At 36.1% G+C, this 72,089-nt stretch overlaps 1 protein-coding gene across 1 annotated transcript; it reads right to left on the bottom strand.

Moving 5' to 3' along the window:
• Nucleotides 1-27,622: 27,622 nt before the first annotated feature.
• On the bottom strand, nucleotides 27,623-59,048 carry PI15 (peptidase inhibitor 15). Its single transcript, XM_059042841.2, has 6 exons — nucleotides 58,869-59,048; nucleotides 58,009-58,317; nucleotides 38,065-38,183; nucleotides 36,923-37,055; nucleotides 36,686-36,801; nucleotides 27,623-33,493 (listed from the first exon to the last, which is right to left on the bottom strand). The coding sequence occupies exons 2-6, from the start codon at nucleotides 58,279-58,281 to the stop codon at nucleotides 33,358-33,360; spliced, it is 777 nt and encodes a 258-aa protein (XP_058898824.1). The 5' UTR covers nucleotides 58,282-58,317; nucleotides 58,869-59,048; the 3' UTR covers nucleotides 27,623-33,357.
• Between the last annotated feature and the right edge of the window lie 13,041 nt (nucleotides 59,049-72,089).

Raw genomic sequence — 72,089 nt, 5'->3', positions numbered from 1 at the left:
TCTATTATAGAAGCCACATTTTATGAAAGACAGGTAAGTTAATTTATCATTGCCATTCAGAAATGTGCAATCTAGCTGAGGAGATGATGGATCCATAAATCATGGTGTTATAATGCAATCTACCTTTAAAGGATGAACTGAGGGGAACAGACTGTGGTGCTGGGGAAGAGGATAGTGAAGGCTGAGAGCTCTCTGCAAGCTGCAGGGGTCCAGAAAGGCCCTGGAAGACGTGGGACTTGAAAACTAGATCTCGTGAAGTCAGACAGTTATTAAATAGATTAAGGAAGGAGGTAAGGACATTCTGAAAGTCAGAAGATGCACGCTGAGAATAAAGTCAGGGAATTTGCATGGGACAGTAATAACACATAGCTGGAAAGAGCACAGTAAGAAAATGTACCCTAATGTTTTTTAGGATGGTCTGCGTATGGGGAATACACACACACACACACACACACACACACACACACACACACACACACACACATATATATATATAAATCAAGCCTTGGTAAATTTAAGAAAATTGAAAGCATATCAAGTATCTTGTCTGAACACAACATTAAAAGACTAGATATCAATTACAGGCAAAAATCTGTAAAGAATACAAACACATGGAGGCTAAACAATACACTACTTAATAACCAAGAGTTCACTGAAGAAATCAAAGACAAAATAAAAAAAAAAATACCTACAAACAAATGACAATGAAAACACGATGACCCAAAACCTATGGGATGCAGCAAAAGCAGTTCTGACAGGGAAGTTTACACCAATACAATCCTACATTAAGGAACAAGAAACATCTCAAATAAACAACCTAACCTTACACCTAAAGCAATTAGAGAAAGAAGAACAAAACAAACAAACAAAAAACCCCTGCAAAGTTAGCAGAAGGAAAGAAATCATAAAGATCAGATCAGAAATAAATGAAAAAGAAATGAAGGAAATAATAGCAAAGATCAATAAAATGAAAAGCTGGTTCTTTGATAAACAAAGATCAACAAAATTGATAAACCATTAGCCAGACTCATCAAGAAAAAAAGAGAGAAGACTCAAATCTATAGAACTAGAAATGAAAAAGGAGAAGTAACAACTGACACTGCAGAAATGCAAAGGATATGAGAGAGTACTACAAGCAAATATACTCCAGTAAAATAGACAGCCTGGAAGAAATGGACACATTCTCAGAAAATCACAACCTTCTGTGACTGAACCAGGAAGAAATAGAAAATATAAACAGACCACTCACAAGCACTGAAATTGAGACTGTGATTTAAAATCTTCCAACAAACAAGCCCAGGATCAGATGGCTCCACAGGCGAATTCTAGCAAACATTTACAGAAGAGCTAACACCTACCCTTCTCAAACTCTTCCAAAATATAGCAGAGGGAGGAAGACTCCTCAACTCATTCTCTGAGGCCACCATCACCCTAATACCAAAACCAGACAAAGATGTCACAAAAAAGAAACCTATAGGCCAATATGACTGATGAACATAGATGCAAAACTCCTCAACAAAATAGTAGCAAACAGAATCCAGAAGCACATTAAAAGGATCATACACCATGATCAAGTGGGGTTTATCCCAGGAATGCAAGGATTCTTCAATATAAGTAAATCAATCAATGTGATACACCAGATTAACAAACTGAAGGATAAAAACCATATGATCATCTCAATAGATGCGGAGAAAGCTTTTGACAAAATTCAACACCGATTTATGTTAAAAAAAAAAAACCCTTCAGAAAATAGGCATAGAGGGAACTTACCTCCACATAATAAAGGCCATATATGACAAACCCACAGACAACATCATTCTCAGTGGTGAAAAACTGAAACCATTTCCACTAAGACCAGGAACAAGACAAGGTTGCCCACACTCACCACTATTATTTAGCATAGTTTTGAAATTTTTAGCCACAGCAATCAGAGAAGAAAAAGGAATCCAAATTGGAAAAGAAGTAAAACTGTCACTGTTTGCAGATGACATGATACTATACACAGAGAATCCTAAAGATGCTACCAGAAAACTACTAGAGCTAATCAATGAATTTGGTAAAGTAGCAGGATACAAAATTAATGCACAGAAATCACTTGCATTCCTATACACTAATGATGAAAAATCTGAAAGAGAATTTAAGGAAACACTCCCATTCACCATTGCAACAACAAAAAAAATAAAATACCTAAGAACAAACCTTCCTAAGGAGACAAAAGACCTGTATGCAGAAAACTATAAGACACTAACGAAAGAAATTAAACACGATACTAACTGATGGAGAGATATACCATGTTCTTGGATTGGAAGAATCAACATTGTGAAAATGACTATACTACCCAAAGCAATCTACAGATTCAATGCAATCCCTATCAAACTACCCATGGCATTTTTCACAGAACTAGAAGAAAAAATTTCACAATTTGTATGGAAACACAAAAGATCCCGAAGAGTCAAAGCAATCTTGAGAAAGAAAAATGGAGCTGGAGGAATCAGGCTCCCTGACTTCAGACTATACTACAAAGCTATAGTTATCAAGGCAGTATGGTACTGGCACAAAAACAGAAATATAGATCAATGGAACAGGATACAAAGCTCAGAGATAAACCCATGGACATATGGTCACCTTATCTTTGATAAAGGAGACAAGAATATACAATGGAGAAAAGACAACCTCTTCAATAAGTGGTGCTGGGAAAACTGGATAGCTACACATAAAAGAATGAAATTAGAACACTCCTTAACACCATACACAAAAATAAGCTCAATATGGATTAAAGACCTAAATGTAAGGCCAGGTACTATAAATCTCTTAGAGGAAAATACAGGCAGAACACTCCATGGCATAAATCATAGCAAGATCCTTTTTGACCCACCTCCTAGAGAAATTGAAATAAAAACAAAAATACACAAATGAGACCTAATGAAACTTAAAAGCTTTTGTGCAGCAAAGGAAACCATAAACAAGATGAAAACGCAACCCTCAGAATGGGAGAAAATATTTGCAAAAGAAGTAACTGACAGAGGATTAATCTCCAAAATATACAAGCAGCTCTTTCAGCTCAATATCAAGAAAACAAACAACACAATCCAAAAATGGGCAGAAGACCTAAATAGACATTTCTACAAGGAAGATATACAGATTGCCAACAAACACATGAAAGGATGCTTAACATCACTAATCATTAGAGAAATGCAAATCAAAAGTACAATGAGGTATTACCTCACACTGGTCAGAAGGGCCATCATCAAAAAATCTACACGCAATAAATGCTGGAGAGGGTGTGGAGAAAAGGAAACCCTCTTGCACTGTTGGTGGGAATGTAAATTGATACAACCACTATGGAGAACAGTATGGAGGTTCCTCATAAAACTAAAAATGGAACCATACAACCCAGCAATCCCACTACTGGGCATATACCTCGAGAAAACCATAATTCAAAATGAGTCATGTACCACAATGTTCATTTCAACTCTATTTACAATCGCCAGGACATGGAATCAACCTAAGTGTCCATCGACAGATAAGTGGATAAAGAAGATGTGGCACATACATACAATGGAATATCACTCAGCCATAAAAAGAAACAAAATTGAGTTGTTTGTAGTGAGTTAGATGGACCTAGAGACTGTCATACAGAGTGAAGTAAGTCAGATAGAGAAAAATAAATACCATTTGTTAACACATATACATGGAATTTAAAAAGAAATGTTCTGAAGAACGTAGGGGTAGGACAGGAATGAAGATGCAGACATAGAGAATGGACTTGAGCACATGGTGGGGGAAGAGTAAGCTGGGACGAAGTGAGAGAGTGGCATGGACATATATGTACTACCAAATGTAAAATAGATAGCTAGTGGGAAGCAGCCGCATAGCACAGGGAGATCTGCTCAGTGCTTTGTTTCCACCTAGAGGGGTGGGATAGGGAGGGTGGGAGAGAGATGCAAGAGGGAGGAGATATGAGGATGTATGTATATGTATAGCTGATTCATTTTGTTATGCAGTAGAAACTAACACACCACTGTAAAGCAATTATACTGCAATAAAGATGTTTAAAAAATAGTAAATAATTTAACAAAAGGAAAATGAGTCTCTCTTTAATTATCTCCATATAGTTTCCAAAAGTTTGCTTATTTGAGTTAAATTTTTATGGATCTCCTCTCATCGGGATGAAATCAAGTAAGGAATTTTACAAGCATATGTGGTTAAATGCAGGGAGGGAGCAAATGACAAAGGTGGCTAAGGTCAGTTGGATATTGTCAGCATTTCTAGGTGAAAGAATCTACTTTTATTAAAGAAGTGACATATCAATTGATTAATAAAAATGTTTTTTAAAATTTTAGTGAGATAAATCTAACTTGAAGAAATTTTAACAAAGAGTTTTACAAAGGTTTACAGAAGTCCAAGAAGAATTGTATCACTAGTCACAAGAATGTTGTCAAGTTTGCAAATGCATTATTCGTACATGCTATTCCCTTGGCCTGGCTTGCCCTTCCCTTTAACTGGTGAAATTCTTATCATTTGCCATTCATTTTATGATCTATCTTTTCTTCTTTGATAGCATGCCCATCTGGAATTCAGTACAATTCTATATCTCATAAACACTGAGATGTCCTCTGTTAATGATTTTCTAAAACGGAAACATAACAACTCAAATCTGACTTTCTCTTCACCTTTGTTCTTCATGGTTGAAGGATAGCGTGTCTTGAAATCTACCAGTCTCTTAGTTATGTGAAAAAGGAGGCTCATTAGAGAGCCAGCACTGTTTCCAGGCAGATATGGAAGTTTTAGGATTGGAAATTATGATCATCATCAGACTGAGATACACGTTGAGATATAATATGGTCTTCTTTAGGTTAAGATCACACATTAATTATAAAAGCGATGAATCCGAGGGGGATTAATTAATTACTTCACGCACGCATGCAATCAGTCTTTTAGTCTTCATTTAGTACCTATATATTGAGACATGGCACTAAGAAAAATGAAAAGTTAGTATAATCACTTAAAAATTATCTAAACACAAGATATAGGAGCGTAGATTTGCTTGCCATTAAAAATTTGAGAATTTTGGTCAGAATTCTCATGGAAAGATCTGAGATCACTGAATAGAGATGAGGCATCTACAATGAAAACATAAAAATAATACTTTAATAGTTTGCCCAAGGTGAAAGAGAATATCGCTCTTCCAGGCTTTCAATAGTTTTTTTCATTGGCAGGATTTTTACTAAGAATCTTGCAAGTCAGGTTCAATACTTGCCCATAAAAAGAAAGAAATTGACATCATGACTTTTCAATTTTCATTTATTTCCTTCTGAGATTTTTGGCTAAAGTTGAATCATAAAGTATTTCGTTGTTTTGATTATTTATTTTTTACGTAAGGCGATTAGACTATGCAGTCTTACCGAGATTTAATCAATCAGATCGAAGACATTGGGGAATTCAACCTATTGATTTCACCCCTTGTATTTAAGGTAATAATTCCTTTTCCTCACTACTGACCCTGCTGCGTTGGTCCCTGACAAGGGTCTTTCTGCCTGCTGTCACTCATGCCAGTAGAATGCGACTGAGTTCGGCTCAGAAGCAAAGCTTTATTCTTTGATCAAAGAATGAGAAGGTGCGAGCTCGCGCGCGAACTCGCGCGAGAGCTCGTGCTCTAGAGCGCACACTCTGCTCTCCGTGGGTGGGGCTGATTTATCCCCGGTCTTGTCATCCTGGGATGGAGCAGAGTTCTAGCTGGGCCGGCACAGCTGTGCTGCTCCAGGCTCCAGATATAAGTGCTGTGCGCAGCGTCTCTGCACACGGCCCGCTGAGTTGAGGTGCTGCCACGGCCGTTTGGCAGCAAGAACGCTGGTCTGAAGTGCCAGGTTTGAGGCCTCTGCACGCGGCACGGCCTGCTAAGAGCAAGTGAAACTAGACTGAGCACAAAGGAAAAAAAGAGGTTAGACTTTATTTTATTACCCAGATTCTATTTTTATTCCCCGGGAATTGTTAATGGGCTTTGCTGGTGACCCTAACTTTGTAAAATTATTAAAGATTTTTATTTTTTTCAAAATTAACTGACAAAGTTTATAAAACTAATTATAAGGTCCTCTCTTGATAAAACTGCATAAACAGAACCACAAAACTCTCTGTATTGAAAAGCTACTGAAAATATACCCTTTTCTGTTTGTTTTTTTTCCACTCAGCATAATTATTTTGAGATCCATCCTTACTATGTCATGTATAGCATATACTTCATTTACATAAAACTCCGCTAAAATACCCACAGAAAGCCAATCACAGGTTGCCTAGCAACAAGAAGGGGGGCAGAGGAAGCCAGGATGAAAGAGCAGAGGAAATTTTGGGAGCCATGGAGACATTCCTTACCTTGATCATGTTGATAGTTTCATAGGCATATTCATATGCCAACGTTTATCCAATTGCATAATTTAAATATGTGGAATTTATTGTATGCTAATTATAGCTCAGAAAAGCTATTAGAACACTAAAACTTATGAAAATGAGTTTTTCACACTTTTTTAGAGAAATTTCTCCAATACGTCGTCTATTAAATTCATTCATTGCTATCTTATTTACAAACATTTTGCCTCCCAGAGTCTACAAAAGCAAGAAAACAAAAGAGTCAAAATGTTCACGATTAATACATGTGCTAACACACCTCCAGATGACAAAACCTCGATCCAATTTATGGCTCATTTTTAAGAACTAATAAAGCTGAAAATAGACTTATGCCCAACAAAAAAGCATAATAGCCCCCTAAATATAAAATGTATTGCTATGTGGTCAAGTTCTAGCGTTTGTAATATTTGAGGCCACCTGCTTCTGTTAAAGTCCTTTCCATGAAAGCACTGTCAAAATTAAAACCAAGAGAGACCATGGCATCAGAATTTCTCCTCTGAGAATATCCAGCTTGTATTAACTATCAGTTCTTTCACTGACACCATCAAAATTAATCAATAAGTAGCTTAGTTAATCAATAAGTAGCTTAGTTAATCAATAACTAGCTTATAATGCCTTAATTTCAAATTTTAAAAAATCTTGGAGTATTTTGCCATGCATTGGTATTACTATTAAAATATATTTATATATTATTAGAAAATTTAAATAAATTTTCATAGTAACAGCAATAGTATGTTATGGTAATACTAATATATTTGATTTTTAAAAATAAAACATGTTGTGCAGTCTTACCACATGGATTTTTGGCTAGTGGATGCTTCTGGCCAAGAGAAATTGCTCAATTTTTTTTTTTTTGGTTTTGTTTTTGAAATTCCCTCATGTCCTGGATGCAGCCTATCTTAACAGTCTCATCTCCTGTCTCTCTCTCATGGAACCCTTGCTTCAATCACATAATAATATTTGCTGTTTCACAAATGGACTATGGATTTTTCCAGTTCTATCCCTTTCCCTATGCTATCCTCTATCCCAAGTCACAAAACATACCTCGGAAATATTTTTCAAGAACCAGCTTTAAATGTTGAGTGAAATAATTTAGGTCAAAAAAAAAAAGTGTCCAGTGGCTCTATATAAAGTAACTATACCATAAATGGTAGTTAAGTAATATTTTTCACTGTTCCTTCTCAGCTTTTGCATAGAATGGAATTATCATAGCATATTTGGTATGCATTTTAGTTATTTTTTGGTGTGTGTAAACTCCTATTAGTACAGGGACAGACTGCATCTAATGCATAATTGCATTATGCCTTCTACTAGTCACCTAATAAATACTAGCTTGATTTAGTTAACTTGAAATTTATAAAGGGTTTGGAGATGTTCCCTGACTCCTAGGGCACATCATCGTGGTGGAATATAAGATATCAGATCACCCCCTCCAGTTTTTCCCTTTTGTTACAAGCAGGTAACTGACCCAAGTAAAACAGTATTAAGAAGATGAGATGTATTTGCACACTTAGGGAATAATTTGCATTGATTATAGTCTGGCTCCATCAATCCCAAATTTTCCTGGGTCAGGAGTGGAAGTTCATTTGTCAGTGGATCATATTCTAGATAGTGACTTAGGTCCACTGCAATGTGACATCGACTTTCAATTCAAGCTCAAGTATAACAAAATTAGAGTTTGAATTTCAAAAAATCAACAAGGCTATCAAATATTGAATTAATATAGGGCTATTAGAGAAAAAGCAGGTAAACAGTGTTCTGAGGTTTTTCTGAATATCTACATTTCTCCAATTTCCCTCAAGGAAGCAGGTGTAACATGGGTGTTTCTTTTTGAAATTTCTGATGGTCGTGCAACATTTCAATATTCATCCAATATTTATCAATATCTATCTATCTATCTATCTAAAACTTAGTCTCCATTTTCATTAAATTTGCTATCCAGTGGAATAAACAGACAAAAAAGTTAACTAAAGAATTACTAAAATCGTAATAAATTGTGCTATGAGGAAAAAAATGAGATCAAATATAGAAAATAGGCAGAGACAACTTTAGAAAACATGGCCAGGGAAGGTCTAATTAAAGAGGAACTATTTAAGTGGAGTTCTGAAGGATGAAAGGTAATTCATGGAAAAGACTGGAAATAAGAGTCCCAAGCTGAGGAGAAGAATAGGTCCAAAACTGAGGATGGAAAGTCCATAAACAACTTTCTAGACTATTGTTAGCTTAGGGTATGCTATAAGATGGGCAGATCTACCCAAGAAATTGCTATCTTTTCTTTAAGAACAAACACCAGATGGAACAGCCAAAACTTGAGAGATTTCTATGGATCAGACACTCTTTGAAGTCCTTTATACATAACTTTTAAAATCAACCCTATGATTAACAATCCTATGAGCTTGTTATTACCCCCATTTTATAGATGAGGAAACAGACACAGTGAGGATAAATAACTTCCCAAAGTATCAAAGCTAGATTTAAACAACGTTTTTGTCTTCAGAGTCCATACCACTATGCAATTTTGTATCCTGTGTGTTCTGTAGCTTTTGGAAAGCTAATATGAAAATATCATAATCAAGCTTACTTGGATAGTAATGGGATGGACCAGAAGAGGATATGATGGGATGAACTAAAAGTCCACAGAGTCCTCTCTCCCACACACTCCATTCCCTTGCTTATCCCCCTCCAGGACTGAGGGTAAAAATAATTGGAGCATCAGGGTTAGTTCATTAGTCCAGTAGATATAAATATGAAGAGAGATACAGAAACTGTTAATAAGGCATTTCACATTCTGGTGCCCAGAAGCTCATCTATTTAGCAGTGGTGGTTTGAGCCAAACAGGTAGAGAATCAATCTGAGGGTTCAATTTTGATTATATATGTGTGATTTCACATATTTTTTTAATAATTGATAATAGCCACATAGTCATAAAATAGCTGGAGTTCAGAGATGGAATGTTTTTCAGTGGGAGAATTAGAAGAACAAATTAGGAACCCGGTCAATGGAGACCTAAGAGCAAAGGGGAAATCCATGAGAAAAGATGAGCTCAAATACTAGAGAACTGGAATACAAAGGTTCTAGACTGATCAGTAGTATTATGGAAGTTAAACTAATACTGACCTAAGTTTCTTTATTGTCTTCATGCCTAGGTAGAAGGCCCCAGACCTTAAATATTAGTACATATGTTAACTGACCAAATCTGAGAATCATGACACTTAAAGACTAAAAAGCAGTTGATACTATAGTGTACCAAAGCGGAAGCTATCCAATGTATAAACATATTTTGAGACCCACCATGTACCAGGTAATGGAATGTCTCTTTTGTGGCTATCTCCTCGGAGAAGCCAATGGAGGGATAACTGTACACCTTATACTCTTCTTGACTGTTCCTCCCCAAGCTGGGTCCTTATAAATAGGAAGATAAGTAGGCACAGTGAATACTTTAATTAAAAACAAACTACAACAATCATTGTACAAACCATGTGCTTTCTGCCAGTTAGATAGTCCTAGATGGACCTAAGCCCAAATTTTGAGAGTACAGAGGAATTAAAGAACCAAGATGCATGAGAGCATTAGAGATTGCCAGGATAAGAGGTCATTACAATGTCTCATAAATCTTTCTCTCTACTCATCCCAACTCACATTCCAGAAATCTCCAGTCTATTCTTCTATCGCCTTGTCCTGCCACAGGTGTTGAATCTATATGGAGAAAAGGGCAACACATTCAAGATAGCTTTTCCCACCTACACTCATGGAGAAAGTAGGTGTGTCTAATCCCACTGGAGAAACTTCCCTGACTCTCTTCATTATCCGCAACACCCAAAGAGGCTATTTTTTGTGCTGCTATCAGCTGAGATTACAGAAAGTGCCACAAAAAATGTCCCCAAGACAGTTGTATGTGCAAAAGGTGTGGAAAATATATAGTGTGTGGAAAATCTCATGTATGTACTCCTTAGAAACAGAGTGCCAACACTGACAATTACACCAACTGAGAAAGGGAGACTGGGGTAATTAAAACAATACTCCACGCAGGGCCTGAACATGGCCTCAGCATCGTGTTTAAACTTCGAGCAAATCATTTACGCGCTGAAACACTTTTCCAATCACTGTTTCAATAAAGTAAATGGCTCCTTAAAGAACATGAAGAGCTAATGGAATTTTAGAGAGCAAAATCTGTCCTGTTTTTAATTCAATGTGGTGCAGAAAGTGAGGAAAGGGGGGCTAATATATTAAAATCAGGTGAGTCCACAGACATAGCTACCATGGGAGGCTGAGGGAGAGTCCCTTGCTTTTTAAGTTCTCAAATAATTGATGGACTAATATCCTGAATGCAGATATGTATTATACACAGGGCAAAGAGAGTGTAAACTTTTTTCCCCTCTAAGCCAGAAGCTGGTTTTCTACCTTTTGAAAAATTATTGTGTACAGGCAGACACAAAGACCTCTCTGCTCAGGAACCAGCCCAACTGCCGGCCGTGGTTAGTGGAAATGCTTCTTTGTTCTGGGAAGCAAAACTAGTGGGAGAAAAAAGGGCAACTTTTAAACAAATTACTAAAAAGAAACAGATCTGAGGAATCTGGTGAAACTGAAACTTTTAATCCAAAGAGGATAATAATGACAGAATGGAAAATAATATTCATACTCCTATTTTGATTTCAAACATTGGAAATTCTTTTATGGTCTAGAATTGCTGCCATCGCAGTATATAATTGTGCTCGATCGGCAGTTGTTTATTGGAGTTATTTCTTCTCTTAACCTCAGGTTAACTGATCGCAGCAAAAGAATTAGTTGGGGAAATTACTTCAAAGATAGCTGTTTCAAATGAAAGCCCGTCAGCTACTACTGGACTCCTTTGGCTTCCAGAGAAAGAACGATCCCATTATAAAACAAGGGAGAGAACTCTACATAGGCATGGCTACTTTCAGAGACTAAGCCCTGCTCAAGAACATCTCTTCCGGGGACTGATGTGATCTTACTAGTGAACAGGCTGGCTTACGTTTTAGGGGAAATATCAGTGTAGATATGTGTCCATTCATAATCCATGTCCAAAAATGCCATGTTGTTCCCCATTTGGCAAATCCAGGTGAGAAAGAAAGAGATACTACGTATTAGAACTAGAAAGATAGACTTTCTAACCTATTGCTCCTATTGACCAAGGTGCTTCCTGTTTTTCTAGTTTAGTAGTCTCCTCTGCCCTCCAGTGGGTACAATCTCTTGGTTATATGTTTTAACCAAGATATGCTTATACGTTTTAAGCAGGAATTTTCATTTTTATCTGAAGCCCTCTCGATCCTCTATGGAAACCACTTGGACTTTCTTTTTTGTCAGTGAAAACCGTAAGTGAAAGTGTAGTGAAAATTATATCCACTTTTTTTTTTTAGTGAATTAATGTTTTATAACTTGAAATGATAGCAATACGGTAACTTGCATTCTTTCCTTTCATTGTTTCTCAAACTATTTGCTTTACCAGAGCATTTATTTGAATTATTCATCGATATAAAATGTAGTGTCTCTAAGGCAAGCCTCAAATTCATCTCTTTCTTTAGGTAACTGAGAGCCGGAGATAACCAGTAGAAAAATTATATTTTATGATGAAACAACAACAACAAAAGTATTCTAGAGAAAATGTTAACCTCTTTGGTGGAGTAGAGTTAACATTAGATTTTTTTTATTATAAAAATGTTACCTTGCACATTTTGTGACTTCTTTTTAATGTTCCCCAACTCTCAGTCTACTCTTTGCCCAACACCAGACAGCCAGTTAGTCTTTTGGAATAACAATATAGCATTTAGCCAAAAAATCTAAAGCCACCTAAATTTTATGTCATTGTACTTAAATTACATATTATTTCCATTTCTATATTCATATTGGAGTCTGGTTAGTTTCAGCATCTAGAGTTGTGGTTTGGGCGACTATTTCTACTCTTTTTAAAAATTTTAGAATCAAAAAATGTATTCAAAACAACTAAAACCAAGTTTTAATTACATGCTAAAGGTTTTTAAACTACACATGAATGCACTTTCATTATCATATTAAAATATTATATATTGGGATTTTTTTTCTCAATCATCTCTCCATGAAAGCTCAAATTACTGGAACATATAGTACTCTTTTAAACTTATGGGGAAAAATCTCTGCTTGACAAGACTATTAGAAACTTGATGAGATCTCTGAAAGGGAAAAGTTTAAACAGCAGAATTACATACCAAACTTTCATTGGAGAATGTAAGCAAATTATGGTAGTTTCATAAATGTTTTACAAAATTCAAATTGCAAAAATGAAAGATTTATTTTGATTTAGGAGGAGGAAAGTCAAAATGTAAAAAATATTTTATTCTACAGATAATATGAGTGTATAAGCAGTTAAATTATACACAACAAAGTGCCTAACTTCAGGGAGGGATCAAAAAGATATTAATGCGTGTTTGATGACTTACTGTCAGATGGTGAATCCAAAACCAAGATCATTTCTCCTGATGCAATTGTGGGTGAACATAGCAACATATGGAGAATCCATCTAAGACATGGTTCCTTGATTTTCTTTACTCAACTACTTTCACTTCTATAATCACTTGAGTGTTATTACTTATGATAACAATAGTTATTGTTATTATTTATAACCAGTTATTTGGTCTTTAATTAGGAGCAATGCCATTATTCAATATTTATCAAATTTCCATTAATTCACTAGTAACCATGTCAAGAAATCTATGTACAAAATTGAGTAGTGGTTAAGAACACAGTCTGGAGTTAATTTGTCTGCGTTCAAATTCTGGCTCTGCCACTTACTAGCTGAAGATACCCTTGCTTATGGTTCAAACCCTATTCAGATTATGTAAAATACAACTCTGCTTTCAGTAGTGTGGTAAAAGAAATACTTTGAAAACCCCTCACACTTGAAATTATTAAAATTCTGCATAGAATATTTATTTACTTTAATTCATTTCTGAGCTGACACAAAAGGAAGGAACCTGAGGAACGTTTAATAAAAGAGGAAGCAGGTGGGTAGCCTCACAGGGGACTTCACATAAAGCTGGACCCCTTCAGTCAGTGTAAGAGAGGGTGAGAAATAAACCCACTACACAGGAGGGGACAGCTGGAAAACTTGCCTGACTTGATCTTGGCACTAGGTGGTAAGAAAATAAAATCGTCCTTGAGAATTTATAACCACAGCCTAGCCCTTACACGACAGATGTTTCCAGTCCAAATCCACCCTTTTTGCGGTCTTAAAAATCTTAATCAAGGAACTTAATTTAAAGTAGTTCCAGATTGGTAGCGTCCCTTTGGGACCAACTGGAGCAAAGGAAGCTCATCTTAGAGCGACGGGGCTTCAACCCAGGCCTCAAATAATGTACAGATAACCTTCCTGGTTGTGTGAGGTGGGGGGAAGGGAAACGGGGCATTGTCAAAATCACAACAAAAACAAACCAGCAAGAAATTCAGATATTTGAATTAGCAGATACAGAGTATAAAATAACTATATTTAATTTCTTCTGGAATAAAAGAAGTCTATACATATATAAATGGAATCAGATGGTATAAATAATGACCAAGCAATTTTGAATAAAAGCCAGTTAGATCTTTGAAAATAAAACCTCAAATGTGTTGTCATTTTTTACAATTATGTCTGTCTTTTTCTAATTGATTTATTCAATAATTCTGGATATAAAAACTTCCAGAAGTGCATTATAAAGTGTTTCTGCCAGTTCATGCTTTGCTTTTTTTTTTTATAATTGAAGTTGATTTATAGCAGTATATTAGTTTCAGGTGTAAAGCATAGTGATTCAATATTTTATAGATTATACTCCAGTTAAACGTTTTGCAATATAATAGCTCTATTTCCCTGTGCTATACAATATATCCTGTAGGTTATATATTTTATATCTAGTAGTTTGTACCCCTTACTCACTTACCCCTCTCTTGCCCCTCCCCACTTAACCTTTCCCCACTGGTAACCACTAGTTGTTCTCTATATCAATGAGTCTGTTTCTGTTTTTTTATATATATTTGTTTTATTTTTTAGATTCCACATATAAATGATAACATACAGTATTTGTCTTCCTCTATCTGACTTCACTAAGCATAATACCCTCCAGATCCTTCCATGTTGTTGCAAATGGCAAAATTTCATTCTTTTTTATGGGCGAGTAGTATTGCATTGTGTGCATGTATGTGTGTATGTATATCTATCTATCTATCTATCTATCTATCTATATGTATATATACACATATAATAATTTATTTATCCATTCATTTATTGATGGACCCTTGGATTGTTTCCATATCTTGGCTGTTGTAAAAAATGCTACTATGAACGTTGGGGTGCATGTATCTTTTCAACTTAGTGTTTTTGTATTTTTCTGATATATACCCAGGAGTGAAATTGCTGGATCATACAGTAGTTCTATTTTTAGCTTTCTGAGGAACCTCCATACTGTTTTCCATAGTGACTGTACCAAGTTACATTCTCACCAATAGCCTGCAAGTGTTCTCTTTTCTCCACATCCTTGCCAATATTTGTTATTTGTGGACTTTGATGACAGCCATTCTGACAGCTGTGAAGTGATAGCTTGTGGTTTTTACTTGCATTTCTCTAATCATTAGCCATGTTGAACATCTTTTCACGTGCCTTTTAGCAATCTGTATGTCTTCTTTGGAATCTTTTGCCCATTTTTTAATTGGGTTGTTTGTTTGTTTGTTTGTTTGTTTTTGGTGGTACGCGGGCCTCTCACTGTTGTGGCCTCTCCCATTGCGGAGCACAGGCTCCGGACGCGCAGGCTCAGCGGCCGTGGCTCACGGGCCCAGCCGCCCCGCGGCATGTGGGATCTTCCCAGACCGGGGCACGAACCCGTGTCCCCTGCATCGGCAGGCGGATTCTCAACCACTGCGCCACCAGGGAAGCCCGGTTGTTTGTTTTTTGATATGGAGTTGTATGAGCTGTTTGTATATTTTAGATATTAACCCCTTATCAGTCATATCATTTACAGATATTTTCTCCCATTTGGTAAGTTGTGTTTTCATTCTGTCAATGGTTTCCATTTCTGTACAAAAGCTTTTAAGTTTAATTAGGTCCCAGTTGTTTAGTTTTATTTTTATTTCTTTTGCCTTAGGAGACATCTGAAAAAAATATTGCTGTGATTTATGTCAAAGAGTGTTCTATGTTCTTTTCTAGGAGCTTTATGGTTTCAGTTCTTAGATTTAGGTCTTTAATCCATTTTGAGGTTTTTTTTTTTTAATATGGTATGAGGAAATGTTCTAATTTCATTCTTTTACGTGTAACTGTCCAGTTTTCCCAGCACAACTTATTGAAGAGACTGTCTTCATGTTTTACCTTTTCATTCTCTTGATGCCATTTTTTGATAAGCAGAAGGTCTTAATTTTAATGAAGTTCAATTTATTAATCTATCCTTTTAGGTTTAATGTTTATTATGTTTATTGTGTCTTGTTTGAGAATGTTTGCTCACCACAAAGTTAGGAAGCTCTTCTCTTAGGTTTCCTTCTAGAAACTTGATTGTTATACTTTTCACTTGTATATCTATGAGTCTATCTCAAATTAATTTTTGTGTATTGAGTGAGGTAGGGCTTAGTATTTTTTTCAAATGGATATCAGATTGACAAGGAACCATTTATAGAAAATATTAACCTTTCCTAATGAACTGCAGTGGTGCCTGTGCCATAAATCAGGAACCATATATGTAGGAGTCTACTCATTTTGATTTGTCTATCTTTGTGCCAATACTACTCTGACTTTACAGTAGTTGTAAAATTAGTCCTGCGATCTGGTAATGTACTTCCTCCATTTCACTGCTCCTGAAATTCAAGATTTTCTTGGGTATTCTAGGTTTTCTGCTTTTTCATATAAATTTTCAATTCATCTGACTGATTTTCACATACACACAAAAACACACTGGAACTTTAATAGTGATTGTATTGAATTTGTAGATCAATTTGGAGGGTATTGGTGTCTTTAAAATATTGAGTTTTCCAATGCATGAAAAAGATATGTACATTTTGATCAACAATTGAATCAAACTTCTCTCAGTGTTTGTTTTTTTGGGTTTTTTTTAGGGTAAAGGTTGTACATATAATTCATTAAATATATAACTACGTAGTATTTTGGTACAACTATAAGTGAATTTTTAAATGTTCATTTAGTTTTAGTTGCTAGTAAGAAGAAATTCAAACTGGCATTTATATGATATATATATCATATATGATATATATATATATCATATATATATATGATATCTATAATGAGCAGTGACCTTGTTAAATTACTTATTAGTTCTAACTATTTGTAAATTCTTTTGGATTTTCTATGTATGCAATCATGCCTTGTACTAATAATGGCAGTTTTAAATTTGTCTTCTCTATATTTTATATATTTTTCCTCTTTTCATATTACAGTGACTAAGGCTGAAGTAGAAATATTGAATAGAAGTGATGATAGTGTACATCACTGTTTTATTCTTACCTCAGTAGAACATTGTGTTCGGTGTTTAACCAGATTAAGTAGTATGGCAGCAGTAAGACAGCTGTCAATAGCTTTTATCAGGTTAAGGAGGTTCCCTTCTTTTCCAAACCAATGAGAAATTACTTTTTTTTTTTTTGTTAGTGTGCTAATTTTTATCAAATGATCTTTCTGATTTTATTCAGATGATATATGAATTTTCTTCTTTATTCTAATAATGATGATAATTACATTGATTTCTGAATGGTAAATAAACTTTAAACTAGTAGAATAAATATTCATCATAATAAACATAATATGCTATCATATATATATATATATATATATATATATATTTTTTTTTTTTTACTGGGTTCTATTTGAACCTTTTATCTAGTATTTTACTGTCTTGTGTTGAAATAACTTCCTAGGCCCAAGATGGAGCAACTACTTATGGGGGCAACAAATCAGCAAGCTGAAACTTAGATAACATTTGCATTTAGTGTTTTTCTGTAAATGCTTCCCTTGACCAGAAACACGGTATATTCAGTCAGCCAATCCCCAAACACCAAGCCAACCTGGGGCTTCTTACCCAAAACAAGGTTAACTATGTGGCCCCAGCAATCAGGTATTTTCTATTTGTCTCTTCCTTGTTCTTTATTCTTTATCCTATAAAAGCTTCTTGCCTTCTGCCCCACTTGGTAGTTCTCTGAAAGGAGATGGTCCACTTCATGAAATGTTAAATAAATTTTGTTTGTACCACCTAAACTTTTTCTTTAACCTTTTCTTCTAACATGTATTTTTTTAGAGGTATTGGCCTGTAGTTATTCTTTCTTGTAATGTCTTTGACAGGTTGATACATCAATGTTATGCTGGCCACATAAAACAAATTGGAAAGTATCCTTCATTTTACTACTTTTTGGAAGCGTCTATGGAATTTTACTATTACATTTTCTCAAATTCTTGTATAATTCACTTGGGAAATCATCTGGTCCTGAAGTGTTCTTTGAAGGAAATTTTTTTTCTAAGTTTTGTTTTTTGTTATTGAAGTATAGTTGATTTACAATGTTATGTTAGTTTCTGGTGTACAGCAAAGTGATTCAGATAGATAGATAGATAGATAGATATTCTTTTCCATTATGGTTTATAAAAGGATATTGAATTAGTGAAGGAATGTTTTTAATTACCTATTCAATTCATTTAGTAGATATGTTTTATTAAACTTTTTCATTTTTTCCTATGGGAATTTTGTTAATTTTTCTCAACTGTTTTGCTTATTTTATCAGAATTTTCAAATGCATTGGCATAAAGCTATTTATAATATATTTATTATATTTTAATATTTGCAAGAACATAGTGGGTTCCAGTTTTTCATTTGTGATATGTCTTGTTAAGGGGGTATCACTTTTATTAATCTTTTCAAATAAGAACCTTTATGATTTGTCTGTATTCTCTATCATTACCCGATTTCTTTCATCTATTTTTTCTCTTATTATTCTTTTTTCTTCTATAATCTTTGAATATACTTTGTTATTTCTTTGTGAGATTCCTGTGATAGAAGTTTAAATCATTAATTTTTAACTTTTTTCCTTTCTACTGTATGCATTTAAAGCTATAACTCTATATTGAACACTGCTTTACTTGTATTACCCAAATGTTTTGGTAATTTTTTCATTATCATTCAGTTAAAGATATATATAAAATCCTTTGATTTCATCTTTGACCAATGGATAAATTACTTAATTTTCAAGCTTTTGGGATTGTTTTATTTATATTTATCTTTTTTTCTAGTTTAATTTCATTATGATCAAAGAACATACACTGTGTGATTTCAGTCTTTTGAAATTTGCTAAGTCTTGCTTTCTGGCTCAGCATATGGTCCAATTTGATAAATGGTCCATTTTTTCAATATTTACAAATGTGTATGTATGTGAAGCGTATAAAAATGTTAATAAAATTATTTTACTATGGCATTAAGTTTTTGATAGATCATTTTTCATTTGTGTATTTTGCTTTTTTAAAAATTTTAAAAACCTAGAAAATAGATTACGTGCTTTAAAATGCCCTGAATAGGGGCTTCCCTGGTGGCGCAGTGGTTGAGAATCCGCCTGCCGATGCAGGGGACACGGGTTCGTGCCCCGGTCCGGGAAGATCCCACATGCCGCAGAGCGGCTGGGCCCGTGAGCCATGGCCGCTGAGCCTATGCGTCCGGAGCCTGCGCTCCGCAATGGGAGAGGCCACAACAGTGAGAGGCCCGCGTACCACAAAAAAATAAAAAAATAAAATAAAATAAAATAAAATGCCCTGAATAGTATTTAAATAGTAGAGTTGAATATAACTATTTACATAATAAAGTTATATTTGGCCAAAAATCATTAAAGTTACTTAAGAGGATCAACCCTTACATTGTAATCTGTTTCTAAATGTTTACTAAATACAAATTACCTGTAGTTAATTCAGCTTTGAAAATACTTTTAAGTAAATATAAAGTACAGCATTGAATCATCTTTTAATATTTACAATTCTATGCCAGTTTCTCAAATTCTTTTTTTTAAACATCTTTATTGGAGTGTAATTGCTTTACAATTGTGTGTTAGTTTCTGCTTTATAACAAAGTGAATCAGCTATACATATACATATACATATATCCCCATATCTCCTTCCTCTTGCATCTCCCTCGCACCCTCCCTATCCCACCCCTCTAGTTGGTAACAAAGCACCGAGCTGATCTCCCTGTGCTCTGTGACTGCTTCCTACTAGCTACCTATTTTACATTTGGTAATGTATATATGTCCATGACACTCTCTTCATCCCACCTTACCCTTCCCACTCCCTGTATCCTCAAGTACATTCTCTACATCTGCATCTTTACTCCTGTGCTATCCCTGGGTTCTTCAGAAACATTTTTTTTAAGATTCCATACATATGCACTAGCATAAAGTATTTGTTTTTCTCTTTCTGACTTACTTCACTCTGTATGACAGTCTCTAGGTCCATCCAGCTCACTACAGATAACTCAATTTTGCTTTTCTTTATGGCTGAGTAATATTCCATTGTATACATGTGCCACATCTTCTTTATCCATTCATCTGTTGGTGGACACTTAGGTTGCTTCCATGTCGTGGCTATTGTAAATAGAGTTGAAATGAACATTGTGGTACATGGCTCTTTTTGAATTATGGTTTTCTTGAGGTATATGCCCAGTAGTGGGATTACTGGGTTGTATGGTTTTATTATTAGTTTTTTTGAGGAACCTCCATACTGTTCTCCATAATGGTTGTATCAATTTACCTTCCCACCAACAGTGCAAGAGAGTTCCCTTTTCTCCACACCCTCTCCAGCATTTATTGCGTGTAGATTTTTTGATGATGGCCATTCTGACCAGTGTGAGGTAATACCTCATTGTAGTTTTGATTTGCATTTCTCTAATGATTAGTGATGTTGAACATCCTTTCACGTGTTTGTTGGTAATCTGTGTATCTTCTTTGGAGAAATGTCTATTTAGGTCTTCTGCCCATTTTTGGCATAGGTTGCTTGGTTTTCTGATATTGAGCTACATGAGCTGCATGTTAATTTGGAGATTAATCCTTTGTCACTTGCTTCATTAGCAAATATTTTCTCCCATTCTGAGGGTTGTCTTTTCATCTTGTTTATGGTTCCTTTGCTGTGCAAAAGATTTAAAGTTTCATTAGGTACCATTTGTTAACTTTTGTTTTTATTTCCATTTCTCTAGGAGGTGGGTCAAAAAGGATCTTGTGGTGATATATGTCATGGAGTGTTCTGCCTGTATTTTTCTCTAAGAGTTTTATAGTGTCTGGCTTAACATTTAAGTCTGTAATCCATTTTGAGTTTATTTTTGTGTATGGTGTTAGGGAGTGTTCTAATTTCATTCTTTTATGTGCAGCTGTCCTGTTTTCCCAGCACCACTTATTGAAGAGGTTGTCTTTTCTCCATTGTATATTCTTGCCTCCTTTATCAAAAATAAGGTGAACATATGGGCGTGGGTGTATCTCTGGGCTTTCTATCCTGTTCCATTGATCTATATTTCTGTTTTTGTGCCAGTACCATACTGTCTTGATAACTATAGCTTTGTAGTATAGTCTGAAGTCAGGGAGCCTGATTCCTCCAGCTCCATTTTTCTTTCTCAAGATTGCATTGACTCTTCAGAATCTTTTGTGTTTCCATACAAATTGTGAAATTTTTTGTTCTAGTTCTGAGAAAAATGCCATGGGTAGTTTGATAGGGATTGCATTGAATCTGTAGATTGCTTTGGGTAGTATAGTCATTTTCACAATGTTGATTCTTCCAATCCAAGAACATGGTATATCTCTCCATCAGTTAGTATCGTGTTTAATTTCTTTGGTTAGTGTCTTATAGTTTTCTGCATACAGGTCTTTTGTCTCCTTAGGTAGGTTTGTTCCTAAGGTATTTTATTTTTTTTGTTGCAATGGTGAATGGGAGTGTTTCCTTAAATTCTCTTTCAGATTTTTCATCATTAGTGTATAGGAATGCAAGTGATTTCTGTGCATTAATTTTGTATCCTGCTACTTTACCAAATTCATTGATTAGCTCTAGTAGTTTTCTGGTAGCATCTTTAGGATTCTCTGTGTATAGTATCATGTCATCTGCAAACAGTGACAGTTTTACTTCTTTTCCAATTTGGATTCCTTTTTCTTCTCTGATTGCTGTGGCTAAAAATTTCAAAACTATGCTGAATAATAGTGGTGAGAGTGGGCAACCTTGTCTTGTTCCTGATCTTAGTGGAAATGGTTTCAGTTTTTCACCATTGAGAATGATGTTGTCTGTGGGTTTGTCATATATGGCCTTTATTATGTGGAGGTAAGTTCCCTCTATGCCTATTTTCTGAAGGGTTTTTTTTTTTTTTATCATAAATCGGTGTTGAATTTTGTCAAAAGCTTTCTCCTCATCTATTGAGATGATCATATGGTTTTTATCCTTCAGTTTGTTAATCTGGTGTATCACATTGATTGATTTACTTATATTGAAGAATCCTTGCATTCCTGGGATAAACCCCACTTGATCATGGTGTATGATCCTTTTAATGTGCTGCTGGATTCTGTTTGCTACTATTTTGTTGAGGATTTTTGCATCTATGTTCATCAGTGATATTGGCCTATAGTTTTTTTTTTTTTTTGTGGCATCTTTGTCTGGTTTTGGTATTAGGGTGATGGTGACCTCATAGAATGAGTTGAGGAGTCTTCCTCCCTCTGCTATATTTTGGAAGAGTTTGAGAAGGGTAGGTGTTAGCTCTTCTGTAAATGTTTGCTAGAATTCGCCTGTGGAGCCATCTGGTCCTGGGCTTGTTTGTTGGAAGATTTTAAATCACAGTCTCAATTTCAGTGCTTGTGAGTGGTCTGTTTATATATTCTATTTCTTGCTGGTTCAGCCTCAGAAGGTTGTGCTTTTCTAAGAATGTGTCCTTTTCTTCCAGGTTGTCCATTTTATTGCCATATAGTTTTTTGTCGTAATCTCTCATGATCCTCTGTATTTCTGCAGCGTCTGTCGTTACTTCTCCTTTTTCATTTCTAATTCTATAGATTTGAGTCTTCTCCCTTTTTTCCTTGATGATTCTGGCTAATGGTTTATCAATTTTGTTTATCTTAAAGAACCAGCTTTTAGTTTTACTGATCTTTGCTATTGTTTCCTTCATTTCTTTTTCACTTATTTCTGATCTGATCTGTATGATTTCTTTCCTTCTGCTAACTTTGGGTATTTTTGGTTCTTCTTTGTCTAATTGCTTTAGGTGCAAGTTTAGATTGTTTACTTGAGATGTTTCTTATTTCTTGAGGTAGGATTGTATTGCTGTAAACTTCCCTCTTAGAACTGCTTTGGCTGCATCCCATAGGTTTTGGGTCATCGTGTTTTCTTTGTCATTTGTTTCTAGGTATTTGTAAAATTTCTTCTTTGATTTCTTCAGTGATGTCTTGTTTATTTAGTAGTGTATTGTTTATCCTCCATATGTTTTGATTTTTTACAGTTTTTCTCCTGTAACTGATATCTAGTGTTATACTGTTGTTGTCAGAAATGATTCTTGATACAATATCAATTTTCTTAAATTTCCCAAGGCTTGATTTGTGACCCAAGATATGATCTGTTCTGGAGTATGTTCCATGAGCACTTGAGAAGAAAGTGTATTCTGTTGTTTTTGGATGGAAAGTTCTATAAATATCAATTAAGTCTGTCTTGTTTAAAGTGTCATTTAAAGTTTGTGTTTCCTTATTTATTTTCATTTTGGATGATCTGTCCATTGGTGAAAGTGAAGTGTTAAAGTCCCTGACTATGATCGTGTTACTGTTGATTTCCACTTTTATGGCTGTTAGCATTGCCGTTATGTATTGCGGTCCTCCTATGTTGGCTGTATAAATATTTACAATTGTTATATTTTCTTCTTGGATTGATCCCTTGATCATTGTGTAGTGTCCTTCTATTTCTCTGTAATAGCCTGTATTTTAAAGTCTATTTTGTCTGATATGAGAATAGCTACTCCAGCTTTCTTTTGAAATATATTCCATATCCATATTCCATTTGCATGGAATATCTTTTTCCATCCCCTCACTTTCAGTCTGTATGTGTGCCTAGGTCTGAAGTGGGTCTCCTGTAGACAGCATATATACAGGTTTTGTTTTTGTATCCATTCAACCAGTCTTTGTATTTTGGTGGGGGTATTTAATCCATATCCATTTACATTTAGGGTAATTATCAATATGTATGTTCCTAGTAACATTTTCTTAACTGTTTGGGATTGCTTTTTGTAGGTCTTTTCCTTGTCTTGTGTTTCCTGCCTATAGCAGTTCCTTTAGCATTTGTTGTAAAGCTGATTTGGTGGTGCTGAATTCTCTTAGCTTTTGCTTGTCTGTAAAGGTTTTAATTTCTCTGTCAAATCTGAATGAGATCCTTGCTGGGTAGAGTAATCTTGGTTATAGGTTTTTGCCTTTCATCACTTTAAATATGTCCTGCCACTCCCTTCTGGCTTGCAGAGTTTCTCTTGAAACATCAGCTGTTCACCTTGTGGGGATTCCCTTGTATGTTATTTGTTGTTTTTCCCTTACTGCTTTTAATATTTTTCTTTGTATTTAATTTTTGATAGTTTGATTAATATCTGTCTTGTCTTGTTTCTCCTTGGATTTATCCTTATGGGACTCTCTGTGCTTCCTGGGCTTGACTGACTATTTCCTTTCACATATTAGGGAAGTTTTCAACTATAATCTCTTCAAATATTTTCTTAGTCCCTTTCTTTTTCTCTTCTTCTTCTGGGACCCTTATAATTCAAATGTTTGTTTGTTAAATGTTGTCTCAGAGGTCTCTGAGATTGTCCTCAATTCTTTTCATTCTTTTTTCTTTATTCTGCTCTGCAGTAGTTATTTCCACTATTTTATCTTCCAAGTCACTTATCTCTTCTTCTGCCTCAGTTATTCTGCTACTGATTCCTTTTAGAGAATTTTTAATTTCATTTATTGTTTTGTTCTTCATTGTTTGTTTGCTCTTTAGTTCTTGTAGGTCCTTGTTAAATGTTTATTGTATTTTCTCCATTCTATTTCCAAATTTTGAATCATCTTTACTGTCATTAGTCTGAATTCTTTTTTAGGTAGACAGCCTATTTCCTTTTCATTTGTTTCATCTAGTGGGTTTTTACCTTGCTCCTTCATCTGCTGTGTGTTTCTCTGTCTTCTCATTTTGCTAAACTTACTGTGTTTGGGGTCTCCTTTTCACAGGCTGTAGGTTGGTAATCTCATTGTTTTTGGTAAACCTTACCAGTGGGTAAGGTTGGTTCAGTGAGTTGTGTAGGCTTCCTGGTGGAGGGGATTGGTGCCTGTGTTCTGGTGGATGAGGCTGGATCTTGCCTTTCTCATGGGCAGGACCATGTCCAGTAGTGTGTTTTGGGGTGTCTGTGAACTTATTATGACTTTAAGCAGTCTCTCTGCTAATGGGTGTGGTTGTGTTCCTGTCTTGTTAGTTTTTTGTCATGGGGTGTCCAGCACTGTAGCTTGTTGGTCATTGAGTGGAGCTGAGTCTTGTCATTGATTGGAGCTGATTCTTAGTGTTGAGATGGAGATTCGTGGGAGAGCTTTGTCCGTTTGATATTATATGGGGCCAGGAGGTCTCTGGTGGACCACTGTCCTGAACTCAGTTCTCCCACCTCAGAGGCTCAGGCCTGACACCCTGCCAGAGCACCAAGATCCTGTCATCCACATGGCTCCCTGGGCTATTCTGAGGTTCTGAGAGAAGAGGGAATTTCAAGGCAGATCAGAGGCTGGCATCTGAGCCATGGAAGGAGGCAGTGGTGTCCACCCTAGAGCCATCCCTGGTTTTGGAAAGAACGGTCCTTATTATTTTTTATTAACTATTATTATTCACGTGGGAATGAACAGGTCATAAATTTGGCTCTTGGATTTTTAGCTGCCAACAATATTCATATAAATAATATATAGAAATTTTCACAAAGGTAAAACATGTCACTAAAGTAACTATATTGGCTGCATTAAATCTGGGAAAATGTCATAGATAGATTCCTGAAACCTCATCCAAATCTAAATTTGTATAATTTTATGGGTTAATTATGGAGTAGATTATTAATCTCAACATTTGCAGATGGCCAACCTTTGTAATAAATTACAAGATTATTTAGAGTTTATGGCTCTCTAATAAAATAAGGGAATAAAAAGGGAAGTGACTGTTCAACAATAATTAATTAATTAAACAATTAAAAAGAGTAACCTAGTTATTTACTTGCATTATTCTTCCTCTTCCTTCTCCCACTAATTACCGACAGACTACTGAATAAAGTTTTGTATTTCTTTGTAGCTCTGTATTTGCAATGTACTCCACTAAGGTTGTACCCTCAAAACACTGTCTTTCAAAATCATCTGAAAGATTTTTGTCCCCTCCATACTGTTTCTTTCAGATTCCTGGAAGTAATCATCTTTATTCGTTTTAAATTTACTGTTCTAGTTTTATTTTCACCAATTAAAAACAAATATCTATTATTTCCTGTGTGTTTATATGTATTACTCCCTCTTGTCTTTCTTACAAGGTTAACATGCTAGTTACACTCTTACATATGCTGCTTTTCACTTGTACTCACATCCTGGCGTACCACTCTATCAATTTAGAGATTTTTCTCATTCCGCGTTCATTTGCATAGTATTCTCTTATGCCAATCCCCTTATGATGGACCTTTGAGTTGTGTCTGGCCTTTTACTAGAATAATGCAATAATGATTAATGTTGTACACATGTCATTTCATATATTTCCCGTGTATCTCTGGAATGGATTTGTGGAATAGGAATTGCTGAGTCAAAGGGTAAATGCATACACAATTTTTGGAGAAAATGGCAGATTCGAAGGCTTGTAGAATTTTCATGTACCATTTAATTATTTGAGAATTCACTTTTTATGGAAAAAAAATCATTTCTGAAGAGATAATTAAGGACATTGCTCAATTTATTATGTGAAAACTCACAGAACAAATCCCTGTCTACACTCACGTTTGGTAAAACAAAAGTGCCCGTGGATAAGTGGCCACATTAACTTCAATCAATAGGCTATCAATAAAGGAAACATGCCAATACCTCACTCCTCTTTCATCAAGGGAGACATTTGGGGCCAGAGAGATTCAACTAAGGTTGGTGCCACCTCTCCAGTTTGCTAAGACAAAGCCAGTCACTCCTGCAGTATTGGCTTAACAGTGCAAGCACAGGTCAGGAAGAAGTTGGCGCCCTTGGTACTGCAATGCCAAGGTTACTGTCTCAGAAAGAACTGGGTCAGAGTCACTGGCAGTGGGGATAGGCTTTGCTCCCAAGAGCATAGTCAGCTGTTTCTGGTAAAGCTGATGTTTGCCTTATCAGGGTGTGTCTCCTTCTCATGAGATGGTCAGCCATAGCTCTCACTGTCGGGGAAGACTAAATGGGATCAGGCACCCACCAGCGCCCCATTTCTTCACTGTCAGAGGTGTGCAAGACCCAGGGACAAGACTTCTTTTGCATCCATCCGGCCTAGTCTTAGGGGCTATAAACTGCAACACACACACACACACACACACACACACACACACACACACACACACACACACAAACATCAATGAATGAAGCCCCACCTCCTGTAGAGATGGAAAGAACTTTCCAAACGTGGATGAGAAACTGGAGGCATAAAAGAGGAGGAAATAAAGTGAAAAGGGAAGACTAGCAAGAGAAAGAGAAGCTGAGAGGGAGCCACAGAGTTCTGGAGGATGGGAGACATTCTGAAAAGGCTTAAGTTAGTGAGGCTTTCTTATCTTATGTGAAATAAGGGGAAATTACAGCCTTGGGCCAACTAGTGACCAGAGATGGTGCTTCTTCCCCAGGAATGCCTGTGGTTTCTCTTTTTGCTCTCAATATGGGGAAGCATGAAAATATTTACGTGCAACTGCTGCAGTTTTCCTCAGCCAGAACTTCTTGATATAATGTTCTTTTACTCTTTTTCCATGGAACTGTGTTGTATATTGGTACCTCAAAATATTTTTTGAATTAAATAGAAAGAAAAATGGAAGAAGGAAGGAAAGAGGCAGGGAAGGAAAAAAAGAAATGGAAAAAAAGAAAAACAGTAGATCTCATGTATTTCAGTGATGCCCAAAGATATAATCATTTCTGCTTTAGAAAAGTAGTTCATTCCTTATCAAAACTCTCATGCCATCTCCTTCTAATTCTATTGTAAAACTACTGAAAGCAAGAAAACAATTAGATTGTTATTAATTAAAACCGTAAAAACAAAACAATTAATTATAATGTTTTATTGAAAGAAAAAATACAGCAGAGATCAAAAAGCTACATTTGTTATGCTTTATAAAGGTAGATGTTTACACAAGTTTTATAAATGCACACATTGATGACATTATATCACAATATCAAAGGCACCTTTTACTGCCACAGTATTAGGTAATGAATAAAAAATATCAAATTAATCTTTAAAAAATCTAAAATGATACAATATATTTTAGGATTATGTACATATTTGGAACATTTAGATATTTTTAAACATTATTTTCATACGTGCATCAGAATTACCTCTAATTCTCAAAATATTATGGTACCAAAATTCTGTTTGTCAAATAACAAAACACAAGATGCTGGAATCTATAACCAAGCACCAGTTAAAGTCAGTATTTAAAGCTCCATCAGTTTGGCTTCTAACACGTGCAAAGTGAAGTGGGTATTTAAGATAATCATTGCAAAACATTGAGTCTCAATTTTCTGTGTCTTTAATTAGCTGATTATTTTAGAGAAAATGGGGAGAACTGGATGATTTAGATCAATGTTTTTCTAATGGTTCAGTGGAATCCTAGGGCTCTCAGAAGAAACTTCCAAGGCACAGAAGAGGGTTTGGGAAATAAGTAGATGCATTATATGTATATTATATGTTAGAGCTTTGTGCAGGATTGAGATCATACAAGAGTTCTATTGCTTTAAAATAAGTTTGAAAATACTAATTTGGAAAACTGCTTCAAAGCATATTTCATTTGATTATGCTAACACAGTTTAAGAAATATCTTTGTCAAAACAGATTATCACACTTAGTCAGTTGCACAACTCAAGTGAAAGTTTATCTAAAAATGTTGCCTTCATTGGTTACAGGGGATATAATTCTAAGTTTTTCTGTACATTTTTAAGTCTAGAAAGACTTTGAATGGAATAATAAAATGTTATCATTAGCTCAATAGTATGACTAAAGAACATTATCAAATTATAGATCAACACATAAAAGTGGAGAGATAATCCTTTGATATATGGAATTAATTGTTTTAATATATAAAAATAAATGATCACTTCTGAAAGTGAGACGCACTATAATTGTTGGCTAATTTTAACTTTTATTGTATTTATGATGTAAACAAAATTAAAAATGTATTTTATTAATACCTACTTTAAAAAAGAACACTTTAATAAGCACCTCAGATCTGGAATATCATTTAAAAAAATATTATTATTTAGGAAAATCGATGTCAAGATATATTATCTCTATTATCTTCCTAGAAAATTATGTCAATAGAGTCAAGCACTTTTTAATGCTCTCGGATTTAGAGAGTATCCAAGAATTTAAAACTGTTCAGCTTAAGTTTTTATTGAACAGAAGAAATGGTTTTGTTGCTGGCCCAGTAGCCATCAAGAATTTGTTCTTATAACCACCAGAGGGCGCCAGTGCCTGCAGCATGGTTGGTGTAGGTGTAATCTAACCTTTACTTGAATTTTAAATCGCCATGCTAAAAAATGCCTTTAAAAAAAATTGAAAACTTCTAAGAAATATATTTACATTCTGTAACACCTAAATAATGTTGGGCTATTAGATTAAAAAATTGAGTGCACTGGCTGATTTTGGTTAAGATTAATTTAATAGGACTTTATTAATATTTCTAAATCAGGAATTGAATGGATAACACTTTTAACTATGAATAAAAAGAGAGTCCCTAAGCTCCTAACAGTAACAATTCATTTAGCACCACATATTTAGCACCAGAATAGATACTGATAGTTCACACTTAATAAAAACTTTAATTCCGAAGAAACTTCAAAATTGTAGCAAGCATACGGTGGTTGTTATGCATTTTCAGCACCATTAACCAGTGAATTGTGTAACTTTCTAAGTTTTTGATTGACGTCTCATAAGTGAAAGTCAGACCATGACATAATTTTTAAAAATCATTCTGCATGCGTTTAAATATGTCTTCCCGCACACATACAACAATACAAAAAATATATATAAAACAAAGATAATATTAGACATTGATAGAAATCGAATTTCACTCTACCTCAACACTTCTGCAGGAAAAGGCTTCCCTACATCCATGTCAAGATTTGTGTCCTATGCTACTGCGGAACATAGGGCATGCTGTTATACACGGGGGAGAACACAGACCCCAGGTTAAGCATGACTTTTCCTTCCTGGACACATTCAAATTATCTGTTTAACTTAGGTTAAGCAGGATATGAACACAAAACACATAACTGGCCTAAGTGTGTTTGAGATTTGCTTATGCAGATGTTATAAGTTGATCTAACACAAGCATGTATTAATGAGAAAAAGATACATTGTTTCAGTTCAAATATTGAGTAAATTGTATCAGTTGAACTTTCCCTAGTGTTTGGTCAACTCTTTGCTAAAGCTGCATGGAGCTTTCAAATGAATATTTCCATGAAGGTTTCAAATGAACACCACAGCACTGCCAATTGAATTTGGTAGGGAATCCCTAATGGACCACAGAAGTGATGCTGCTTAGATTACTGAACAGACAAAAAACATGATAACAATAAAAACCGTTTCTGCCACATTTTAAAAGCATGCTTATCCATCATGACCAGCAACATTAAGGGTGTACCTACACAACTCAAATACAATTCTGTACAGAAATCCATCAGTTTAACAGCGAAAATTGTAATTTTTCCAGTCTTTTGGTGACATGGAAGCCAAAAAAAAATCTATATCAAGACAGAACTTTTTTACTTTTCTACTGAATAAAGGATGACATGAAAAATCTATACCAAAGATAAAACCAATGCTGTAGAATATGCATGCCAATTACTATTTCTTTTGAATGAAACCTATTAAAACGAAAACCTCAGTAATGACTATTTAAAGCTGCTCTTATGAAATAGCTTATACCCATACCCTTTGTGCTCTGGGAATTACAGTGAGAAATAGCTATCCTAGCACCATTGTTGCATGCTGTGAAAAAATATGACACTCTGTGTTGATACTAACAAACTTTCATTTGCTTTAGCCTGGAAAATAAAACATTTCACACGGCCACTTCATATTACTAACTTTAAAAAGTACAGATAGAATAACAAATATACCCGTTATATTTTCAGCTGAGTTGTTAAGTTATAAATAAACTTACAGTTCTAGCTGTGATTTGGAAAGGACCGTTGTGTACAAGTTATGAGTGTGTGAACCATAGTCATAATCTGATATGTTTGATGATTTATCTGGATTGTTGATGCACTCAAAGCTTTGTATTTAAGACATTTTTGTTTTAATGAAACATGGAAAGGTGGGGTTCCTCTAAATTCTTGCAGTTCTGGACTTTTTAGTTAATTCTAAAAACCCATTCATGTAAACATTTATTACATTACAGCCACTATATAAGAAGCTGGTATAAATACAAAGATAAGACAGAATTTCTGCCAAAGAGGAGCTCAAATAATTTTATCTCAAATAGAAGTTTCACAACATTAATGATAATTTTAATATTCATACATTTCTGTTAATATGGTAATTTTACCTTCACATGACAAAATATCATTATACTTTTTGAGACTTGAGAAACCAAGCTACACAAGTAAACCAGCAACAGAACTGGAACTGATAGTAACTTTTTTTGGTTTATTAGTACTTTTACTACTTCTGTAGAACTAATTTAGCAAACTCAAGGAAGGAAATATTTTCTAGATAGATCAAATGAATATCCCACAAATGAGCTTTCTCTTCAACTGCCTATATATATGTTAGCTAAAAGTTGATTTGGGGCCTGATTCTTACCATTATTTCTATTTATTATTTTAGTCTCCAAAAATATTTAGTTTTAATAAAGTCTCTATATGTTCCCACAAAAACAAAGTAGTATGATATGAAAACATTTGGTCAGATTCAGTTTGTAAAAGGAATCAGGCCAATTGTTTGTCATCATGTAAACCTGAACTTCAGATGATGGGTGTTTCCCCCATTGGATTTAATTAACTACCTGTCATCTTTCAGTGCATCTACCCTAAGAAATTGCAAATGTGTAGGGAATTTTAAACAAGTAGTTTTCTTCTGTTATTTGTACTCTGGAACTAACGGTGTTCACTTATTCTGTGATTCTGTTGAAGCATTGCATAACCTGAACTATACACACACGCCCACACGCATGCAAATGCATGCACGCTAGAAATGTAACGTGTTAAGTGTCTTGACCCATGTGTTGAACTCCCCTCTCTGAAAGTGATTCCCTGATTTGGAAATAAGCATTTTCAAAGTCACATGAGTGAAATTTTCATAGTGACTTTGATTTGATTTCCACCAATCTTAACGGAGAACTGCAAATTATTCTTCTACTTAGATATGGGAATAAAATTTAGTAATTAGTCCTTAGAGAATCATCTGAAGAGGCCCCTTTAACAAAATCATAACTGTCTGTGGTGTGAACATGGGAACTTGCACATGATGCTCAAGGACCATGGTGATCAGATTGATTCTCACCAAGTAAGGATGGGCAAAGCAATGGAGAGCTGGAGGTGTCCTTGACACCTACAGTGTTTCTTTCTGACATCCCTCACCTCCTGCTGAAAGGCTTCAAGTTACGCTAGACCTTCCGCATACGCCCTTCAGAAGCTCTCCACCTGTGTGTGTGTATGTGTGTTGGTGTGTGTGTGTGTGCAGTAACCCTATTTCTGTGACTTCTCATACCTGTGACTTTTCATACCTGAATCTCATTTCTCTTGGACCTTCTCAGTTTACTTAGGTCTTGCTTTCTGCCTTCCAAAATCACAACTATTTACTCTCACCCAGTAATCGCTAGGCAGTTGTTAATCTTTCCCCGCCTTTAGTTTCAGTCGCTATAGCTACATTTTCATGCTAATCAGAAGCCTTACATACTACACAGTGTGGCCTGTCACCTGTTCCATCTACATGTGAATATTGTTGCACTCACTTCCTCAAAAGTACATGAAAAATAAATCTGTCAAAAAAATAATACTTTTACAGCAATCTAATTAGGTGGCATTATTTCCTGAATATTTTTGTGAGCTTCTCGAAGTCAGGAATCATATCATATTATCTTTGCATGATCAGAACAGAACTATCAGAGTACCTTGCCCATCGTAACCACTCAACACAAGATTCAATAAAAAAGATTAAGCAAAAGGCATGATTTGAACCTTACATAAGTCAAGAGTATCTTTTGGTGAACCCAAGTAAGATAAAATATCTCCAGAATGAAATCTGTGGTTGCTTAATTAAATTATTATATCCAGATATTACTGGGTGTTGTTGTTTTGCAAATTATCAGTTTGGGGGCACTATAGAAGTGGGTGCTGAAGATGGCCCAGCACCTCACATACATTTTAGAATAGGATTTTTAAAAATTTCCCTCAAGTTAACTACAAAATCATATTATTATCTATGTGTTATATCATCTATGTGTGTCGATATACACACACATACATTATAGGCCAAATATATATTCTATTCCTTAAGAACATAATTCCTCTGGAAAACAAGTTTTGGAATTGGATGCATCAACTATGTCGATACTACATACACAATATTTTAATTTAGGCTTAGAGGTCAGAAAACAGAAATGGATGCTTTGTTTACCTCCAAGGATTAAACAAACATAATAGACAAACACTAATTTATACAATGAATAATAAAAGGAAAACAAGATTATGATAAAATATGTATAATATGTGCAAAACTCAATATATATATATGCCTATGATTCCCAGAAACCATTATATCTCCTGGAGGAAAAGACAAGCTTATTTAAACCAGTATAGGTAGTTTGACGTTACTCCTGCAAAACAAAGATTGTCAGTACAAGACCCCCCGTAACTGGGAGGGCAAGCTGAACATGGTACCCCTACTTTATATGGTGCTTCTCCAATCCAGTTTCCCCTTGAAAAAAAAAGAAGAAGAGAGCATTAGTGCTACTTGCCCATTCTTTAAAATCTGATTGTCCTTAAGCATATGATCACGTGTTGACATTTGATGATATTTTTAGAAGTCTGTCGTTTTAGAAAAGCACTAAAAGTGATAACCATTTCTTATTTCTACAGTAACTTGTTCTGTATATCTTACCTTTCAAATGTTTTCTTTCTGAGTAAATTAATATTATGTTCATTTACAGTTAAGAAGTGAGGCACTACAATGCATGGTGACATTATTAGTCATCCGACACCGGGCTTGATACACTCACCACAGCTGCCTCGTTCCTGCAGCAGCCTTCTAGAGCACACGGGCTGTGTCCACTTAAACTTACTTCTTAAAAAGCTCATGCTAATATTATTATAAAGATAGTAAAGTATATACAGATATAGATATATACAGGTCCATTATCTATATAACAATATATGCATGTAATTCTGGGATGCTTAGAAATGGTGAAATGAGCAAGAAGTTGTTACAAGCATAAAACATAGGTTTTAAGTGTTCAAAGGATTTCTTTGTCAAGTTGAAAAAATAGTTTAGATTCTCAGTATTCATAAAATGAGATACAGAAAACTCAGTAAGAGAATAATGGCTCACAGAAGCAGCCATTAAAGGTGATTCCAAAACATTTTCCCGTATGTAAACTCATAGTTATAATTTTTAGTAATACTATCAGTTTTTTTTATAATGCTGGACTTATTTAACTGAATTATTATGTGTTATCAATATTTTTCTTCATCTGTAATTATGGCCATGATTATAGTGATACGCCAAATTCACCATTTAGGATAGTTAAAAACAGCCACAATGCCTTATGTTATTAAGCTCTTTTAGCTGTGAGGAAGGAGGCAATGAATGTATTCTCAGTAGCATGGTGATTAGTAACTACAGTACTAAGAGACAGCAATACAGCCAGTGATGTGAAGGAAATTGAATGGTCAGGAGAAAATTTGGTTGTAGATAGTAAAAAGTCAGGGTTGAAGATAAGACAACAGTGTAAAGTCTAAAATATGAAACAAGTGGGTCTCATCTTTAAGACCTAAATAAGACCAAGCAAATGACTCATACAGTGCATCTACCAGACATGAAGATATCCTTATTCAGTCAGTTGAAAAGTCACGTTTTTATCTATAAAATATCTGTAAAGGAAAATTTGTCTGTAAAATGAAAAATATGCTGATTATTCATATTACAAAATGAGATGAGATTACAAGTCGGCCCACCTCTATCTAGCTTATTCTACACTCTGCCTTCTAGAGAAGCTTCCTCAAGCATAATTTTGGTAATGTTACATGTTTGCTTATGAACATTCAAGGAGGTCCATTCCTCAAGAGTGCAGCTCACTCCTTTATCCTAATCTCTCCCATTCTATATTCATAATCTTATTTCCCTCTATATCTTTACCCAATCTGATAAAAATATATGAACCCAGCCTGTGGTATTTTAATTTCATATTTTTCAACTTATTCTACATAGCTTTCAGAAATTACACAGCATATATTTTTGGTAATGTTAACTTAGAAATACAATTTTATTATATATTATATTACGAACTTTTACACGAATGGAGGATAATTGTATTCAGTAGTAGGTCCGTTGATAAACTTGTAATATTCTTCCTTCTAATTTTTATTCTATTTCATCTAATTCAATTCATTCTCATTCTCTCATTTCTCTCTCTCTCTCTTTCTCTCTCTGTCTCTGTCTCTGTCTCCCCCCTCAACCCCTTTCCTTCTCTGTTTTATTTTGTCCCTGAAAAACAGTTATACTTGAGATAACTTCATATTGGGATTGGAAGAAACATAGTCAACTATCAGTCAGGATTTTAAAACTTTCTTCATTGCCTAGGTTTCAAAAGAATGGTTCTCCATCACAGTAAATATAGCATACTAACACAATATCTTAAACTCTTAGACTTATAAAATAATCAGACATCTCATCAATAATATTACAAAATTCCAACCATTGGCCAAAAACAGAATAGTTAAATGAATGTAATAAAAAACCGCTTTCACTATTTGAGTACTACTTGGCCTATTTATGTCAGAAAGAGGGTTAAAGTCTTAACAGGAAAATATACAGTACAAAACTGAAAATATCAAACAAATGCAGCTTTAATGTTTATCATAATGCAGCCACATTTTACTTTCCAAATCTTACTATTCTAGTAACTGTGGAGAGGGGACCATCGGGAAAATTGCTATTTTTCTAACTTTGCAAAAACACTGCCACTGGCATAGTACCATATAAATGAGTAATGCAGTTATTTGTGAAACATTTTCTCATTCCCTCCCCATACTGGCAAAGCTGGAGAAAATCTTTGTTTGGGACTTACTTTGGAAGACACCAGGAGTGTCATAAATCCTTTGTATATTTTAGTATTTATTCCAAATGAGAACAGACTCATGTATAAATACTGGAACATTTTATCCGAAGAGTCATTGTTATCAAAAAGGCATTTTATCAGATGTTGACAAATGCTTATTTATCCTCATTTATAAAGAATGTTCATAAATATGAGCCTATTTTATAATCTTTGATCAGTTTTCACAATACCTTTTAATGTATGCCATAAGAAGAAATTACTGAATATTTTTGTACTGAAATTTAAATCATGGCAAAGCTTTCATTAAAAAGAAGTCATGGCATTTAAATTTTCCCTTCTGATTCTGAATGCCTCCTTAACCATCTATGGAAAAAGTAAACTGTGATTTTAATTTTACTCTTAAAAGAAAGAAGAAGGGCTTGTTTTGCTTTCCTAGTGAAAAGGCTAAGCCAACATTCTAGTACTGATTGATGAGAATACTGTGGTGTTGATAAATTCCCTAGAAGATCCTTTCCTGATGCCTTTTATATAGCTATCAAAAGCCTAGAAGCATATGTTTATTTTATAATTACCACGCCTAAAGAAAGATGGTAAGGAGAATTTAGTGACTCTCCAAATCACAAATAGTCTTGCCTGCAATTTTAATCTAGAATCCTTGTGAAAAGAAACCTTTCAGCTTATAACTTTTCAGATATACAAGAAGATGGAAGATTTGAGGATTAGTGCTTGTTAGTTAAGTCTTACTCATATCATTTACCTGTTAAAAATATCTATCAGACTGAAGATATTTAACATCCAAGATTCCAGGAAGTAGAATCCAACTGGATACTTACTTTGGGGCATAGTTGCATACCAAATAAACTGCACGGCGCCATACAGCTCCCCAAACATTCATGTTTTGACAAGTATGAATTGCACATCCTATTCGATTGGAAGTGGCCCAAACCATCTGAGAAAGTAAATCGATATACTGTTATTGAAGCTGGAGCTAAGAAAATTCATGTTCACCAAAATAGTAAGACCATTTTTTAAAAGTATGAATCAAAAATGAACAAAACAATTAAAATAACCTGTGTATAATGGGTGCACATGGGGCCAAAACATCTCATAGGACATCTGGGATTGCAATCTTGGGGATACGGAAAAGCATAATCTTTCACTTCATCATACCATGGCTTGACCAACTGGAGAATAGAGCGATATCTAAATATCAAGAAACACAATGAGAACTTAGAGTACAGTAGTGGCAATATATAGTGGACTCACGTTAAATTATAAGTTAATTGGTTCTTTTGCAGATTATTCCTGGTAAATCAAGAACATATGTACCCACCCCTCACAATTACCATCATCACCTAGTAGAATCCTCTATTCCTCCAAGTAGAGCCAAGCATGAAAATGCCCAGGACTGGAGCAAGGGATCCTGTATTTTTCTAAGTATGTGTCTGGTTGTTTCAAAAAGAGAAATGCACATCTTTCAGGAATTATCATCTTTATCTTGTTTTACCAATGTCAAAAATTTCTTCCATCAGAATCTTATAGACAATTAGGAATTCGATATATAAAAGAAGCTGTGATACTAGACTCAGTGTGGATTTTTTTTCCCCCCTTAAACTTGAATCATTTTAATTTAATGATTGTACACCTGATTTTCCTCCCCCATGTGGAAGAGAATGAGTCTTCGGAACATTGGATGATGACATTCCACAGTGGTAGAAAAATTATCCTCTTACTGGGAACAGCTTTATCCATTGTTGCATATACTTGCATATACATACGCGTGCCTATTTATATATACATATATGTGTAAATATATTGAATTTGTACAACACACACAGATACAGGTATATGCAAACATGGGAAGGTTGCATACACAATAATGGCTTCTGCCACCATCAAGGGATTTTTTCTGGGGTAGAAGAGATAGGATACAGGATACAGCCTGATCCTTTCAAAGATTCTGTGAGATAAGTGTAGAATACAGGCTAAGGGAGGGTGTTCCAAGGGTGAAAGGGAAAACTGGTTTTTCTAGGCCCTTTTAAAAAATTAAATAATCCTTGAAGCCATCTAAAACAGTCATAGGCCAAGCATCAGTGCCTGACACATAGAGAGCCCTCTTGCAGATATTACTTGAAATTGGTGTCACTAACCTGTGGAGTCCATAAGCAATAAAGTTACGTGGATAAACAGTATCAGTGAAACTACTTCCTACCTTCCAGTTCGTACAGATAGATTTTGACCCAAAAATCTCAATAAGTAAGAAGGTCCATGGTCCCAAATGCAAGTAGCTGCCCAAGCCTCTGCAGATTTTGCAAGATTTTCATCCCAGACCTGTGAAAGTGAAAAAAACCTTCAGCTTTACTGGGTTTGCTAGTAACAAACAAAAAGAGAAAAGAAATGGCACTACTATTTCCTAAAGTTCTTTCAATTCTGCTTCCTGACTAGAAGAAGGCAAATTTAGACCATTGTTATTCAAAGTTCTACAGTGCAATATTGTTATTCCTCAAAAATCTTTATTGTTTTTACAGGGCCATCTAGACCCAAAGTCCAGACATAAATTTTGGTAAAGCATAGGTTAACAAAAATATCGTATCCAGATGTAACTTGGAGATACCTCATACTGACCACTGAAGTTTGAATCCACCAAAGTCAATTGATTTCCCTGGAGTTTATTCACAGCAAAAAGGAGCCATGCTATTGATATATCTTAAAAATTAATGAGATCAAATTTATTCAAATCAATGTACCAAAATTAACAATGTCTCATAGTCCAACTTTTTTATTGAGATATAATTGATATATAACATTATTAGTTTCAGGTGTACAACTTAATGATTTTTATGTACATATATATTGTGAAATGATCACCACAATAAGTCTAGTTAACATCCATCACCACACACAGTTACAAATTTCTTTTCTTGTGAAGAGAACTTTTAAGATCTATTCCCTTAGCAGCATTCAAATATACAATAGAGTATTATTAACTATAGTCACCATGCTGTATATTACATCCTCAGGATTTATTTTATAACTGAAAGTTTGTACCTTTTAACCACCTTCACATATTTCACACACTCCACCCCCCCAACCTCTGGCAGCCACCTATCTGCTCTCTAGATCTATGAGTTCAGTATTGTTTTTGTTGTTGTTGGTTTTAGATTCCACATATATATGAGATCATAGTTATTTGTCTCTTTTTGACTTATTTCACTTACCATAATGCCCTTAAGTTCCATCCATGTTGTCACAAATGGCAAGATTTCCTTGTTTATTATGGCTGAATAATATTCCATTTATCTACTTATTTGTTGATGGACAATTAGGCTGCTTCCATATCTTGGCTATTGTAAATAGTGCTGCTATGAACATTGGGGTGAAGGTATCTTTTTGAGTTAGTATTTTAGTTTCCAGACTAATACCCAGAAATGGAATTGCTATATCATATGGTAACCCTATTTTAATTTTCTGAGGACACTCTATACTGTTTTCCATAGTGGCTGCACCAATTTACATTCCCACCAACAGTGCCCAAGGTTCCCTTTTCTCCACATCCTCACCAACACTTGTTATTTCTTGACTTTTTGACAATAGTCATTCTAACAGGTGTGAGTTGATGTCTCACTGTGGTTTTGATTTGCATTTATTCCAACTTTTAAGTGTCAAACTATATTAAATTATAATATGATATAAATGATATTTTATATCATTTGAATATTTGATAGTAATAATAATAATAGAACATTTAATTGTTATGAGCTGGAAACATAGATTTGTTTAATTGTAACAATGTATTTAAGTGAAAGGAAATTAATTTAGTGACTTTGAAATAAAATAGGAAAACAAAATTGATGAACCCTTCAGAGACACTTCTGCCCTAGAAGGCCATGGCACCCACCCTGAAAAAAGATTTGTTAGTCACTTAGAAGTTGTCTTAAATTAGAAAAACAAAGTCATCTTACATACATCTATCTAGAATTACATTAAAATAAATTCACTCACAAAATTACATGAAATCAGAATTATCAAGAAAGGATCTGGAGTAATTCTATGGTGACAGTGGCCATATCTCCACTGTATGTGTAAAAAGAAAGATCATTCAAAAAGCTATAGTAAGGGCTTCCCTGGTGGCACAGTGGTTGGGAGTCCGCCTGCCGATGCAGGGGACACGGGTTCGTGCCCCAGTCCGGGAGGATCCCACATGCCGTGGAGCAGCTGGGCCCGTGAGCCACGGCCGCTGAGCCTGCACGTCCGGAGCCTGTGCTCCACAACGGGAGAGGCCACAGCTGTGAGAGGCCCGCGTACCGCAAGAAAAAAAAAAAAAAAAAAAAGCTATAGTAAAATACACTTTCCTTAATTATCCAGAATATAATCTGCCCATTTTGTGGATTAATTAAATGTGGCAAAACATTACACAATACCCTTTTAATAAGTAAGTAATCAGTGTTAAATACAGTATATAAATGGAAAATACTCATTCTATAATATTTTAAAAGTTAGTGTCTCTTTATATACCTGTTTTCTCCTTTGAATTGATATCATGCTTTTTTACAGTTATAAAAAATATTTTGTATTATTCTTTCACACTTAGCTCTGTAAAATAATCATTTGATATGTTTTATGAATTATTACTTCAAACTTCTTTTGTTTGTAAAAATTCTGTGCAGAAATATCAGTGACACAAAATAAATTTGCAATGAAAATCATAGTATTCTAGAACTGAAATTAACTTTTAAGAGCATTTCGTCTGGCTAATAATGGATTCATTTAGTATTTATTCTTCTGATATTTTTAATGAAATATGGATTTACAAAATATGGATTTCAGTTCACCAAAATGCATAATATTACCATTAGATCACAGATGAATTTTAGATGGAATAGCATCAACAAATTATGTCTCTGAGCTAATTGTAGTCACTTTGGGAAAAAAATACATCTAAATATTATTAACATATTGAAGTGGTGTGCACTCAGAACACTAACTGCTAAAAACATGGCTTTTCTGTGTTTTTATATAATATTTCTAAAAACAGTCTTTCTTATAGTCTTGTTCTGAAATACCAGCACTGCATGGCACAAATAATACTGAAAAAAATATATATCTTGTATTCTAACCCTAAGCCTACTGCTAAGGTCATCTGCGACTGAGGACATGTCAACTATTCTGTCTCCCAGTTAACTCATCTCTAGGGTCCCTTTCCTCTTCAGCATTTCATGATTTAGTATACCTGAGTAACTCCAGCATCAGAATCAGAAAGATCTGTTATATTGACCTATGACTTGTTCAGTTCTAGCCTTTTCCATACCGCAGAGAGAGGAAACCTAGATTCTTCACAAAATAATTTAAAATATTTAAGGCAGTTAACAAATTTAAAGTAATTTAACATATATAATTCTATATGCTTACTCATATACTTAAAACGTATTGTGCATGTCAAAGAGATAAATCGAAGAGTTCATGCCTGAAAAATATCTTACAGGAGCACCATTTTTAAATTATTGTAAAGGATTTTGATAGGAAGACCACGTATTTAGCATTACCAATGTCTACATTTTTAGGTGTTTCCATGATAGTTGTGAGGGAGGAGAGATGCTGGAGACCCTGGCAGCACTGGCCAGGTCCCAGACAGAGAGTGGGATCATTTTGCCTTCCCATAGGAGACATACCAACTGTCTCTCTGATGCCCACTGCAGAGGAAGTCAGAAAGTCCTGTGCTCTTTCTTGCCTGTTTGTCCCCAGGCAGGACTCACACCCATCCCGTAAAGAGGGGGAGATCCTGCTCTGAAATTTAGGAATTGCATATCTACTGTATTTGCTGTCTCTGTCTTTCTCCGTTGGTTACAACCCCCAGGAGAATATGGGTGAGTGATGTATCCCCTTAATCCACAGTGGAATTTAAATCTATTAATACGATGACAGGTCTTTCAGGGTTGAAAACAGCCAATAAGGATAGCTTCTTTCTTATCCAGAAGCTCTGAATTGCGATGAATGTTGCCAGTTTAACCATGTGAAAGAATTCTAACAACTTATACAAATTTAGGGAATGAAGTTGTAATCACCTAAGCATTTGACTAATATATACATTTCTGGATGCTTAATGGATAATCTATCTGCTGAATTTTGCTGAACATCTGTGATATTTATTTGAAATAATTTTAGTATCATACCCTACAAATACAGCAAAAGAAAAGAGGTCACAGGTGTGTACTTACTTTAGATTCTATGGAATGACTGGCAAATATGCAACATATTATCATTTGTTAGAAAAACTAAACACCTTATATTTATTCAGCTTTTATGCAGCTAGCCTCAAATTCTGTATTTCTAGTTCTTGTCCCTCTAAATGGATAAAATACGTTCACAGATAACTGAGTTGTGAACACTTAAAATCTTATCATGCCTTCTAAAAATCAGGCAAAAATTAAGATAATTATGCATGGAGACAAAAAAACATTTACAGGAGCTAGTAGACGTTAGATATTATGATTAACTAACTCACAAAGTAAAGATGGCTGAAAAAGGTGTCAGAGCATGCATAAGCCTATATATGTGCCCTATTGCTCCACATGGGTTTCTTCCATTCTTTGCTGTTACGAGCCATTTAGTTGGTCAGCTTGTAAACTGATTGATTTAGCTCTGGACTAAAATGTTTACCATGAACTCCTCTGCTTATCAATAAATTTAGCACCTTGTCTGTGGAAACCACATAGTCTGATGAAGCCATGAGAAACATCCAGAATTCAAACTGATGGCATTTCAATAGCTAGAAGAGTGTGGCTCCAAGAGATAGGAGGGATATGAAAAGAATGCAGATCGTCCTCAAGTCCAGAGGTCTTCAGAGGTTAAGCCAAAGAAATACAAAATTGAGTCAAAGAATGTCTCAGCATGGGAGAAAATCACTTACTTCCGTAAATTAAAGAATTAGAGAGTGATATGATCCAGCCCAAAGATGAGGTTGTTTTATCAGCCATTTCCTTAAGTTTTGTTACCCACAACACAGTGGGCACCAGGACATCCGAAACTCCCTTCTTAAACCCCAGTCACTATCTCTGGACAATAAGAAATGTAGACCAACTGAAAGGCAACCCTGAAAATTACTTGAGAATATATCCCCAACGCTGTTTGATATGACATACTGTTTTTTTTCAAGTGGGTAACATCTTTTAATTCCAAACATAAGAATTAAATGTAGAAGTGTTTGAAAGAATTAAATATAAGGTGTTAAAGAGGATAGATATTTCTAGGTAACGAACCTGTGCATATTTGATATTATTAATATTTATAGTGGTTCAGAGAATATGGCAACAGGTTATTATTATTATTATTTTTTTTTGCGGTACGCGGGCCTCTCACTGTTGTGGCCTCTCCCGTTGCGGAGCACAGGCTCCGGACGCGCAGGCTCAGCGGCCATGGCTCACGGGCCCAGCCGCTCCGCCGCATGTGGGATCTTCCCGGACCGGGGCACGAACCCGTGTGCCCCGCATCGGCAGGCGGACTCTCAACCACTGCACCACCAGGGAAGCCCAGCAGGTTATTAAAGCAATAGGTTAGCCTTGTAATTTACATAAAATATATCAATAATTATTTATATTTGTGGTTTTAAGTTAAAAATTTTAAGAAAGGGCTTCCCTGGTGGCGCAGTGGTTGAGAATCCGCCTGCCGATGCAGGAGACACGGGTTCGTGCCCTGGTCCGGGAAGATCCCACATGCCGCGGAGCAACTAAGCCCGTGAGCCATGGCCGCCAGGCCTGCGCGTCCGGAGCCTGTGCTCCGCAACGGGAGAGGCCACAACAGTGAGAGGCCCGCATACCGCAAAAAAAAAAAAAAAAAAAAAAAAAAAAAAAAATTTTAAGAAAATCTTGTTACAATTTGTAAACAATTTTGCAAAATTTAGAACTTAAGAGTCACGGTATTGCTGAGGCTTTTAAGACATTTAAATATATGGAAATTATTTTCAATAAGTCAATTGAAGTACTAAAGGTCAAATATGTTAAATCTATAAATGCAGCTTAAAATTTAAATTAATTAGATTTGTAAGTAGTAACAAACATTAAACAAATGTGATCGTCAAAACTTGCTAGATTTCTGAATAGAACAAAAATACATGTAAATGAAGCTAAATTAGAGGAGAACAAGAAATATTAAATTTGAAAATGACCTCTTAAAACATCTGTTCTGCACATGGAAACCATCTTCAAAGACATAAAATTCTAAAAAATAAAACTATCACACTTTTTGAAGACACATTTCTAAATTGGTTATTGTCATGGATACTATGATAGCAATGACATTGGAAACAGTAAGCCATGTCGTATAGACACTTATTTTCTTGGACTGACATGTGGTCATTTCTCACATATTTAGATAAAAAGTAAAGGCAGTTTAGATAGACAAGTTTTTGGCTTTTGAAAATAACTCAGCTGGGGCTCTTTGTTCTTTTTCTGGGTTAGATTGGGGAAAGCAGTGCTGACTTATAGAAGTGAGAAAGAGCCATTAAAAAGATATTAAGTGATGACAAAATTATTTTCCCTGAGGGCTGCCAGAAGCTTTTAAAAAACACTTCAGGGGCATGGCTGTGGTTTTGTTTTGAAATTGGGGTTTATTCCCTTTCCGTGGAAATGCTTGTGAAGTGCCAATAAAGGAAACTGAGAGCTGAATATATGACCCAGTGTTAAACCAGACAGGAGGGAAGAATGGGCCTTGGTAAGACTGGAGGGGGTGGGGTGCGGCACAGGAAGAGAAAAGGATTTCCCATGGGAAATTGGAGGCACTAATTAGATTAATTACATGATATTAAACCGATTATACTTTAAAAGAGAACTAGTTAAGGAGCTTGATTTTTAAAAACTTCCTGCAAGCCTCAAAAATGACCATAAATATGGGACCACATTATATCACAAAGTATCAATGTGGGGTCCTAAGCATTTTTTAAATGTTTAAACGAAAATAATGAAGACTTTCCTCAGGTAAGATGAGTGCTACCTTTCATGTAGGTGGGAAAGGTAAATTTCTATAAAAAGAAGATGTAAAAGTATACTTTTTTAGAGGAATTCTGAACTAGATCATTGCAAGCAGCATAAAATTCTTAAAAACAAACACAAAAGGACTTCTCTTGACCCCTTTTCATCTTCGTCTTCCAATGCACCATTCCTCTTCTTCCTTTTACAATGGAATTTCTTGAGTGTTGTCTTAACAGAGAATTTTCAGTTTTTCTTCTACTCTTGAGTCCACTCCAGGCAGGTTCCCCACCGCTACCTCCACTCTACCCAAATTGCTCACATCAATATCATAAATGGTCATTTCCTGGTCACCATGTTATTTGTTCTATCGGCAGCTTTTAGAATGTCTGACCACTTGCTCCTCCTGGACCCACTTCCATACCCTGGTTTCATGACCCCACCCTTGCCTTGTTTTTCTCTGGCTGCTGCCTTGTTTTCCTCCATATGTTTCCTGATTCTTCCTCATCTCCCTAACCTGTGCATGCTGGAGGGTTCCCAGGGCTCAAGCCATGTCTCTGTCTGTCTCTCTGTCTGTCTGTCTCTCTCTCTCACTCCCTCTCTCTCTCTTCTGTTTCATCAATTCACTGCCTAGGTAATCACATCCAATCTCACACATTGAAATACTATTTATAAACTGGTGGTATTCTTCCAAATTATATCTATAGACCTCTCCACTGAATTCCAGACTGATTTATCCACCTATCCACTTTAAACCTCTACTTAACAAGTCCAAAGTTGAGTTCCAGTATTCACAACCCTACCGACACTCCCTGCCCTCTAACCAGCTACTCCTACAGTCTTCCTCCCATCAGTGGATGGCATTACCCTTTTTCTGCTGGTTCAGGGGTCACCAAATCTATCCTATTGCCTACTTACATGTTATCTATAGCTGTTTCTGTGTTACAGTGGCAACACGGACCACAAAGTCTGCAAAGCTAAACATATTTACCGTCTGGTCCTTTACAGAAAAAGTTTACCAATTGCTTTTGTAGTTGCTCAGGCCAAAGAGTCCATAGCCATCTTTACTCTTTCTTTGCTTAATAATCTTTATATGCTCTATCAGCAAATCTTGTCGATCCTGCCATCAAAATGCTGTCTATCTAGAATATACCCACTGACCATCCCCATTATTACCACCACCTTGAGTGAAGCCACCATCATTTGTTATCTGGATTATTGAAAAAGACTCCTAGCTAAGGGAGTGTTTCATACATATAAAGCCTTAATATATAAATTAAGGAAGGCATGGATAAAAGAAAAATATTCAGATTTTGAGGTAAGATTATTTAAACAGGATTGGTGATTAGGAAGTAAAGGAAAAAAATTTTCAGTGCTTTAATCTATGCATGGCTCAATCTATACCTCAGTCAAGTGCTTTGAAAATACCAAAGTGCTATTTAAATACAATCAAACTCAACTGATTGGGTTGGGGGTTGGTCTAGTAATGAAAATGAGTATTGGGTGTAAGATGACAAAATGCAACTGCTGCTTGACATCTGGACAGTCATATGAAAGAGAGAGAGAGAGAGACACGGAGAGACTTGGAAATGAGTGAATTTTTCCCCACCCAAAGAGGCTCTTCCCTTTTAACCAATTGCTGACAAGTAGGAAGTGGGTACAATGTCTCTAAACCTTAAACCTTTTCAGGGTAATCTAGAAATCCTGATGTATATGTGAAATGTATCCACTTCTACATGTTGCCAAATAGCCTTTTAAATGTAAAATTCTCAACAGTTCAACACGTGCAGAGCAAATTAAACATGACTACTAATTGAAATGGTTAATGGACCTACAGTTTATGAACTCTGATGGGAGGTATCATTGTCACCATTACACTTATGCAGATGTGTGATCTTAATACACAAGGATGGTGGCAAGAAAGAGTGACCCTGGAACTGTCTTGGCCCCAAATCTCCCTACACCAAACTTAACCAGATGGGGACTGCTGTTTTGTTATCAACAATGGAAAAATGCAAGAAATGCAAATTTCCAGATCAACCAATAGAATCCTAGATAATTCGTTAATCTAGGCAGCTAGTAATTGACTACTTATTGGGAGGGCTGAGCAGTATTGCGTACTGGGAATTGAACAGTCAGCAAGAGTGACATGGACTCTGCTTTACAGTTTAGGAAAGAGACAGGCAATTAACGCACTACCAAATAAATAGTGAATAATTGTAAATAAATTATGGCAAATGTATATAAATTAATTAGTATGTAATACATTATCCATTATCCATATATAATGTATGTAACATGTTTTATAAAACCACTTCCAAAACAATGTGCTACTTAAAAGTTTGCTTCTTTAGAAGTGTCCTTAGTCAATCATGTAAATTCCCAATTAAGTGCTGTTCCACACTGCAGACATCTGTAGCTCACCCACGGTAACCACAGGATGTCTTCTGAAAATGAGTGCTGAGTGAATATGCAAGTGAAATTTTGTGATAATATAGAAATTATCACTGGAATAATTCTTCTTTTGGTTTAACATATTAATTCTTTCAGTATATAGTCTCTTGATAAATAAATGGATATTTGAGCCAAAAAATATCTTCCTCAACTCAGTTTTGTGTCCTGAAACATGATATAAAATATTCTTAAAGCACATTATAGAGTTGTAACCTGGAAAATCATTCCAGGATCTCCAAGGGAACTGGACCTAGTGAAGCAAAATTTCAGAGTTGGAGACCTTGAATGTGGGCTTACAAAGTGGTTCTGTGCTCTTCTGGTAAGAAATAATTGTCTAAAGCTTATTTGGTGGAGTGTCATTCTGACTGCCAAGGACTTGGGGCCTCCCCTCTCCTCTCCCACCCCTACTCACCCACTCACCCCCATACTCACACCACAGAAGAGGTCTAGGAAGAAGGGGGCATTTCTGGAAGCTAGTTTTCATTTATAAGCACTTACATCCGTATCCTTCCTCTCAGCTCTGGTATACTGTTGATCCAAGATTTGATAAAAATTAAAAATGGCATTTCATCAGGAAAATGTCTGGGCTGTCACCAACACTGGCTGCTAAGCGCCGTGAGGATGTCTGCTCTGTGCATTTGTGGAAGACAGAATTACAGATGAGAGAGGTAAAGCAACTGTCCTGTATGTTGTTGTGCAAATAAGACAACATCATTCATTCTGAGAGTGACAATTCCAGGAGAAGGGAACATGTAGTCTGTGGTGACAGGGATATGAATAGAGAGGACAGATGAGATTCATGGTCCTTCTTCAGAAATCAAGGGAATTCTAAATGGTTTCATTAACTGAGGTATAAGAGGTAACATGTACATAACTTTCTGAGAATCCAAAATCTGGGGGGAAAAAGAAAAATATTGAAAAGTAAGGCAATCCTTTCCCATAATAACATTGCATCTGTATTTAAAACACACATTTGATCTACAAGCCACTTAGTTCATGAGAATTTGATACTACTCAACAGGAGCACACGCTACCTAATCTGCCAACCCAATGTAAGATGCGTCCACAGAAGTAGAACAAATGGAGAATCATTTGTCATGGCTACTCTGTGCTGGCTGGGTCACGTCAATTCCAGGCACCTCACCGTCAGAACAGCACACACAAGTTGGAACCCAAACAAGGACAAGAGCCTGGTGAAAGGCATTCCTTGCTCAGAGCCATACTGCTTGCAGATCCGAAGATGATTGAACTGGCACCATTCTTGTGTGTATGTGTAATATAAGAGGTAGCACGGGGGGCTGGGAGGGACTTGATTTTCCATTCCCTTAGTGGCACAACTTCTTACCTTTTCCAAGATTTTCAGAAAGCAAATATCTTCGTGCCATCTTCCTTACGCTGGCCATACTGTGGTTGCAAGAGGTGGTGTGTACAGGTATTTCACACAAAAGGGCTGGAGGCTTAGAAAGAGCTGGGTGACTGGGGGACATAGGTTTAAGGCATAGATGCTCACAGGCTTCAAAGACTTGAAACACTATCCTACTACAGAGTTTTCCTATGTGGTTGCCAAGGTTAGAAAGAGTACAGGAAGCAAGATTTGATTCCATATGAAGAAACACTTTCTAATATTCAGCAATGTCCTCAGATAAAAATGCATGTGGAGCGGGTTCAACAGCAGGAGATGGACTCATGGAGGGGAGTGTGTATTGTACAGTCTTTCAAAGCATGGGCTTTGTTGTCATACAGAACTGCTTTCTCATCATTTTGATTTACTTGCTCCGGGACCTGGGGGAAGCTACTTACGCTCTCCAAACTTCAAATTTCCTGTCTCTAAATGAGGAAAATTGTCCCCATCTCACGAGACTGTTGTGAAGGTTAGGCAAGATAGTGATTGAAGAGAATTTAGCACAGCTCTAGCACGGCAGGGTGTACAGAATGGTAAACGCTATTAGTATTGGAAGATCAGGCACCAGAAGAGTGGTGGTGTCTGTGAACTAGAAAGATGCCTAAAGTGAGAGGTAATGAGAGGTGCACTTTTGATCACCTTATCTGGCAGCCTGAAGTTTGAGACACATCAGGCTTTAATCTCAACTTAGCAGGCAATCAGATAAAGTGAAAACAGATAAACCCTCAAGCAACAAACTAATCAGAAACAGAACTCTGTAGAGATAACAAGGACCTTGCTTCCGGGCAACACAACATCAGACAGTGGAAGACAAAAACTAGAGAACATTTCAGAAGTTTTAAAACCTATTAATTCCCCTCCTTAAATCACTCTTTAACATATGTTTTATCTTTAAATTTTAAGACCATTTGTTGATGGATTCTAGCAACAGTTCTCCTTTCCCAGGAAATTAATACCAACCAGCTATCATTTAATACTGTAGTTATATGCCAGGAAGACATTTTCATGTGTGGTTATTTTTTTTCACCAGCTCAGTGTTACAACCAGCTAAAAACTGATTTCTTGGTTTTTAAACTATCTTGTGAGACACATGCAAACCCCGTACCTTGCTGTTGCCCACTTAGAAGAATTCGAATGCCTTTCCGCCTACCTACTGCTTGCTGAAAACATGATCTCACTGGAATGCAGAGACAGATTTGGTAGAATGTTCATATTTAATGAAATTATGAAATGTGAATTTGATGCACTTTGTAGGGTAAAAAAATATTGTGCCCCTAAGCAACATTCCTGGACTGTTTGAGTTTGGAGTATGTGATGTGAAATTTTAAGAGTCATGAAGTTTAGTCTAAACACACAACTTTGAGGGCATTCTTGCAGATTTGTGTCAAAAATTGCTTGGTACCTGATTTTAGATTCTATGGGTAACATAGACTGGAAACATTCAAATCATACCCCTGCAAACCTCAGTCCATGATGCATTTTATGCCAAACATTTCTCTTGACCATTTTAATCTGCTAGTCTTCATCTTCCCTGCCTTCTTCCCAAGCCATTCTTCAGAAATTCTCATAGACAATTAAACTTCCCAAGTTCATAACCATTTAATGGCCATTGACTGACTATTAAATGGTTTTCAGATATACTAAATTCAGGACGCCAGACCAGCCAGACTAGTCAACTTCGATTTTTCTGAAGTCCTTTGATTAGTTTCCAGAAAAACCTTATCCTGAGTGTGTCAGAAGACTAGATGGACCTGGTGCTATCTAGGCCCCTGAAATAGATTTGGAGTCATCTTGATTTAAGTCTCAGCCCTGATACTAAAAAAATAAATAAATAAAATTATTTTTTAAAGGTACATGAAACTTTCTTGCAAAACTTCTTGAGTAGATTCCCAGACATAAAAATCATACATCCGTGCTGTCTCCATGACACTACCCTACCCCCATTATGTAAAGTGGTCCATTCTGATTACCAAAGCATATTCCCAACCAAAATTCTTTGTATCGAAAGAATGTTCCCTCCCACACACTAGCTACTTTTTTCAACCTCTGTAGATGTGTACCCTGGATGATAAACCTTCAGCTACTTAATGACTACCAGAAACCTGCACTTTATTTTGTGTTCTCCAACTCAGGGAAAGCCAATTGTCCTAGTCAAAAATGGAGGCATCCTCCTTGGCTGCTCCATCCATCACTTACTCATACTGATTTGATGCCCAAATTCATTTTGTCACATCCCTATGACCTTAAATGTCATTGAGGCTTCAATTATCTCTCGCCCAGGCTATTATAACAGTCTCTGGACTGTGCCATTACTTCTGCCTGTTTCCGATCCCTTTCTCAACCTGTAGCCAGAATGACCTTTCTGAAGGCAAATGAATTACACAACTTAAAACCTTCAACCACTTCCCTTAATCTTAGAGTAAAACTCAAACAAGTTTCTGCTTGCCTTCCCAGTCTCATCAAACATCCCTTTTTCTTTTATCCTCTACATCCAAGCCACACTGAATTTCATCTATGCCTTCGAGGTACCATGCACCTTCCCAGAACACCTTTCCCCACCTACCACATATTCCCTCTTTCCAACTCCTGCCTGTATAACTTTTATTTATTTTTCATATTTAATATTTGAAATCATTTCCTTTTGGAAGCCTTCCCTGTGTCTCTACCCCCAGTCCAAGTCTGGGCCAGAGATGCCCCCATGTGATCCCAAAGCACCTGTATTTATTCTACTTTAGCACACAGCTCACTGCTTTGCCCACTTACTGGTCCATTCACAGTACTTCCTATCAAGAAATGTCTTTTTGCTCCTTGCTGGACCCCTCAGCACAATGCCAGGCACATGAATAAATACTTTGGAATGAGGGATTGAATACTGAGTGACCCCTGCCCACCTGAGCACCGTAGCCACGTGCTCTTTACATGGAATATCCAGCAAAGGTTAAAAGACTTCATTCAGTTGTTCCACAGACTGTTACTGAGTGTTCTCTGTGGCATAGATATGATGCTAGGTTCTAAATAGTCAGCAAGAATATAATAAAATTTTCTATACCATTGCATATGGTCAAATATTATTTGCCACCAAAAAAAGCAGTGTTGAATACTCTGAAATACGGTCGATATATATGTAGCCTATGTGTGATTCAAAGCTCTTCCTTCTACCAACTGATGGTGAGGTTCTGAATCACATCATGTTAATGTTTTTACATTTGCACATCTTAGAGCCTGCGCTCAAAACAATCGCAAACAAAATGTCCTTACTTTCAGTTGGCTCCATAAGTGGAGAGCTAAACATTCATATATAAGCAATACTAAGTAAGTAATACTACGCAACATGCACCTTGGAAGGAAATTCATACAAAATGTGCCCAGTCTCCATTTGAAGCCAAGACACTTAAAAGGTTCTACATGTAGGAGAACAGGAATGTGGAGTTCCAAATGTGCTGGAAAAATGCCTTCCTGTCAGCAATCTTTCTCAGTTCCCTGCTGGCTGGCAATGTTCTCAGGAGGCTTTCTAGTGGTCATAAAAGCATTCATTGAAAAAATTTAGGTTAGACACATCAAATTTCTCATGTTTATAAGAAGAAAATTGAGTTATCCTTCCCAAATGAGAGGAAATGTGCCATTTGGTACAGTATATGGTTTCATTTTAAAAAAATGACAAGGATAGACATCACAAGTGTTTTGTCAACTATGAATTTAAAAAAAAGTCTTTTACATTATCTACATTTTCTTACACACAAAGTCCAAATAAACAAAATCCAAATTTTTCCTTATTCTCAAGACATAAATTACTGTAGGCCAATACTTTACTGGCTATTTCTGAGGACGGATTAATCTATTCTCCATTCATTCATTTGAGTCATGCTTTCTGTAACTTTACTACCTGCTGTGACTTGGTAACTAGTATTTTTCTCTTTTCCAGAAAAGTATAGGAGACTTATTCCCTTAGCTCTGCAAATAATATTTGCAGGCACCAAACAAATGAAATAGACCATATTATCAATATAGCTATATTGGCTTCTTGAAATTACATTACACATTTTTTTTCAGTTTTAAGTTGTTCAGTTCATATCTATCATTATCTTCACGCTGTCCCCTACCTGTCTTTCCACCATTCTCTACCATCTGTGAAGATGGCTATCACGTGTTCTCATGAGCTACTTCCATGAACTGTTCATACCTGTCACTGTGGTAGGTGTAGGTGTCCAGATCCTCCTTACCTTTGACTAAAAGAATGGCCCTGCTGATTCAGTGGTTGCCACCTCTTGGGTCACCTTCACAGCCAATCTACACTCCATCAATTGATAGTGCCATCTTTCTCATATGCACCTCTGACCCTGCTCTAAAACCTCCATGGCCTCCCTAATTGCTCTTGTATTAAGTGATCCTCAATCTTTTCTCAAAATCCTTGAAAACATGGCTAATGTGTTATGCTTCTTCTCTCCTGGCAATTTTGTTCATTCATTGCTTTACCTACTATAACATCCAATCCTACCCTTTCCTGAGCATCTATCTCAAATACCCTTCCTCTAAGCAGCCTTTCATGATTTTGCCAACTAGAGATGACCTCTTCTTTCTTTGATTTTGCCATGGTATTTTGGTCTGTACTCTTTTATTACATCAGTCTTACACAGCAGTGTCTTATACTGAATCACGTGCCTAAGGTTTTTCTTTTTTTTTTTTTTCCTGCTTGTTTTTCCTGTTTTGTTTACAGTTTAAATACAAAAATTTCTGTTATCTTTGGATCTCATCCTCTCACAGAAGGACTTCAAATTTTTTTAAATTTATTTATTCAATTGCCTTAAATTCAAGAAATATCTTACAAATTTTACTCCGTGTTGTGAGTTTTGTAATTTCATTCTTTTAGGGAATGATTCTTAGTCTAAGAAACTAGTGTGGTCTGTGGTTTAGAGTCATGGTTTAAGTTGCCCTTAGGAAGAATGAAAAACAGCTGGTGTCCAAGGAGCTATGGAAAGTTGTCAAAAAACTAATTGTAGAACAGAAGCCAAGAGTTTGACTTGCATATCTTAAGCTCTATCTATATTATTATTTTCTGAAAGGATACAGTGTTTGGAAAATTAAATACTTCTAAGTACATGTTTTTTACTAAAATCATGGCCAATATACCCAAAGAAGATATTATACACTAAAATATGAATGTCAACACTCTAGTGTTCAAATTGTGTCCACTTAATTTACTCAAGCATACACTAACATAACCAAGTACTTAAAGAGGATAAAATCATTTAATTTTAAGGGACTTTTTTTTTTTCAGAATTTTGAAAAACTTCTTTTGTATTTTAGGTGCACAGGATAAAATGTTATTATAAATGATGAGTGAACTTTAAATATAAATAAAAATATCAAAATTGATTCAAGGTATAAACATGTAACAATTCATAGGGATTTCAAATTCACCAAATAATGGTTGATTACTGTCTATACACAAGAAATTTCCGAAGAAAATTGTTATACAAAGGTGAATAAACATAGACTGCGCACCCTGAAAGCTTAAAACTAGGAACATTGCAAGAAATATACAAATAACTGTAAACTGAGTCTGATTTTAATAAAAGCAGTGTGGTAAACATAATAGGCTACAGTGGTTCAAAAGAAGGAGAAATCAAATATGGCTGTGAATATAAGAAATATCAATGAAGGACACAACATTCTTCCATAAAACTTGAAGGGTAGGATTATAAATATTGGAATAAGTTAAGGAGGAAACATTAGAAGGTGAGGAAATGGCATGGGAAAAGGCTCAGAGAGTAAAGCTGTGAATGAAGGGGATTGTAAATCAGGCTGGTGCAATTAGAAACAGCCCTGATACCAAGGGGGAAAGGGGTGGGGCGGGAGGAATTGGGAGACTGGGATTGATACATATATATTATTGATATTATGTGTAAAATAGACAACTGATGGGAACATACCATAAAGCGCAGGGAACTCTACCTAACGTGGTGACCTAAATGGGTGGGAAGTCCGAAAGGGAGGGGATATCTGTATGTGCATGGCTGCTTCGTTTTGTGCAGTGAAGGCTAACACAACATCGTAAAGCAACCATACTCCAATAAAAATTAATTTAAAAAAAAAATAGAAAGACCCCTGAGCTGAAGATCATCTTCTATGAGGCTCCCATGGTGATATCACCCACTGATGCAGACAGTCTGAACACAGGGCTGGTAGCCATACTGAGGTAAGTGTCCTAAGCTTTTGAGGTCCATATTCAAGGTTAGGAATTGAACTCACTCTCGAATTGTTCACAATCCAAAGCAATGCTAAACAAGTTAAAATAAAAGGAACAGTGTTCAACTGAGATCTGTATTTTTCACCTGGCCTGGAGGTTAAAGTCACTGACATTCCTGCTCTGACCTGTTAGATTTTATTTCTCTCAAAGTTTCTCTGAGTCTGCATGAGGGAGCCAATGAATTATTTCAGTTGGTCAGTTTACTCACAGACTTTGGATTTCACTAAATTGAGCACATTTTTCTAACTGAAGTAATCTGTTCCTCTCCCCCCACCTCAGGGAATTTGGGCACTCTCTTCCCTCCATCTGGAATGATCTTCCCTCATCTATCGTGTGGCTTACTCCCTCACCTTCCTCCAGGACGGCTCAGGGAGCCCTTCTCTGACCACACTATTAAATGTCCCAGCCTCAACCTGCTTTATTTTTCTTCATAACCTTATCACCTTCTAACCTACTATGTAATTTATTTATCTTGTTTATTGCCTGATTGCCCACCCAGGAGGCCAAGGATTCTCTATTTTATTCATGAATTTATCCTGGGTGCTTAGAATAGCACCTAACATATAGTAAATGCTCAATAAATTTTAAGTGAATAGATGCATGTGTGATGAAGTATATGCAGTATTTACATGAGAATTTGAGACAATGTTACTTTATAGAGCTTAATATTCTGACCACTGTTTCTCATTAACTTTACTAAGTGAAGAAGGATTTATAAAGCATTTACTATATAAGAAGCACTGTATCTGGTTCTTACAAAATAAATTATTATGTCGTAGCTCCAATATTTGAAAAGCAAATAATAAGAAAGGAATGACAAATAGAATACGAAAACTATATGATTTCAGCTGGCATTGCAAAGAAGGAAACAGAGCTATCCTGACATCTCCAGCAGTTTTCCCCAGTGTAGTATTGCTTAGTCTAGTGAATGAAAAGATGCTCTTCAATACAAGCATAGGCTTTGAAATTACACAGACCTTAATTCTAATTCCAATGATACCGTTCATTATCCAAACCACCTTCGCCTAGTCATTCACTTCTCTGTGTCTAAGTGATTTCATTGGTAAAATGATGATCGAAATCTTAACCTCACAGGGAGACTGTGAGCTATCAAATGAGATCATCTGTGGAAACAATTAGCCGAGTCCTTGGCACATAGAAATAATTTAATAAATGCATGTGGCACGAATTAATTCTTGATCAGTGTGGAAAAATATAACTAGAAAAATGTGGCTTTTAAAAATACAATTCTACTGCGTTGTACCCCACCTATTATTCATGATGATTCCTCTTCCCTCAATATTATTGAAATAATAAATTGCATTATATATTGATTGCTTATCATATAAATTATTGTTCCCATTTCACAGAGAAGGAAGTTGAGTCTTATGCATATGAAGTAACTTGCACAAGGCCACAAAGTACGCAGCAGAGTTAGGATTTCACCCCACATGAAGTCCTCTCCAAAGACGGTTCATTTGTCTTGATCTTCACCTTAGTCTGCATAGCTATGTGATTGCCGCCAGGAAGCATTCCCTAAACCTGTAGTCTGGATAGCAGACCTTTTTGAGCTCACATAGAACCTTATGCATATTTCTCTCATAATGCATGATGCTTGAAAACATGTTTGTTCCTCTCCTTTCTATACCTGGACATCACCTTCGAGAAACACCTGTTCAATGTGAGTAATTGTTCCTAGTTTTAGATCTTGAACAGGTTTTCACTGGGCACTTTCACAGTAGGCTCACAGAAACCCATAAAAACTAATGTTTATTGAACACTATTTTTCTGTAGGCTCTGGTCGAATTTTTCTAGTCCTCAACTCCATACATTCCTCATAACAACCCCATATGGCACATACTACCTTTATCCTCATATTAGAGATGATGAAAATAAAACACAATTAGGTAATGAATTCACTCAGCTTATATTCCAGGACTGGGGTTTGAACCCAAACATTTAGATTCCAGACTCCATATTCTTAATCATGAGACTACATTGCCCCTCATACACCAGGACTGATGACATCTTCTTTTCCACTTTCATTGAAAAATCCTAGAAAAATGCATTTTCATGGAGTCTCAATTGTACTTCTATGAACCATGACTCTCTTACATTTGGCAAGTCTTTATTTTTCTTGTGACACGGATATCTACAATTAGTCAAACTTTAAAAGCTTATTTAAATAAAATAGGTAAATTTAGAATCTGACAGAAATCCCCACATTTTAGGTCAGCACTTACAGAGAGTTGTTAGTGGTACTGCCATACCCACCCCAGCTTAGAAATACCATACTGGTGGTCTTCATTGCCTTAAACAGGCTCCAAGCTGTGCTCTTGGAAGGTGCTGGAAGTTAAACCATAACCTTGTATAAATTCAAAACCAAAAACAAAGAAACTTTAAAAAGACATCTATCCTCTTAATACCAACTTTTTAAAAGAACTTTCCAAGTAAAATGATTTAAACACAGAGAGCCTATTTTTTATTTTTAAGAGAGAGCAGAGAATGTGTTCATGGCAAGTTGGAACAATGTGCAAATGTGCTGACTTCACTGTTATCTGAACGACAAAGCATTAAATCACAAGGAGGAAAAAGTCAGCATGTTCTCTGAGAATACAAATAGATTAGTGTCAGGAAGAGCTTTGTCCAAGAAAGGGGAGAGACACCTACCCAGAGAATAATTCATGCACATGAAACCTATAATTTAAAAAAATTATTTTCAAAAAATATTTTAGCTGATAAATATGACTGTTAGATAAACAAAGCACAGAAAAAGTTCCATGTGAATTTTTTTTTTTAAGTGGACCTTCCAAATGTGATTACTCATCACACCCCACTCTTTACCTCTTTCTTATATAAGACCTGATTCATTAATGGTTATGGAACTCACACAAAAAAGTTAGATCCCTTCCCTCCTTTTTAATTATGTGATGGAAGAGTACTTAAGTTTACCAGGCACTTAAGAACATTCCCTAAGTTAAAAGGTATAAAAAACCCCATATCCCTTAACATATGAATTCTTTAGATTCTCCTAATGTACAATTTAAGTAAAGCGTCCTCACTCAGAATTCAAAGAAAACAAGGTTCTCTTACCATATATTCCATGTTTGCTGCTGGTGGGAACACTTTGCCCCGAACTTGGTTATGATAATCAAGAATGGCGATCATGTCATTCTGCGAAATGTAGCGCTTCCGCCTGGATTTGGGGATGTCCGCAGAATCTAGTTGTGCTTTTAGAGCTGCTTCAATATCAGTGAAATTATTGGTTGGCGGGGATGAGTCAGTGGAATTGAGTAAGACGACGGCACTTGCTTCACAGAGAAGGGAGAACAGGAGTGCACTGCTGATGGCAGAGATTGCTATCATTTTGAGAGGTGGAGAGGGAGAGGCCACAGAGTTTGCCTTAAAGCAGAAAGGTAGAGTTAGGGTCTATGAAAGGAAAAAAAAAAATAGGGCCAGAGGGTATGAATTTACAAAATCATTGCTTGATTTGACTTTCTTCAAAAAATCCAAGCAAATGCTGAATTCAAGCCTAGAAGACAACCTGTAGTGGTCTCTATACATTTTACTTGGTGTTATGAGGCAGTCCCCCTAAGAGGAACTTCCTATATAGCTAGAGAAAAATAAACAGCATGGCCACTAACCCTAAAACGAATGTGAGCCATTTACCCCAAATGCCTGAGCCACAGAATGCATTACTGCATATTTATTTTCAGAGGGAAATCTTTAGGAATTGAAATTCATCTTGAGAGTGAAAAGGAAAAATGCATCCCAGGTAATAAAAGAGAATGTGCTGATAATGTCCCCCAGACATATATGGACACCAAGTAATAGAACAGATACAAAAAAAAAAAAAAGTTATAATAAACCAATCTCATTTCTAAAAAAATTAAAATGTGAGATACTTTAAAAGCAATGCATGCAAAATAAACTTGTTGAGCTAAATAGCTTACCTCTGTACAATGCCAAAATGAATATAGTATTCTTCCAAATATTTAAAGTTCTTTGCTAGGTTGTAGCATGAACTCTTGTAAGAGGAGTGTGTCTTATTACAAACTCTCAGAGCAAAACTCTGCAAGGTTTGAGTGCTGCTGCCTACAGGAGCAGCTAACAGCTTTTATATGTCACAGTCTGCAACGTCCAGAAAGGGCAGTCTTTCTTAGGGTCTCTCTTAGCCAAAATCAAAGGGGAGGGGTTTTGGATAGAAAAAACAGTGATTGGGTGGCAACCTTTTTATGTGGGTGGTGAGGAAATTGAGTCACACCCACAGCTTACAAAGTACAAACCATAAAAGACAAACCCTTTTTTCTCTGAGCTTCCACCTTTTCTGTGACTGGTAAATTTTCCTCATTTAATGCTTTCTAGTTCCTAGTTCCCATACAAAAAAGGAGAGAAAAAAAAAGGACTGTGAGTTTCTGAAAACACAGAAGGTTGAGTAACAAGCAGTACATTTTTTTTTTAAGACAGTAAATGACATGGGAGCTGAAAAGAGCAAGCTGATATTAAATCAAAAGGTCAGCTCACATCGTTAATCTGGGTGGCCACAAGTATGATTCAAAAGAGATGCCAAGCAAATCAGTAGTAGTCAAACTATAGCATATGATATTGGGATAACAGAGGCTTAAGTGGTTGCTCTTTCTGTCTCCATGTGGCTTTATTCCTCTAATTTATGTATTTAGTCTCTCTCTATCTCTTTCTCTTGTTTCACTCTCTCTCCTTCTTTTCCTTTCTCTACAGAATGAGGCAGCAAATTACCTGCCTTTTACCTGCCTTGTATAGAATGCAAATAGAGAAGCTTATGACAAATGACAGCAGCCAAGATAACATCTGTTTCAGGTTTAGAAGCATAGGGTTGAAATTTTAAGCAAAGAGTAGCCTAGCCTCTCAGGAAGCATATGGGAGTGAACAGCTCCGAGGCCATGAAGAATGTCACAGCAGCAGCTGCAGCTGTCAACCGTCAGAAGTGCCTTCCTAGAAAGGTGCCATTGGAGCAAAACCTGTGTCTGGTAAGACAAGAGCCAAGAATGTGAATATTAGGGCAATTTGTAACAAAAGGACCCTCATAAATACCCTGTGTCATGAGAACATTAACAAAATGTGGAATATTCCCAGTCTGTGGCAAGAGGAATCTTATAAACTACACATTATTCAGTTAAACTTGCTTAACATACACCAACTAGTCTAGTTTGCCATTGTGTGTTGCCTACTGCATGTTTCAGCAGGAAGAGTACTACATGGATTTATATTTGTCGGAAAGGATGATCATGTGGTAAGAAGCACACCAGGCTGGGAGCCAAGTTTCCTGGGCTATATTCCCAGTTGTGTCCCTAGCAGTATGTGTGGCTTGACGCACATAGTTTAGCTCTTCACCGGTGCATCTAAAAATGGGAGGGAAAAGGTGTGTATTCTATGTGTATTCTATTCTTCATCAAATTCCTTATGAGACCACGACGGTGTTTGAAACTGCAAGTGCCACTGAATTTCAAAGTTCAGTGTTGAGATGCGGTCTTTGATGTTGATAACATGTGCCAAAGTTCAGGTTTTGCTATATTTTGATGAGCCTTAAGTTCCTAACTAAATTCAAGTAATTTGAGAAGAGCTCAAGGTGCAATATTGAAAGCTGTAAATAGGAATTAATTAACACTGTTAAATTGAAAAGGCAAGAACATCTAATAGGAGCACAGAAGGTGAGCATGAATATTATGAAACATCAGAGCAGCTTCAGGGAATGCACGTGACTGCTCACAGCTGCCTATGTTTAACAACTGGAGCTGTCCAGCTAGGGTCTCACCCTTTCAGAAAGGACTCATGGCACATTGAATGAATCTCAAGGACGCTGTGTCAGAGATTCCTGAATCGAATAGAAGGTTAGATGACATATTCTCTGTGGGCCGTCCAACTCCAAGATTCAAAACCTTTTGAGAAATAGTGCCAGCACTGATTAGCCTATACTTTTCAACATATCTCTTATAGCTGTCTGGCATATAGGAGACTAAAGGACTTTTAATGCCTAAGCAGCAGACATGAATCTTTCTTTCTCCAGGGTAGCTGAGTTCTTGCTTAGAATCTCATAAAAATCAACCATTGCTTTCACGGTTAACTCTTTGTCGTGTATAGAAAGAGATATTGTTCATCTATTGAACTTTGACTTGAGGTACTTCCACAGGGATGAAAATGTGTCCCTCAAGAAACTTGTCTGAACCATAAATGGATTTCCTCTAAGAGAAAGTGGAGGGATGGAGGAGAAAAAAAGAGAAAAAAGGAATTTCTGACATGGACCTAAGCATGCCCAATTACATGAGGATAGAGCTGATAGTTACTTAATCCTGAGACCCTGAGGCATGTCAATGATTTCAGATGTCTTTCAACAAACATGAATTATAGTGTGGAATTTCAGACTATTAAGAAAACCCCCAAGGGTATGGAATCGTAAAATAAAAGACCTGTGGGAGGAGAGTTAAGAATTCTGCTTCCAAGCAGACGTTATTGCCAGAAGAAGTAATTTAAATGCTTTGGAAGTGTTTTTAATTTTAAAATACTTGCAAAATTAAGAGGCATACATCCAAGTTGTCAGTAAAAGAACTACTAATGAACAACTAACAATGAGGTGGTTTTTTATGAGATCTCTTCTTGAAAAAGAACATTGATGTATATAGAACCATTTAGGGGAATGCTTGCCAACACAGACAGAAAGGAAATGCAGTTATATTACTGAGAAGAAATACATAAACAATTGGCAGCAACTATTGTATACCTTGAAGCCTGTGAGAAAATGGTTGCGATTTTAAAATTGAAATCAGATATATTATGTATCCCAGAATGGCACAACTGCTTAAGCAAAGGTACTGTGAGTGTGTGTGTGTGGATACAGATACACATATGGTTTTAGTCCAAAACATTTCTAATCAATGGAGAACAAAGAAAGAGTTACACACAAATGAGTGAAATGATTCAGTTCACTTTTTAGGAAGGTAACAAAAGGCAGTGTTTATAATGAATGACAGGAGAGGCACTAGAGTAATACTAGGAAAAGACTGTGGAATTAACTTTAAGCAGTCATAATAATGGTTAAAAGGGGGGGGAAATTGAAAAGACATTTCAGGCATAAAAATCCACAGGTTTGGTCAAGCTGTGGATGTACAAAGCAACGTGAGAAACAATAAGCAAAGGATAATTTGGGTTTCTGTCCTGGAAATGACAGAAGAAAGTTATAATTTCTATTTATATGGCACAACACAAAACACTGTCACTAACAATCGGTCGCCTGAACCAAGATGGCGGAGTAGAAGGATGTGCTCTCACTCCCTCTTGCAAGAACACCAGAATCAAAACTAGCTGCTGGACAATCATCGACAGGAAGACACTGGAACTCACCAAAAAAGATGCCCAACACCCAAAGACAAAGGAGAAGCCACAATGAGATGGTAGGAGGAGCACAATCACACTAACATCAAATCCCATAACTGCTGGGTGGGTGACTCACAAACTGGAGAACACTTATACCACAGAAGTCCACCCACTGGAGTGAAGGTTCTAAGCCCCACATCAGGCTTCCCAACCTGGGGGTCTGGCAATAGGAGGAGGAATATCTAGAGAATCAGACTTTGAAGGCTAGTGGGATTTGATTGCAGGGCTTTGACAGGATTGGGGGAAAACAGAGACTCCACTATTGGAGGGCGCACAGAAAGTAGTGTGCGCATGGGGACCCAGAGGAAGGAGCAGTGACGCCATGGGCGACTGAACCAGACCTACCTGCTAGTGTTGGAGGGTGTCCTGCAGAGGCCAGTGGTGGCTGTGTCTCACTGTGAGGACATGGACACTGGAAGAAAAAGTTCTGGGAAGTACTCCTTGGCATGAGCTCTCCCAGAGTCTTCCATCAGCCCCACCAAAGAGCTCAGCAAAAACCACATTCACAGAAAGATAGACAAGATGAAAAGGCAGAGGGCTATGTACCAGATGAAGGAACAAGATAAAACCCCAGAAAAACAACTAAATGAAGTGGAGATAGGCAACCTTCCAGAAAAAGAATTCAGAATAATGATAGTGAAGATGATCCAGGACCTCAGAAAAAGAATGGAGGCAAAGAATGAGAAGATGCAAGAAATGTTTAAAAAAGACCTGGAAGAATAAAAGAACATAAAAACACAGATGAACAATAAAATAACTGAAATGAAAAACACACTAGAAGAAATCAATAGCAGAAGAACTGAGGCAGAAGATCAGATAAGTGACCTAGAACACAGAATGGTGGAATTCTCTACTGTGGAACAGAACAAAGAAAAAAGAACGAAAAGAAATGAAGACAGCCTAAGAGACCTCTGGGACAACATTAAACGTGACAACATTCACGTTATAGGGGTCCCAGAAGGAGAAGAGAGAGAGAAAGGACCCGAGAAAATATTTGAAGAGGATATAGTTGAAAACTTCCCTAACATGGGAAAGGAAATAGTCACCAAAATTCAGGAAGTACAGAGTCCCATACAGGATAAACCCAAGGAGAAACATGCTGAGACACACAGAAATCAAATTGGCAAAAATTAAAGACAAATAAAAATTATTGAAAGCAGCAAGGGAAAAATGACAAATAACATACAAGGGAACTCCCATAAGGTTAACAGCTGATTTCTCAGCAGAAACTCTAAAAGCCAGAAGGGAGTGGCATGATATACTTAAAGTGATGAAAAGGAAGAATCTACAACCAAGATTACTCTACCCGGCAAGGACCTCATTCAGATTCGATGGAGAAATCAAAAGCTTTACAGACAAGCAAAAGCTAAGAGAATTCAGCACCACCAAACCAGCTCTACAACAAATGCTAAAGGAACTTCTCTAAGTGGGAAACACAAGAGAAGAAAAGGACCTACAAAAACAAACCCAAAACAATTAAGAAAATGGTCATAGCATAGGAACATAAATATTGATAATTACCTTAAATGTGAATGGATTAAATGCTCCAAACAAAAGACACGGGCTTGCTGAATAGATACAAAAAATGAGACCCATATATATGCTGTCTACAAGAGACCGACTTCAGACATAGAGACTCATGGGACTGAAGGTGAGGGGATGGAAAGATATTCCATGCAAATTGAAATCAAAAGAAAGCTGTAGTAGCAACACTCATATCAGATAAAATTGACTTTAAAATAAAGAATGTTACAAGAGACAAGTAAGGACACTACATAATGATCAAAGGATCGATCCAAGAAGAAGATATAACAATTATAAATATATATGCACCCAACATAGGAGCAACTCAATACATAAGGCAATTGCTAATAGCTATAAAAGAGGAAATTGACAGTAACACAATAATAGTGGGGGACATTAACACCTCACTTACACCAATAGACAGATCATCCAAAATGAAAATAAATAAGGAAACAGAAGCTTTAAATGACACAATAGACCAAATAGATTTAATTGATATTTTTTACAACATTCTATCCCGAAACAGCAGATTACACTTTCTTCTCAAGTGCACACAGAACATTCTCCAGGATAGATCACATTTTGGGTCACAAATCAAGCCTCAGTAAACTTAAGAATATTGAAATCATATCAAGCATCTTTTCTGACCACAACTCTATGAGATTAGAAATGAATTACAGGGAAAAAAACATAAAAAACACAAACACATGGAGGCTAAAAAATACGTTACTAAATAACCAAGAGATCAATGAAGAAATCAAAGAGGAAATTTTTTAAAACCTAGAGAAAAATGACAATGAAAACACGATGATCCAAAACCTATGGGATGCAACAAAAGCAGTTCTAAGAGAGAAGTTTATAGCTATACAAGCCTACCTCAAGAAACAAGAAAAATCTCAAATAAACAATCTAACCTTACACCCAGAGGAACTAGAGAAAGAAGGACAAAAAAACCCCAAAGTTAGCAGAAGGAAATAAATCATCAAGATCAGAGAAGAAATAAATAGAAACAAAGAAAACACTAGCAAAGATCCATAAAAATAAACACTGGTTCTTTGAGAAAATAAACGAAATTGATAAAGCATTAGCCATACTCATCAAGAAAAAGAGGGAGAGGACTCAATTCAATAAAATTAGAAATGAAAATGAAGAATTTACAACAGACACCCCAGAAATACAAAGCATCCTAAGAGACTACTACAAACAACTCTATGCCAATAAAATGGACAACCTGGAAGAAATGGACAAATTCTTAGAAAGGGATAACCTTCCAAGACTGCACCAGGAAGAAATAGAAAATATGAACAGACCAACCACAAGTAATGAACTTGAAAGTGTGATTAAAAATCTTCCAACAAACAAAATCCAGGACGAGTTGGCTTCACAGGTGAATCCTATCAAACATTTAGAGGATAGCTAACACCCAATCTTCTCAAATTCTTCCAAAAAACTGCAGAGGAAGGAACACTCCCAAACTCTTTCTATGAGGCCACCATCACTCTGAGACCAAAACTAGACAAAGATTCTACCAAAAAAAGAAAATTACAGACCAATATCACTGATGAATATAGATGCAGAAATCTTCAACAAAATACTAGCAAACAGAATCCAACAACATATTAAAAGGATCATACACCATGATCAAGTGGGACTTATCCCAGGGATGCAAGGATTCTTCAGTATACCCAAATCAATCAATGTGATACACCATATTAACAAATTGAAGAAGAAAAACCATATGACCATCTCAACAGATGCAGAAAAAGCTTTTGACAAAATTAAACAACCATTTATGATAAAAAATCTCCAGAAAGTGGGCATAGAGGGACCCTATCTCAACATAATAAAGCCCATATATGACAAACCCACAGCAAACTTCATTCTCTATGGTGAAAAACTGAAAGCATTTCCTCTATGATCAGGAAAAAGACAAGGATAGCCACTCTCACCACTATTATTCAACATAGTTTTGGAAGTCCTAGCCACGGCTATCAGAGAAGAAAAATAAATAAAAGGAATACAAATTAGAAAAGAAGAAGTAAAACTGTCACTGTTTGCAGATGACATAATACTTTACATAGAGAATCCTAAAGATGCCACCAGCAAACTACTAGAGCTAATCAATGAATTTGGTAATGTTGCAGGATACAAAATTAATGCACAGAAATCTCTTGTATTCCTATACTAATGATGAAAAATCTGAAAGAGAAATTAAGGGAACTCTCTCATTTACCATTGCAACAAAAAAGAATAAAATACCTAGGAATAAACCTACCTAAGGAGACGAAAGGCCTGTATGCAAAAAACTACAAGACACTGATGAAAGAAATTAAAGATGTTATAAGCAGATGGAAAGATATAGCATGTTCTTGGACTGGAAAAATCAACATTGTGAAAATGACTATACTACCCAAAGCAATCTACAGATTCAATGCAATCCCTATCAAATTACCAATGGCATTTTTTACAGAACTAGAACAAATCATCATAAAATTTGTATGGAGACAAAAAAGACCCCGAATAGCCAAAGCAGTCTTGAGGGAAAAAATGGAGCTGGAGGAATCAGACTCCCTGACTTCAGACTATACTACAAAGCTACAGTAATAAAAACAATATGGTACTGTCACAAAAAAAGAAACATAGATCAATGGAACAAGATAGAAAGCCCAGAGGTAAACCCACACACCTATGGTCAACTAATCTATGACAAAGGAGCCAAGGATATACAATGGAGAAAAGACAGCCTCTTCAATAAGTGGTGCTGGGAAAACTGGACAGCTACATGTAAAAGAATGAAATTAGAACACTCCCTAACACCATACACAAAAATAAACTCAAGGGCTTCCCTGGTGGCGCAGTGGTTGAGAGTCCGCCTGCCGATGCAGGGGACACGGGTTCGTGCCCCGGTCCGGGAAGATCCCACATGCCGTGGAGCGGCTGGGCCTGTGAGCCATGGCCGCTGAGCCTGCGTGTCCGGAGCCTGTGCTCTGCAACGAGAGAGGCCACAACAGTGAGAGGCCCGTGTACCACAAAAAAATAAATAAATAAATAAAAATAAATAAATAAATAAATAAACTCAAAATGATAGAGACCTAAATGTAGGACCAGACACTATAAAACTCTTAGAGACAAACACAGGAAGAACACTCTTTGACATAAATCACAGCAAGATCTTTTTTTTGTGTGTGTGTGTGGTACGCGGGCCTCTCACCGTTGGCCGCTCCCGTTGCGGAGCACAGGCTCCGGACGCACAGCCTCAGCGGCCATGGCTCACGGGCCCAGCCGCTCCGCCACATGTGGGATCTTCCCGGACCGGGGCACGAACCCGTGACCCCTGCATCAGCAGGTGGACTCTCAACCACTGCGCCACCAGGGAAGCCCAGCAAGATCTTTTTTGATCTACCTCCTAGAGTAATGGAAATGAAAAAAAAAAAATAAACAAATGAGACGTAATGAAACTTCAAAGCTTTTGCACAGCAAAGGAAACCATAAACAAGATGGAAAAACAACCCTCAGAATGGGAGAAAATATTTCCAAACGAATCAATGGAGAAAGGACTAATCTCCAATATATATAAAGAGCTCATGAATCTCAATATTAAAAAAAAAACAACCCAATCCAAAAATGGGCAGAAGACCTAAATAGACACTTCTCCAAAGAAGACATACAGATGGCCAAAAAGCACATGAAAAGCTGCTCAACATCACTAATTATTAGAGAAATGCAAATCAAAACTACAATGAGGGCTTCCCTGGTGGTGCAGTTGTTGAGAGTCCTCCTGCTGATATAGGGGACACGGGTTCATGCCCCAGTCCAGGAGGATCCCACATGCTGTGGAGCAGCTGGGCCTGTAAGCCATGGCCACTGAGCCTGCATGTCCAGAGCCTGTGCTCCGCAACAGGAGAGGCCACAACAGTGAGAGGCCCATGTACCACACACACACAAAAAAAACACAACTACAATGAGGTATCACCTCACACCAGTTAGAATGGGCATCATCAGAAAATCTACAAACAAGAAATGCTGGAGAGGGTGTGGAGAAAAGGGAGCCCCCTTGCACTGTTGGTGAGAATGTAAATTGATACAGCCATTATGGAGAACAGTACGGACGTTCCTTGAAAAACTAAAAATAGAATTACCACATAATCCAGCAATCCCACTATTGGGCATATACCCAGAAAACCATAATACAAAAAGACACATGCATCCCAATGTTCATTGCAGCACTATTTACAATAGCCAGGTCATGGAAGCAACCTAAATGCCCATTGACAGACGAATGGATAAAGAAGATGTGGTACATATATACAATGGAATATTACTCAGCCATAGAAAGGAATGAAATTGGGTAATTTGTTGAAATGTGGATGGATCTAGAGACTCTCATACAGAGTGAAGTAAGTCAGAAAGAGAAAAAGAAATATCGTATATTAACGCATATATGTGGAACCTAGAAAAATGGAACAGATGAACCGGTTTGCATGGCAGAAATTGAGACACAGATGTAGAGAACAAATGTATGGACACCAAGCGGGGAAAAGCCATTGGTGGGGTGGTGGGGGTGTGTGCTGAATTGGGTGATTGGGTTTGACATGTATACACTGATGTGTATAAAATTGATGACTAATAAGAACCTGCTGTATAAAGAAAAAATTAAATTTAATTTAAAAAATTTTTAAAAACAAAATCACTGTCACATATCTCAACAACCTGTGATAAAATAATATGTATTGAATAACAAATAGGGTTTATACAGTAATCTTAAAAAGATTCTGACCACTACTAAATCCATTGCCCATAGAATCAAGTTCAGGTGACTTGACCTGCCTGACCAGGGTCTTGAGAATATAAATCAATTTACCTTTTAAGCTTTATTTGCTTCAATCAACGGTTTCTATTTCTGTACCCTGGCCACATTTTATGCCCCCACTACACTTCACCACTATTTTTTTCTGTTGGCTTCAGTAAGTTAAGCCCATGTGTGTTTATTCATTGGGTAGGATGGCAGCCTTTTTGCTTTTAATAATATAATTAGTACAGATAATTATGTATGTTATTATAAAAAGAGTTTAACAAACAGATAGCACTGCATTAGTTGTGAATTGACCTCTGTTTAATAAATTATTTTCTTAATTACAAATCTCACATAGCATTGTAGAGTGCCCAACATCTACAGATGTTTAAATGAGATTTGCAAACATTTTCCCCCTATTTAGCCATTAATAACTACTAATCAAACTAGAACATATATAGGGGATAGTTTGATGAAACGGGCTAGAATGGTAAAATGTTTTGATGTCTACTGTGTATTTCAATTTGTAATGTTGTAGAGGATTGTGAATTTATTGAATTCAGAAAATATGCAGAATAAACATACAAAATATTTTCAAATTTCAGCCCTCTGTCTAATTAATACTATATATAAATATATAATATGTATAGGTTATATATTATAAACTTATAAAATTTTATATATTATATAATAAATATATATATTTATGATATGTAATACCAAAATACAGCATTTGGGGAAATATTTGAGAAATTATGTAAGATACATATGAACTACCATCTTCACATAATTATGATTTCTTTTATTATATTACCTAGTATTATGAAACCAGATTCAGGGTATCTGTACCTTAACTCACCATTATCTCTTCCTTACAAAAGTGATTAGGAACTAAATATCACATGATTTTGTGTGATTATTCCAACTTCTGTGTGTTTATTTTTCTTCAGTAGAAACAAAGCCAAAAACACTTTTAGGTATTCTTCAATAAAAAAGCATAAAAATTTACACTTTTGTGTGACCAAACTTGAGCTTTCTCATTGAAAAGCATGAGAAAGCTCATTGAAAACCGTTGAAAAGCATGTCTCCAAAGCAGCCTTTTAAGTCCCTGACACAGCTTGTTTCTAAGATAAACAAATAATACAAAGTAATAAAGAATGATAGTTTAATGAAATATTTAATGTAAAAGTAGAATAATATTATTTTATATTCATACAAGCTTTTAAAATCTTATCATTCATGTACTTTTTTTGAAAAGCTATTGAAGAATTTGCTGCAACAAAACAAAATAAGTCAAGAAGAAGATAGATGTGGAATTCAAGAAATAGGTCCACAACATGAGAATAAGAGATTCCCTCAATGATGGAAATTCCTATGATAATGGTGGAGGGAATTCTCAAGCAAAACTTGTGGTACCCTAGGGACCAGCCAGTCTAGATTGGAATGGAAGCACAAAGAACACCAATATAGAGTATTTCTGAAGGGGAAAAGAATGAGATTGATATATTTCATAATACTTTTTAGCATGTTAAGCATATACTCGTGAAATATTGTAGGAGAAAGGAAATATAATCACAGAATACTATGTGATTCTGCCATGAATAATTATATATGCATAACATAAACAATGAATAGTGCTGTAACCCAAAGAGAAGAAATTACTCTGTCAGAAGGATGAAGAAAGAAGTGTGAATTTGTATGTTAACAGGGAAGGAGGTGGGGGGCTTGAAAGAGAGCTTCTTTGAAACGCTCACCTTCTGTTATAGTAAATGTATGACATCAACTACTGCAAAGCAAATTATTCTGAAACTTAGAGATTAAAACAACACTAAACATTTATTATCTCACACAGTTTCTGTGGGTCAGGAATTTGAGAGTAGCTTAGTTGGTGTTCTGGCTCAATGTTTCTCATAACGTTCCAGTCAAAATCTTGGGACTAAATGTAGTCAAATGTGGCTGGGAGACTTAAATAGGGCTGGAGGATTAACTTCCGAGATGGCTCATTCACTTGCCTGGCAGGTTGGTGCTGTTGGCTTGAGGCAAATACATATGGACCTTACCACATGGACCTCTCCATAGAGCTGCTTGAGTGTCCTCACAGCATTGAAGCTGGCTTCCTCCATAGTCAGTGACCCAAGAGTGAGCAAGGTAGAAGATGCAGTGTGTTTTACGACCTACCTATGGAACTCACACACCAGCATTTCCACTATATCCTGCTGGTTACATGAGCCACTCAGACCTACTCAAGGAGGGAGGAAACTGTACAAGACCATGAAATAGTAGGTGAGAATTACTGAGGGTAGTCTTGAAGGCTAGCTACCATAGGCAATTTTTGGAAAATAGTTAATTTTTTAAAAATCAAGACATATGTATATTAGTTGAAAATATGGAGTAAACTCTCAAGGAAAACTATTAAAAGAGGTGAAAGTGGGAAGCAATCTGAATGTCCATCGACAGAGGAATGAGTAAAGAAGATGTGGTTCATATATACAATGGAATATTACTCAGCCATAGAAAAGAATGAAATAATGCCATTTTTAGCAACATGGATGGACCTAGAGATTATCATAGTAAGTGAAGTAAGTCAGACAGAGAAAGACAAATATCATATGATATCACTTATATGTAGAATCTAAGAAGATGATACAAATGAACTTATTTACAAAACAGAAACTGACTCACAGACTTCAAAACAAACTTACGGTAACCAAAGGGGAAAGTTGGGGAGGAGAGCTAAATTAGGGGGTTGGTTTTAACGTATACACACTACTATATATAAATTAGATAAGTAATAAGGATCTACTGTATAGCACAGGGAACTCTACTCAATATTCTGTAATAACCTATGTGGGAAAAGAATCTGAAAAAGAATGGATATATGTATAGGTATAACTGAACCATTTTGCTGTACACCTGAAACTTACACAACATTGTAAATCAACTATACCTCAATATAAAATAAAAATTAAATTTAAAAAATAATAAAAAAGGTGAAAGTGGCTGTTTCTGGGAGCAGAAAGGTAGTAGAAGTGAGGGACATGAGACTAATGTATTTTTTTATTTTAACTTTATAGGATTATTAGACTTTTTAAAGTATATACATGTATAACCTAGTTAACATAAAAATTAATCAACTAATACAAATTAATTTGGTAAAAAGTGCAGATTAACGTATGTCTACTGAGCAAATAAACAGATGACAAAACTGGAGATGAAGATCAAAGTGAAACCACAGTTGAGTTTGCCTGGGCTCTCTCTCATTGGATTTGATTATGTTACAGGAGCTTCTAACTAACTGGAACATTTTATCTTAATAATTCAATAGTTTCACTCCTAGAATAACTCTCCTATAGGTCTTTGTCTACCTTCCTTGTCTGAGTTTGAGGCTATGCTTTCATCTTTTTGTGTTTCAATGGAGAAAATGAGGCCCTGAAGGAACATATATGTATAG

This window comes from Kogia breviceps, chromosome 17 (genome assembly GCF_026419965.1).
Source record: "Kogia breviceps isolate mKogBre1 chromosome 17, mKogBre1 haplotype 1, whole genome shotgun sequence".
In the NCBI taxonomy this organism is placed as follows: domain Eukaryota; kingdom Metazoa; phylum Chordata; class Mammalia; order Artiodactyla; family Physeteridae; genus Kogia; species Kogia breviceps.
Note: the sequence above shows the minus strand (reverse complement) of the source record. Positions and strands in the feature narration are given on the sequence as shown.

Coding starts and splice junctions, on each gene's coding strand:
- PI15 (XM_059042841.2), bottom strand. CDS start 58,281: ATGATAGCAATCTCTGCCATCAGCAGTGCACTCCTGTTCTCCCTTCTC. Junction 38,184..58,008: donor CAGCAAACATGGAATATATG/GTAAGAGAACCT, acceptor TCACTTTCACAG/GTCTGGGATGAAAATCTTGC. Junction 36,802..36,922: donor TGTGCACCCATTATACACAG/GTTATTTTAATT, acceptor TTACTTTCTCAG/ATGGTTTGGGCCACTTCCAA.